Source organism: Arvicanthis niloticus, chromosome 15, assembly GCF_011762505.2.
Source record: "Arvicanthis niloticus isolate mArvNil1 chromosome 15, mArvNil1.pat.X, whole genome shotgun sequence".
Lineage (NCBI taxonomy): Eukaryota > Metazoa > Chordata > Mammalia > Rodentia > Muridae > Arvicanthis > Arvicanthis niloticus.
Window position 1 is genome coordinate 11132152 of NC_047672.1, and position 72089 is coordinate 11204240.

The 72089-nt window shown below is 42.4% G+C and overlaps 1 non-coding gene across 1 annotated transcript; it reads right to left on the reverse strand.

The window, feature by feature from the left end:
* Nucleotides 1-23669: 23669 nt before the first annotated feature.
* On the reverse strand, nt 23670-23812 carry LOC117721166 (small nucleolar RNA SNORA48). The gene has a single exon (XR_004608424.1). It is a non-coding gene; the product is annotated as a small nucleolar RNA SNORA48 (small nucleolar RNA).
* Nucleotides 23813-72089: the final 48277 nt, after the last annotated feature.

The window sequence follows — 72089 nt, forward strand, 5'->3', positions numbered from 1 at the left end:
TCTGTTTGTATCGTGTCTCTTCATCAATGCCAACTCCAAGTCCACTTTCTGCACACAACTTTCCCATCTCAACTCTCCATTCTCAGCAAAAAGAGCAAGTAGACACAGTCTGGTGAACATGGCTTCGGTCCCTCACAGCTTCCAGAGCAGAACATGGAACGATCAATGGCAAGGGTTCAATGCTACAATGATATGTAGAACTCCTACACATAAGACTTGGGGGCAATTCAATGTGATATTATAAATAGCTGTAGGGAACCATTTATATGCATACCAGGCACTGTGCTAATTATGACAGGGGTGTAAGACAAAAGAAGGTACAAGCCCTTTCCAGAATGACCCAGTAAAGTCCCATGTTTTGTGTGGGAGTTGAAGACAAGCGATCCCAGGGAATACAGTTTCTACCAGGAAGCGGAAGTCCTAAGTAACCCCAATGCGGCTCTCTCCTTGAATAGTCCGCATAACAACCTGATGAGCAGAAAACAAAATACCTCCATACTAGGCATGGATGGCTGCTATGGTACAGTATAGAGTTTAGTCCTGGAATCACTCACTAAATTAAAGTGATAGGAGGAAATATAATTTTCCTGACAATAACAGAGATAAATGTGAAGTATTAAATTTCAAAAATTTAAAGAAAAATTAATAGCATGGGGAAATATTTATGAGGAAGTCCAGTGTCAAAGCAGAAAAAGGTCATGCCTATCTCTGATGAGAGTCACATGTATAAAAATGTCAAGTGAATGCTTTAAAGAATACATGTAATTAGTGACAAGTCACAATGCAAGTTAAGATCAGAGTTTTAATTAATGGCAGAATCAAGATTAAAACTAGTCGTCTGCTATTAGGAAAACAAGACTAACAACTAACCTGCAAGGCTAACAAGATTACCACATTAAAATAAAGGCAGAGTTCAAGTCAAAATCTATAACAAGCTCACTATATCAGCAAGGTCAGATTTATGGTTCCATGTGTCAAAATGGCTATTCCATTTTAAGAGGAACATTAGCATCCATCAATAGGAGATTGGTTAAATAAATTACAGTAATCCACACAATGGAAACCAGGCAGCTATTAAAATGATGATGTGTAGCTACTTTTATTGACATGGAGCGATGTCTATGACAAGTTACCTAATGAGGAAAGCAAGTAGGAGTCCTGAGTGGTCTGTATAATCCTATCCAGTTAGCACAAAGTCATGGATCTATATGTTTTGATGTTTCTAAAATGCTTATTTAAGGACCAAAGATGGCTCAGTCAGTGAGGTGCCTGACGACCTGAATTCCATACCTGGAATCCACATGGTGAAAGAACTGGCTCGTGCAGGCTGTCTTCTGATTTCCGTGTGCACAGCAGAGTATCATGCAATCACACACACACATACAGAAAGAAAAAAATACAATAATTATTGCTAAGCAGAGACAGTAGGCCATGGGAACGGGTTGGATGGCTTACAAAGATTAGGTAGGAGGTCTGCAGAGACAGGAAGATGGAGTGCCTACATGGTGGTCAGTGCTTAGAAACTTCCCCCCACCTAGCCAGGCAGGCAGCAAGCTCACAGTCACTTTTTCCAGGCAGACGTACAGCTAGTACACACCAGTCATCAGCCTATATGCTCGGAATGCAGATGCTGAGGCTTTGGAGGTTAGAGGTCCACATCAAAGCTTGAGACAGGCTATGCTCTCCTCTGGTGCTCGAGAGGGAACCTTCTCGTTGCAACAGTAGCTGAGGGCATCCCTTGGCATTTCAAGGTCTTCCTTATTGCAGCTCATGTTTCCAGTCTCTGTCTCTATCTTCACCTGGCCTTCGCCTGTGTCTGGTCCAAATCTTCCTCCACCACCCCTTATACAGATACTGGTTCAACAGACTTAGAGTATATTAGAACAATCCAGGATGACATCTCCTCAAGATCATTCATTACATCTGCAATGACTTTTTGCCCAAATAAAGTCCCATTGCAAGTTCTGAGTGCTCGTACCTTTCAGGAAGACATCATTCCACCCACTGTAAATGGCTGAGGTGACAAAGAGGTACGTATGAAGTATAGTCTTCCCAGATGCATATGTAGTGAGTGGGAACAAGAGAAAAGACGAAGCACAGAATGCAGCATATCAGGACCTAGATAATGGCTTGTCATCAGTTCCCACTAGACAATGGGATGTCTAACAGTAGGGATGTTCCCTCTGGCCCCCTGAAAAGGAGGCATTGTTTTATAAAATAGTGCTTGTTCTGTTTGTTAGACAGAGTCTCTCTCTTTCTCTCTTTAAGAAATACATAATTTCCCCTTAGTCTAGTATTAAAATATGAAGTCATTTTGTAGTATAACATTTATTTTAATTAATTGATAATTAATTAATTGATAATTAATCAATTAATCGATAATTAATTAATTTCTCATATATTATATCCTAACTACAATTTCTCCTCCCAGTTCCTCATCCCCACTTACCCTCTCTCCCCAAATTCACCCCTCCTCTGTTTCCCATAAGAAAAGAGCAGGCCTCTCAGTGATGTCAACCAAACACAGCATAGCAAGTTACAACAAGGCTAGGTATATACCCTTGTATCAAAGCTAAATGCTGCAGCCCAGTTAGAGGAAAAGGGTCTCCAGAAAGCAGGCAAAAGAGTCAAAGACAGCCCCCACTCCCACAGTTAGGAATCCCACAAGAAGACCAAGCTACACAACCATAACATTGTATACAGAGGACCTAGGTTAGATCCATGGAGGCTCCAATATCGTCAGTTCAGTCTCTGTGAGATCTTACCTGCGGATTTTCTTGTGGTATCCTTGACCCCTGTGGCTCTTACAATCCTTCCTCTCTCTCTCTTCCACAGGATTTCCCCAATTCTATCTAATGTTTGGCTGTGGGTCTTTACAACTGCTTCCATCAGTTGCTGAATGTAGCCTCTCTGGTGACGATCATGCTAGGCTCTGGTCTACTAGTGAAGCAGAATATATATATATATATCTTCCCAGCTGGCCTGGAACTCACAGTATAACATGGGATGACTGATTTTAAATGATACTTTTTATATAAAAGACACACACACAACACAAACACACATAACACATTGCACACACACAACACACATACACAACACAAACATACAAAACACACATACACCACATACACCACACAAAAATTACACACAACACACACACATACACAACACACATAGACTAAGCACGGGCATGCGCACCACATTGGTGAATATACAGTCTATTTGTGATATTATGTTTTCATGCAATAGACGGGTGATTCAGGGGGAGAAAACAATAAGGCTCGTGTAAGGAACAATAATAAAAAAAAGGTTAAGGAACCGTGAATTAGCCCAGACCACCACAACAGCAAGAACCATGTCTAGTCAGCAGGGAGTAGGTAGCAGAGGGTACTCTGTACGTGCTGATTCATTCGTTAAGTAAATGGGGGACATTTCGAGGAGACAGACTGGGCCCTTTGCCAAGTGAGCACTCGGCCAGCCCACAAGATGGTGGGCAGCCTATCTTCAAGCGTTCAGGCAGAAGCAACAAGAAGTCTCACCAGGAGTGTGTCAGGACTTGTGCAGAAACACTCATTCCATTCTATCAATACGTGACATACAAACGTCACCACACCATGAACGTTCTTGAATATTGGTCTAGCTGCCGCTTTTAGACAGAGCAATGCAATCGTTTGTAGGTCTAAGTATCTCTCGATGATCACCCTGCGAACCACGGCCGTCGCTCGAGAATTTCTACTGCCACAGCTTGGAAATAGGGAAATAGCTCAGTCAGTAAAGCGCTTATCAGGCCAGCTCTCTTGTTTAATTAATTAATTCAGACTTATGGCTCATGCTTAAAATCTCAGTGCTAGGTAGAAAAAAAAAAAAAAAAGGTGAAGCCCCAAAGCTCATGGCTGGCCAGCCTTTAGTCAGCAAGTTCCAAGTTAAGTGGGAGACCCTAAAGGGGCAGTTGAGACAGCACCTAATAACAATACCTAAGGTTGACCTCTGATCTACACAGGGGGAGAGGGAGGGGAGGAGGGAGGGAGGGAGAGGGGAGAGAGAGAGAGAGAGAGAGAGAGAGAGAGAGAGAGAGAGAGAGAGAGAGAGACTGAGAGATTTTTTATCAAGAAGCGGCTGTTCCTGTCAGCCCATCTTTTAGCTGGGGACTATCGTGTCATGCATAGCGCCTGTTTTGTTGCTTTGTTTGTTTTTTATCTTTTAGCTCCACTCTCTTATTTTTAAAAGAGGCCAATAGTATTAAAAATTAAATGAATTACCAAAGACTGTGAGTCTTAGGTAATTCATACTTTACTTTCAGTCCGTCATGAACAGTATTTCTAGTTTGGTCTACTTACAAAGCTTGCAGGGTTTGATAGCATTAGAGATCAAGGGTCCCACTGGAAAAACAAATTAAGCATGCAAAACAGGGGCAAAAATTAAGCCTTGTGTTTACATAGGAGATAGTTTAACCTTCTCCTCAATTACTTAGAAATTGGGTAAAATGGCAAGATAATTGATCAAAGGGCCTATAAATCTGAGCCACTAAAAGCAGCTGGTGTTCCATCAACCGAGTGGGATGCCAAGGAAACCTTCAAAACAGGAAATATCAGACCCAAGTAAGAGGCTGGCTGTGATAAGTGTGCTTTTGCATTTAACACAATGATTTACAGATGTCCTCAGAAACCCATGGCAAAGTAGGGAACCGTGGGCTGCACTCACTCTTCAGTGGCTCTAACTCCACAGGGAAGACAGGGAGGTCCCATGACATTGCTCAGCTGCTGCCAAGTCAGAGGAAATGACAGGAGATGTGTTTCATGGTAGTGTGTCCTGACGCTGCAACAGCTCTGCAAAGCGATCGTTTATAGACTCCTAAGCATCTGCTTACACAGAATGAATTGGATTTGAATAGAGCCATTTGTTGGGCCACGGGAAGCACTGGCCCAACAAATTGTGAGCCCTTCTTGTGAAGGTACAGCGGGGACATTGATGTTCTGCCCTCCTGTTACACCAAGCAGGGCCAAGGGTAGACATGGCTACATTATGGGGAGGTGGGAGGGTAACGTTCTATCATTGGCAGAGAGGCTACTTTGATGGCTCAGACTATATATGAAACATCTTACTCTAGAAAGCTTTTTTCAGAGGGGGGGGAAGGGAGGGAGAAAAGGAGGGAGAGAGGGAGAGGGATAGAGGAGAGTGGAGTTAAACAAGAGGACACGTTGGCAACGAGTCAAAATTGCTGCGGTTCCGATTTTTATGAATGTTTAACTTTGAATCTGGCTCAGTTTTCTCAGTGCAGGGGCCTTGGGCAGAGAGCCAGCCCCAGAGGAACAGCCTTAATTCAAAGACTTTGCTCACCAGTGCCGCCCCACGCCAGCTGGAAGGCCAGTGTGAGGGTAACCTCTGGAAACTTGTAGAAATACAATCACCAGCAAGCAGATCCCCTAGCGGGTGACCCGGCACCAACACAGTTATAACCTGATCTACACTGAGGAGAAGCCAGCAATGCAGGGACAGGTGGCTTCAGCTAATAGACTCGAACAGTATCACTGTTCCGTGAGTTGAGAACGATTGATCCTCCTACAGAGAAAGTGACCAATATGCTGATTGGAATTAATCTATCAGAGGGTTGCTGGGATCACTGCTCTTCCCCTGGGCAGTGACTGTCATCGTTGGGTCACTACAGCTCACCAATGCCTCTTACTTACCATAGCTGAAGGACAAAGTGGACACATCTCTCAGGAGAAGGAGTACATGTCTTGTGTAACTTTTATCAGATTTTTCCATAAATGTATTTGCATACAGCCACCCTGAAACACTAACTATACCACAAAAGATATATATTGAAATCTGAGAGTCCCCAGTACCCTAAAAGGTGTTTTCTTAAAGGATGTCATATCATACCAAGAGCTTGTGAATTTTCAAATGCCTAGGCCCCTTCCTAAACAAATGCCAGACTCCTGAAGCAGTGTGCATTCTGGACACTCCTCCTAGATGCTTAATTCTGATGTTTGAGAGCAGCTACCCCAAAGCAAAATGCTTCCTGACAGTATGAGGTTGCCAGTGGACTCTACCTCAGCTTGGAAGGGGCTGTGTTGCTAGTAAGTATTCAACAATTATTACTGTTATTGCTGATTAGAATAAGCCTTCAAATGGCTTTTGACAGTCAAAGGATCCTAATGAAAAAGAGGAAAAATAGATAGAAACCTGACCCCACCTTAAAAACACAGTGAATATTCATGGACTGATCTGTGCCATTTTGAAAGCTGTTTTTCTTGCAAAGCATATCTGAAATTCCTTGAATGTGAGGTCTGCCCCTCACCAAAATTGACAGATGAAATGTAATCAGACCCCCTTTTGTGTTTGGGGATGCCACTATGGCTCTGTGGCTCTTAGTTTTTTCCTGTGGTCAACCACAGGCAGGATGTAAAATGAAAAAAAAAAAATATCAATTGGATTTCACTAAAAAGAACGTCTAAAAGCAAGAGAGCCTTTAGGCTGAGACGTAGTAGTTATGGAAGGCAACTATCCATTTAATTGTCTTGTTCCCTTATATTCCCTGGGGCTCCATGGATGTAGCAGATAGCTGATTGGCTTTCAGGAAATCTTAAAAGCAAATAGGGGACAGCCCCACATTTGTGAAAGGTGCCACAGTTATTTAAACAGTGTGCCTCCAAACAGAAACACTTATTTTGATATTTTGATCTCTTAACTAATAAGTTTGATGGATTATGAGCACAGATGCTAAATTTAATACAGGGTCTAAACAAAACCAGACTTTCCTCTTTAAAGGGAAATGGAATATAAATCCATTTATGTCCAAATTTGTTTTCAAAAAACCCTTTTATCTGCCCCAAGTAGGACTCACAAACAATATTCATATCTCTGCTTGAGTATTCCCTCTCAGGGGGAGGTGTGAAACTACTTCACTGAGATTCTGAGAACCCCTGTGGACAGATGTTAAAAGTTGGACGAATACCTGTACCAAGCCTGTTCAGCAAGATGTGTAGTCACAGTGACTAGACAAATGAACGAAGAAAGGAAAAGCCCACAGGGGATCTGACTGCAAGGACAACAGAAATGTCAGATTGTGGGAGAAGTGGGAAGGACAGAGACAGAGAAGATGCTGGTAATAGATGATGTCTCAACACAGGCCACAGTGATGCATGGGTTACACGCTAGCCAACTTTAAATCTGAGAAACCATGTGTTACCAAACACCTACTGTGTACAGACAGCACCATTGCCTTGCAGGTAAACACTGGATCTACACGGTTCAGGTCCCTCCCCCTTCAAAGCAGCCCGTTGTGTTTTACTACAGTGTATAAATCAGGTCATCAAGTTGTTCTAAGGTACGTGACAAAATGCAGATTCTCGGGTTTGAAATATTTCTTGGAGCCAAAATTTATAACTTTTGAGAAAGATTAATGCATAGCATACTTGGAAGAAATGAGCATGGCTTGCTTGGTTATGTCCACGCTGCATTTCAGAATCAAAGCCAGAGAAAGCCGGCTGGATACAGTGCCTATGTATTTATCTGCTGCTTCTATTTACCTGGGTCTCTCTTTCACTGAGTGGAGAAATAAAAGGGGCTAAAGTGGCATTGGCATGGTGAAGAATAAAGAGAAGTCAGTTGTGGTTAAAACCGTGCTTATAGTGCATGCAGGACAAAGCATGTGAGATGGAGGGGGTTAGAGGAGTTTACAGTCTATACCAAGGAGATTTTATGACCTGAGGAAAAATGGCTTTGATATCTCCTATCATCAGAAGCCTTGGTAATGGTTTGACTAATACTTTTAATAGCTCTATGGCTACTGTGTAGGGAAAGGCTTATAAGGGAACAACAGAAGCAAATACGCGGGTCAGGAAGGTCACTGCAGTTAAGACAAGAGATGATGATGACTTGTGGAAGATGGGGTTAGAGGTGGAAGATGTGGGCATTGTAGGGATGCGCTTGGATGGCAATTTTGACAAGTTTTGCTGAGTTGTCTCGAAAGAGTAAACAACAGGGAAACAAAAGCTAACTAGCTCTAGCTGCTCTTCTACTCCAGACATTAGTGAATGGCAGAGCTGATTGCTGTGGTGGAATAATTGAAAGGGGAGGGGGGAAGATGTAATAAATCATGGAGCAGCCTTTCTGTTTGTCACTGGAAACCCTGAGTTCCCATTAAACATCTGCGTAGAGATGAGGCTGGACAACCAGGTTTAGAGAGTCTTAACTACCAACAGCAGGTCACAGAACTGGAGACCCAGATTCGAAAGGCTTGGATACATGGGTCACACTGAAGACCTTAAAGTTTATGAGACTATCCATGTTAAAAAAAAAAATATTACTTGAGATTTAAAAATGAATCAGGAATGTTCTCCAGAAACCTCCAGTATTTCCTCACCTTTTAGGGAGAAGAAGCCAGCAGAGAGGAACAGCTGAAGGGGTGAGAAGAAAGTCAAGATCAGGTGACTGTGTTTAAGGTGGTGGCTACTTTTCTGTTGCTGTTATAAAACATCAAGACCAAAGCAACTTATAGACGGAAGAGTTTGCTTTCGTTTATGGTTCCTGAGGGATATGAGTCCATCAAAGTGGGAAGTATGATAATACACGGCAGACATGGTGATAGGAACCGGGGGCTGAGAGCTCACATCTTCAGATAAAAACAGGAAACAGAGAGCATGACCTGGAAATGACAGAAAGTTTTGAAGGTCAAAGCAAACCCTCAGTGACATAGTTCTTCTAGCAAGGTTGTACTAACTAAACTTCTCCAAACAGTGCCACCAAGTCTTCAGCTACCTGAGAAAATAGAGGGCATTATTCATCCAAACTACTACAAACACTGTGGAAGGCCAGTTTGGGTTTTCATTTGGAAGGCAGGTCAAAATGAGAATGTATCAGAAAGAAGTCAGAGCACTGAATTTGATAGCAAGGAGGGAACAGTAACTTTGACTTGAATAGTCTCAGGAGTGGTGGGGCAGAAATCCAAGTGAGATGAGCTCAGCACAGAGTGTGAGGGAAGCATATATACTGTGCTTGATTCCATTCATTCCAGATCCTGCCCCATTTCTATTTCCTGTCTAATATATATATATATATATATATATATATATATATATATATATATATATGTGTGTGTGTGTGTGTGTGTGTGTGTGTGTGTGTGTGTGTGTGTATGTATATACATATATACATATGTATATATGTATGTATATGCATACATTCATACATATTATATACACATTTTAGATAGGATATATCTATACATACACAATATGTATAAATATATATTATACACACATACATACACAGAGATAGATAGATAGATGATAGATAGATAGATAGATAGATAGATAGATAGATGATAGATAGATAGATAGATAGATAGATCCTATTTTGTGTTCTAATTCTGTATCCCCTTCATATCAAGGACACTGAAGATGAAGAGAGGTAATATCTATCAGAGTTCTTGATCTAAGTTGAAAGCACAGACTACAAATAACTCTTTGGTAAAACAAAGTGGGGCCATTTTATGATATAAGAAAAAGAAAGCCTACCGAGTAGATTAACTGGTGGAAAAAAGTAAGAGAATTACTACCAATTCCATCTGTTTCCCTAGTGGGGAGTGAAACAGGCTCACAAGATAATGTGGAGATGTGAGGAGGAGAATACGGGAAAAATAGTCATTCACAAGAGTGGCCAAGTGAGCATCCCTGCCACGATGAGCTTCTTCTTTGTGTCCAAGAGTTTAAAGAGGCATCAGTAAGCACTGTGGTAGGGTTTTCTTCCAGCCACTTAAAGACAACTAGGTAAATGTATGTTTAACTGGGATTGAGGTTGTGCCAGCCAAGGTCACTGGGGAAGGAAGATATTAATGAATTGTCTGTTGACATCCAGGAGTCCATGATGGGGCCCAGCATTTAAGGTAAATACAGAGGGAAAGGAGGGTACAAAGGGAGGGGACTAGAGGTGATAGCCAGTGGGTTGTTCATGACAATGCAGAGGACTTATGGCTGAGGACTAGAGTAGGTGAGCTAAGAGATGGGAGACTTCAGGAATGTGGTCTGGGGAGTGGGCAGCCATAGAAAGTAAGAGACTAAACCAATAGTGCCAATGTGAGCTAACCTTAATACAAAATTATATCTCGGTTTTATAACGTCTCATCTTCTTGGTTTTCCACTCATTCCAAAGGCTAAGAAACCTAATTAGAAAATAATAATATACAAAGTAATCATAACACCTTAGTTCTGTGTGTACATTTAGTTCTATGAAGGTTAGTCCTGAGTTTAACAACTCTGTTACTTTCTTTTGCTTGGAATCCTAATTTTCCCCTCATAGACTCCTTTTTTTTTTCAAGCAACATGCTTGAGAAATGCTAATCTAACACTTCTGGTCAGAAGAGCACTCAGTGTCTGTGAAATCTGCCTTACAAATGCACCGTGAGACTCACCCCTTGATTACAGTATAGCGCCCTTCCCCCTATTTTCACAAATGAATCAACTAGTAAGTAGATTTAGTTCTGTCAAACAGAATGGAATCCAAACTCCACACCTTCAACTAAAGGATTGTTTGACAGCCAAAATGGGGTGAGAAGCTACTAATAACTAACTTCACATATGCTGAGCTCTGATCTGTGCCTGTTCCACAGACATGTGACTCAGGATCCCACGCTCCAAAGGGGACTCATGTTGGGAGATGTAGTGCTCTGGGATCCCAGTCTCAAAAGCTCTTAATAATTTTATTCGAATGTTTTTGTAACTCATGCCCAGCAGAACAAGGAAGCACACTCTGAGGTTTAAGGCCTCTGTACACAATAGATTCCTCATTAGGTTGGGTTCCCTGGCCCTGGCCTATTGATCTCTGCCACCTCTTTCCCTTGGCAAGGGGCTGCACATAAACACAGCAAGAGTTCAGTGTAAACACACAGACCGTGCACTACCTTGCTGGAGAGGGTCACATTCTTCTAAAGGTCTAGAGTTACTATGAATCACTCTGTATGAGAGGGGATGCCAGTAAACAACAAAGACTTCATGCTGGAGGGAAGAGAAGATGGAGGGAAGGAAGAAAGGGTGGTGGGATGAAGAGAAGAAGCCAGAAAGATGGAGAAGGAGAGAAGGGAAAATTAATATGTAGCCACCCCTGTCCATTTAGCTCATATGCCAATGCTAAAGAAGAGATTGGTGAAGGAGAAGAGGAAGAAGGATTCCAGCAGTGTAGGCACTTAGGAAACGAGTGGGATCATTCACACTCCCTGGCTGCATCCCCATTGCTTTCCAGGCTTCAGTCTGTCTAACCCTCTCCAGCATCTTTTCAGATCACCAAACTCACCATCATAGGAAGGGCAGAGCAAGGGTCACAGGGGTCAGTAACTTGCCCAGCTGACGTGTGGCCATGCTAAGGTCTACTTCTCTGGAGAGTCCATGGTCTTCACGGCTAGGGAAAGCCTCTCAGTATCATATATCAACCACATGGACTGGTCCTTGGGTCTTAGTTTTCATGGAGAACTTTTAGAATATGAATTTCTGTTGCTTATGTTTGCCTTTTCACTCATAAAGCTTTTTTTTTTTTTTTAATTTAAGATTGTGTCTGCTTCAGTGACCCGCAACTGATAGAAATGCTGAACAAACCTGACTGTGTAGGGAAGTGAGCATCCTGATATTTAAAACGTCTCTCCTTCAACACACACCAAGTACAGGAAAGTATAATTTATTTACCATCTATAATTAGCTTGGCTGAGGATGCGAGCCTCTGCTTTGCCTGAACGCTGCATATAGAACAATCTTCATATTCCTATAATCTGGAAAGAGATCTGAATTGTAGACAGGCCATTGGGATGCAGACAGGACTGTAGCTCAGGGGGAAGGAAGCCTGCTGAGGAAAGACAAGGTTATATTCCTACACACCCTGTTGTTTTATAATTTTCTTTCCATACTGTTGGCTTCCATCTCTGTAGCAACCAGTTTCACTGGATGTGAACCCCTTAGAGTCCCAGCTATTGAATTTCTTCATCTTTGGCATGGAAAATATTTCTTCATCATCCATGTATACCCTCTATAGACTGTTGAATACATGACCTTTATTTTGTGTCTAAATTAAAAGAAGGCTGACGAGATAGTTCAATGGGTGAAGTGTTTGTCAAGCATGCAAGTATAAAGACCAGAGTTCAAATCCCCAACACCAAAGCAACACTGCCCTGAGGAGTTAGAGACAGGGAATCCCTGGAAAAGGCTAGCCAGCTAACTGGATTAACTAAATTGGTGAGCTCTGGGCTCATGAATGATTAAGGAAGATTTTCAAAGTCAGTCTCTGGACTCCACACACATGCAAATATAAACACACACATTCACTATATATACACATACATTTGCTCCACAAATTTACTTTAAAAAAAAGAAAAATGTAATTTTCAGTAAAAAAAAAAAACTCTATAAAAAATTTTTGCCATGAGAATAAAACTTTACCCAGTCTAGCCTCCTTCCCAGTTCTTATAGCCAGAGACTTTTGTAAATTGACCCTACCCCAAACACAGGAGTTAACACCCAAAAGGGTTGTTTGTCTACTGGATGATGAAGAAGCAAACACAGAGTGGACGATCCAACCTTCCTGGTGCTGACTTTGCGCTTACAGGGACATTTGGGGAATTCCTGAGGAGACTAGGGTGGGCTGTGAGGATGGGTGGAAGAAAGGGCTCAAGCCTGCCTGCTCTATCAGTTCCAAGCCTCGGGAGGGGCCACGTATAAAGTCAGAATGCGAAATGGTGTCCACGTGAATACTTGAAAGTCCATCCTTTTCTTTCAGTCAGAGAATAAGCAAGGGAACCTTGCACTGAGTCCAGGGCTCACGGGAGACCATTCCTCTGCTGCCTTTCACCTTAAGCTGCTTTGCAATGTCACCAGCATGGAAGGGTGAACATAGAATGACTTGAGTCTGTATGAGCATTGTTTGTTTGTTTGTTTGTTTTTTAACTATGGCATATGGGGATTGACAAATAAAGCTAGCCCATTTGCCCCTGGTAGTCAGTCCTTCAGTTCAGATGCTCTTTGAGCCTTTTCTCTTTCACCACATTGTATGACAGACCTAAAGGGAGGACACTTTCTTCCATAATCTCTGCCCTTCTCAAGCTAGAGACCAAGGCTTGAAGTATGTTCTAGACCCTTACCGAAAAGATAGTACAAGAGAGGATTGGAATTTAGCATGCTAAACATGCAGATGCGCTGGCTTCCTTCAGTTACATTGATGAAATGTCACAGATAAGAATGTTAGAAAAGAATTGCAATCTGTTGAGTGGAGGATGTTTGGAGAACACGTCTGGTACTTTTCATTTTTTCTCCCCACGAAATGGTTTCAAGGTGTTATCAGTCTGCAAAAGCGGGAGCGAATGGATTTTGGGAAACCTTGAAATGCCTCCCTCTTCGATAGAGCTGCTTCGAATTTAGGATAGTGGCTTGTGTCTCTCTAAAGAGCCCAATATTCAACTCTAAATAGACGGACAGCACAGTCCTGAACCAAGGGCTGATTGCCTGACAGGCTCTTCTAGAACACAGCCCTCAGTGTGGCCACTAAGTTCAGTTCTTACAGATACCTTGGAACAAGGGGACAGGATCAAAGTCAGTGAGGTTGATGCCATGAGTGTGTAACCATATATTTCTTTAAAATAAATACAATACACTTTCAACTTAATCTACAGACTCCTTAAGGGTTACAGTGAGCATATTCTGAGACTTAGAGCTTCATATGTTCTTACAAATAGCACCTATTCAGTTTTGGAATACGCTTTTTCTCTGGCATGGATACTTCTAGAACATCTGTATCTGGTTTGCTGAGCCATCATTATTGCCTCTTGTTCTTGGAGCAATGCACATTGGTTGCATCAAAAGTACAATGTTCATGTATCAAATTGAAAGTCTCTCTGTGGTAACTTAACCTGAGGGAATGGGCCTCATCTCAGAGAACTTACAGCAAAGCACCACAAGCTGTGGTAGGTTGGAATTTTAGAACCACTCCAAATTAAAAATAAATCCTATGGATAAACACTAAGAATGCCCTGTAGGTTTTTAAACTAGATAATTTCATATATTTGGAAAACAATTCACTGGAAATATATAGATTTATTGGAATCTTTGAAATACTCATGATATTACTGGAAAGTTTTAGAAATGTATTTGAAACTTTTTTAAAAATGACCTAAAGAACCTTAAGTAGATTCTATATCCATTCTTCCTCTGCTAATGGCTGACTTTGCCTTGTCACGAGAGAATAATGTTTGCAATACTGAGTGGCCATCAACCGTGTGTGTCTAGTTAGATGTAAGAATCCTATGTGAAGCTTAAGAAAGAGACCCAGACTCTCTCCTGATGCTGGAGCTGAAGTGAAGTCTAGTGTGGTGCCTACAGCCCAAGAATACGGAACACCCTGTGTGTTAGTGCTGACACAAACACCTACTGGTACTTACTAATGTGTCATGCACTATGCTAAGTAATTCGTACCTATTATTTATTCTTCTGACACCACATAAAAGGGGGAGAATAAGCTAGGAATCAAAGAAAACACTCAGTGCATGATCTAAGCTGCGAGTTCAATTCCCCAACACCAAGAAAGGGGGGGGAGGGTAAACAAACTTACTGTAAAGCACACCTTTTCATCCTCTAGTTGCTTCTCCTGGGCTCTTCCACTCATGCAGACAGCATATCAGTCCCACTTGCTGCCTTAGAAATGCCAAGAAATCTAGACATAGCTGGACGGGAAGGAAGAGATGGTGTCTCTTCCTTCCCATTCAACTATGCTTTGATGCTTGAAATTCTGTGTTTTGAAATTTGGGGCTTATGGGATGCCCTAGGTAGAATAATGCAAAGAGTCGACTGTTTGTTCTTTGCTATGTGGGAAACAACAATCAAAAGTCTCTCGCAAAGCAACCATGGTTTATGCCAACTTGGGTTGATGAAGCATGGATTTCTCCAGTCACATGACTATGGGTCATCTGAGTGCTGTGACAGCATCTCTCAATCTTCATTACATAAGATGCCAGTTTACAATGTCACAGTGAGAAACCGCAACACAGACCCAGGTGGCAGAAAGTAAATCGTCACCAGAGAAATGTTGCTGGAAGGAAAGACTGTCCCAAATGCCAGGCCCTTTGTGTATTCCTGCTAAGTATCACTGTGGAGGTCCCTCAGTGTGTCACCCAGAGATGCAGGTCTTAAACGGGGTTTCAGTCAGAGGAGCTGTCACTTCATGAGTGGTACAGTCATGCTTACTGTTGACCTGGCTGGACATCCACCACTCTTCAGCAACCTTGCAAAATGAGGAGTAGCCTGGCCCAGTTCAAACGCGCGCGCGTGTTTGTGTGTGTGTGTGTGTGTGTGTGTGTGTGTGTGTGTGTGTGTGTTTACACTGGTGTGTGTGTACACTGGTGTGTGCAAATGTGTGCTCTATCATGTTCTGTACTAGTAGCCAGAAAGCCTCAGGAAGCTGCTTGTCTCTGCTCATCCTGTGCTAGGATTACAGGTTGGCATATGGTTAATGCCCAGGTTTTTACTTGGCAGCTGGGATCTGAACTCTGGTATTCGGAATCGCAAAGCAAGCCATGTGTCCTGCAGATCCATCTTCCAGCCCCTGGCTACTCCATCATAAAAACCAAGCTACTGAGGCTTGGAGAGACCCTTGGCATCCAGTTGCCTTCTACATCAGGCCTTTCTCCGCTGACTCAGCGGCTTTTGCAAATATTCTTAGGCATAGCCATGATATCAGCTGTGGCATCAGCTGCAAAATCGCCACCAGGAAGTGACTGCCAGTATCATAGGAAGAATGATGAAAGGTCCTGTACTTATGGAGCACATTTCTGAAGCCATGCACTGGGGACTTCCCAGGCCTCACCACTCAGCTACCACCAAGAAAATGGCAAGAATGATTCACTGGACTGGGAAGATGCCTCTGCAGCTTTCATTTAAAAAAAAAAAAAAAAAAAAAAAAAAAAAAAAAAAAAAAAAAAAAAAAAAAAAGCTTTAGTTGCCCATCCCAGGGGATGACACTAACATACCCTCTTCTCTTTCCCTCCTTACCTATCCCTTCCCATCCTCTTTATTCTCCTTTCTTCTCAGATCCACATTTAAACAATAAACTAATTACTTAATCATTACTAGTGCACTCTTTTTCCTGGCCTAGCAGTCTCCGGGGCAACCACTCTGCTTAGCTTTTCCCATGCATGGGCAGGTATCTCCCTGGTTCCAGGCGCTCCAGGAAGATGTCTGAAAATCATCCCCTGACAGATTGATGCTTGTCATCCTCTGAAAAGCCCTCCACCCCCATCCCAAACCATATCCTACTTGTGGGCGAGAGCACTGGAGGCCAAATTCATCAAGTCTTCTCAAAACACATGCAGAGCTAAGATGCCGACTCGCGGTGGCATCCTGCCCACTCCCCCCAACCCCCTATACCCCCCTTACAAACCCTGAGCTCCTCAGCCCCTCATGTCTTTCTGGCCTGTTTTCTACCCAAGATCTGGAACGACTTGGGATTCCAGGCTTTTGAAACAAGATTAAAAGGTCTCTTTTACAGCATTTGCTGAAAAACTCCTCAGAGGAAACGTGGTTGGCAGGTAGAAAAACCAGGACCCGTCTCCTTGAAAATCACAGCTGTGTTATCTTTTTCTTCCACTGATTGCTTCCAGATTATCACTAGGGCAACCCGCCAAGGAGCCAGTCCTCTGTGTCCTGAGCCGGCTCTGGCGAAAGAGCTAGTTTTCCTCCAAAAGGAAACACATTTGGAGATGCACAGCTCGCCATATGCAGAGCCGGGAGGGAAAAAGCAAATGAATGTGGCCTCGCTGCCCAGGCAAGTCAGCACAGAAAGGTGAATCTAGAGCTGGCGTGGCAGGAAGTTTACCAAAGCACTGGAAAAGGGTCAATCGCAAAATACCCTTTTCTAAAAGGGAAGGAGGTCGGAAGTTCAGGGGCTGTGGGGGTGAAAGCACAAGGTGAACCCAGGCAGTGATGAAATCCACCATGAAGAAGGGAGCCCCGCACTCAGGTTCTTCTGCGCAACCTTGGGGCACAAGGTCTCAGTAGTGCCTAGCTGGCAGCACCTTCCCAGGTTCCTTGTCACCTTTCCAGGGCTCAGGTTTGGCCAATGAGGAAATGAGCAAAAGGCAGCCTCTGCCTTTGAAAGCTGCTAGCAGGAGATGTTAGGCCGTCTCCAGAAAGACCACTCAGGTTTGGCTGGTCAGACATACTTAGGAGCAGACGTTTATAGGCGAACGTCTTGTGCTGTAGTTCTTGTTTGCGGTACTAACGAGAATAAACTGCTCCCACCGGAAGTCCCTTTTTGGGCAAGAAGCATTCAGAAGCTGGTGTACATACACTGAGCCACGCATTCAACCCCGTATTCTGAAGGCTGGGACCACACCGAGCACCAAGGTCAAAATGTCTCTGAAGGCTTAGAGAGTGCACAGTTCAACAGCTCCACGACTGTGCCCTTAGCCATACCAAATGTCCCACAGGGCACTAAAAATCTTGTCAGGAAAAAAAAAGGTTCCTTTCTCTGGACTAAAATTAGAAAATGTTGTGTTAAATGAAGTTAAACAGGTTTCCTGAAAGTTGGGGAGTTTCAGAACTTTTAATGGGTCCCTGTCAGTAGCACCTGCTAAATTTGTTCTTGATAGACTCTATTTAAATGGAGAGAGAGCCTTCTAAGGCCCGATGGGACATCAGTGGTTCAGAGTATACAGCTTATTATAGGTTCTTAGTGTAAGGGCAATGTGGCTCTTACACCATGCATTTCCAAAAAGTGCCTACCTAGATTTTCTTTTCTTTGGGGTAAAGATTTTATCTTGAAAGGAGGGATGCTGTTCACTGACCATCACCCCAAAGCCAAAAATGCACGCATTCTTTTTTGGGTTTATGATCTGTCTACATGTGTGTGTATGTGTGTGTGTGTGCATTAGGCACATAAGAGCCTCGGCATGCATGTGAAGGTCAGAGGACAACCTCAAGTATCAGTCCCTGTCTTCTACTTTTTTTTTTTTTTTTTTTTTGAAGCAGGGTCTCTTGTTTGCCGCTGTGTACACCAAGCTAGCTGGCCCATGAACTTCTAGGATTCTCCTGCTTCCACCTCCGACCTCATCTCCCATCTTGCAGGTACTAGCTACTGTGTGTAAGCAGGTCTTCAAACATGCACAAGGAGCTCCTTGCCTACTGAGCTGTTTGCCCCATCACCGTGTTCCCTAACATGGTGTTGCAGATGTTGTTTAGCAGGCTTGGTGGTGGGTGTGGCATATCCAATATCCTATTATGTTTCACAGTGGTCTATGAAGCAAGTACTGCCCTCCCATTTTAGATCAGACAGTGAACGTGGAGCTCTAAATATTAAGATCACAGAGCAGTAGTGCTTTAAAGCTCCAGGGTTTGCATCCTACAATCAATGACAAAAAACAATCAAGTATCTTAGCTTAGAAAGAATGGTAGTGATAGGTAACAGAGACAGTACCATCTCCAAGGAAGAAATGCAGAGTTGTCTAATATACCATAGTGAGCTTTCAGTCAATGACAGACTGCATGTATGATCAAAGTCCCTAGTATTGCCTAGTGATTCAGCTGCCTTGGTTCTCTTTCCATGGTGACAGAACCCCGCATGGAGCATCTTCTAGAACGTGGTCTGAGTTGGCATGGCTCCTCTTGTATCTTCAGCCTTTGAGGGCAGGTGAGAACTACATTTCCCCTCAAAGTATTTTTCCTAAACCACACCTGGTTTAATGTGGCTGTTGTAACTCTAATTGTTAATTAGGCGGTTTCATCAAATATTTATGGTGAAACATTCATGGCCCTCCCTTGTGTAGCTATAGTAATTAGCAGGATTGGTCCCTTCAAAGACAGTAACTGCCTGCTTTTCCTTGGAAACCACTACGTGTTTCCTTAAAATGAGACCCTAGCTGAAGCTCCACTAGACAGCCAACTCCTATAAAGTCTCTCTGGTTCTCTTCTGAAACGTTCTGTGAACTTTTATGGCAGTTACTTTGGCATGGCCAATATTTTTTCAGCGGTGTCCACATTTTGTGCTTACCTATTCCTACTAAAAGTATATATTTTAGCAGTTCCCAATAAAATTCATTGGATGGTGTGCGAGAATAAATCTCAAAATCTCCCCAAAGTGTTAGGAACTTTCAGATATATGTCCATTAAATTCTTATTTCTCCAGCAAGTGGTTTGTGTGCCAAAATACGCATTTCATTGCTGGACTAGTCGTGTGTCCACAAGACTTTGGTAAAATGTACAGAAGATCACTAGCCTACCCATTGCTTAAAATATATATTATCCAAGCTGAGGGATGCTGCTGTAGCTTTTCCAAGAATTCCTACAGGAGACAGTTGCTTGTGTATCTCCTGCCCCAAACACCTTAAGTATCTTAAATGAATTTCTTTGCATGATGTCATCCCAGAAATAGATCATACTTTTCCCTAGAATGGCTTTAAGTTTTTTTGCCATATTTTCTGAGTCAGCCTCCTTTTTGCTGTGAGAATAGTGACTCACAAACCAAATCTAATAATAGTGTTTTCTGCTGAAGCTGTGACAAATGATGTCTAACCTTATTGCCAAGGGGGCACAACAAAGACCCTCTGGGCCCAAGGGGTAGGGACGGCAGAGTTCAAACCAATATGAAAAACAAACAAACAGACAAACAAACCCTTTCCTTCCAATCTCATGTATGACTGTGTCAAGCTCTTGGAAACTGAGCTAAGAAGACTTCGGAGATGGGAAGTTCTCTGCCTCTGGATGTTCTAGGTACTGCCTAGATGAAATGTTCTTCAAGCATGGTTCCCAGACACACAGCAACAATATCTAGAGATATGTTAGAAATGAGGATGCAAAGGAACCACCCAGACCTCTGAGCCAGAAAGTCTGTGACCGGGCCTTGGCAGTCTGGACTTTAGCAACTCTCAGGTGTTTCTGATGTCTACTGACGCTTGAGAGACAGTGTCCTAAACTACAACTTGCCAAGAATATTGACAAGAAGAGCCAACCAGTGAATGAGTTAGATCAGAAGACCCTGCCTCCCTGGAAGTCCATGAACAGGATAGGGATCTTGTTCTATCCTTTTCTCCTTTTCAAGTGCTTTATCAGCACTCAGTCCTGACCCAGGTAACACTACGGATTTCACAGAGAGAACTAAAATATGCTTTCACAACTGTTAAAAATTGGGCATTACCTAAGCAGCTTAGAAATGAAAACCTAGAATTCTTCTCCAAGATTTCTGAAAGCGGTTGGCAGCTGTCTTTTACCAGGCATTATCATATCAAATGTTTTCATGCAGTTGTCATAATATTTTTCTGGTATATACATGGTTACCACTCCATTTTTTCTAGAAATCACTTTTTACATAATATATATTTAATCATATTCTTTCCCTTCTCCAAATCCTGCCAGATCCCTACCTCCCTACCCATCCAATTTCATATTCTCTCTTTTTCTGCCAAACAAACCTAATAACATAAAAAATTATCAAAACAAAAGAAAAGTGCATAAAAATCTATGGAGTCCACTTCGTGTTAGACAACTATTCTTGGGTATGGGGTCCGCCCTGGGATCTCTACCATTGAAGAAACCCAAGTTTCCCTTCCCCAGCAGGTATTAATGACAAATAATATTTTGATTAGGGGTGAAACTTTGTGCATACTTCTCCTTCTCAATGCTGAGATTTTGTCTGGTTTGAACTTGTGCAGGCCAATGCATGGTGTCCCATGCAAACGTGTATTAGTCATGCTGAGTTTAGATGACACTATTTTCTTAAAATCATCAGCCACCTCTGGATATATATGCCTTTAGGGAAGAATTTTGATAAAGATGTACCACTTGGGACTGAGTGCTCCAAAGTCTCTTACCCTCTGCACATTGTCCAATTGTGATCTCTTTGTTAATTACCATTGACTGCGATGAGAAGAGGCTTCTCTCATGAGGCTTGAATGATGCTCTGAGTTTAGCAACGTTATCATTAAAGGCCATTTTTACTGCTTTGTTCCCTTAGCAGAACGATAGTAGCAGGACTTCCCCTAGAGCCAATGACCTATCTAATCTCAGATTCTTGGCTATTTTAGCAGTGTCAGGTATAGTTTTCATCTCGTGGAGTGGGGCTTAGATCCAATGTTTAAAAAGTGGTCTGTTACTCTCATAGCATTTGTGCCACTGTTTCAGGAGAGTCTCTGTTGCAGGTCACAAGGTTTGTAGCTAAGTGATATTGGCAATTACTTTTCCCATCCAATAGCGAGTAAGGTAGCTTCTGGCACGATGAATGCTGGTCAGCACGGGTGAGGCATCTAGCAGGGCACCAGCTCGATTTCTCCATGATCAATGACATAAGTAAGTGGTCCTTCAGCAATAGGGCCTGATCATCAGGTTGTGAAGGGTGGCTTACAGCTTCAGCAATAGACTGTGATGTTTGCAGATGTCGGGGAGAGGGCCATGAAACCCATTTGCAGTAAACTCAACAAGATGTAACTCATCTCTGGCACTGGAGGTTTTATTTGGTGACACAAGATATATAGTTGGGGTATCCCCACCCCCATTATATGATAACTCATTTCCTTTCATATGTGTATGTATTTTAGGGAGCTTCTACGGTAGTAGATTTCCACGTAAATTTTTGTTAACTATTGATTCTTTGTGAGTTTCACATTATGCACCCCAGTCTCACTCATCTCCCCATCCCCTCATATCCACCCTTCACTCTTGCAACCGCCACTCAAAATAACACACACACACACACACACACACACACACAAAGCATAGAAGACATCTCATCATGGAAGCTGTACATATGTCACAGTGTGTCACACAGAATATCCCTCTGTCCATACATCTTCATCTTCACTTGCAAATGTTTATTGCAATGAGCCATTGGTCTGGTTTGAGGCCTCTGGCTTCTCTGACACCATTAATATTGGATCCTCCCACTGCTCCATGTTACCCTGTTGTTGCCCTGTGTTGTAGCAATCCTGCAGATTGGAACAGCAGGACTGGCCCTTTCACACATTCAAAACTTTCACAGATAATACAGATTTAGGGTGGGCCAAATCAGAGCCCTAGATGTGGGCCTGGGTAGTAGCTGAGCTGGACAGCCCACCAACTCTCCCTTGTCGGCACCACCTGGTCTAGCACTCCAGCACTGCTCTAGGTAGGTCACCCAGTGCCATATCTGCAGGAGGCAGGCTCAGCTCTCTTGATCTCCTGCCCTCCTCTGCTCACCTACACCTATACATTCAAGAGCCAGCTCCACTGTGCTGTCCAGTCAAGGTGAGAGATCTGCTCTCCCAAGTGCAAAAGCCTGTGAGGGGCTGGGTTAGCTCTCCAGCTCCTACACCCTTGAAGCTTGCTCGCCTGTGCCTTTGCTATCAAGGCCAGCTCTACTGTGTTGCCCATGCAAGGTGCAGGGACCACTCTCTTGAGTGTTATTGCCAGTGAGGGGTCAGGCCTAGCTCCCCTGCTCTCATGATCCCAGGGTCAGCTCTCCTGGCAACTGCAGGTAGTGAGGCGTAGAAGAGGAGGTCACACACACACAAACACACCACCTCATTGCAGACAAGTGGCAGGGCCAGTTCTTCTGTGCCCCTCCCCGAGGCTGGCTCATCTGCACCCCCCCTTGACCAGAGCCAACCCTACTGTGCTTCCCAGGGCCAGATCTTCTGAGTGCTTCAGTGGGAAAGGGGCAATGCAAGCTCACCAGCTCTCATGACCCCAGGCTCAGCTCTCCCAATTGCCTCAGGTGGCTATGGGCAAGGGGGAAAAAAGGCATCTCTCCCCCAACCCAGACCACCTCTTGGCAGAGTGGCGGAGCCAGGGCTCCCTCACTCACACCCCTGGTTCTCTTTCCCCTCACTACCCCTGCTGCTCAAGCGAGGTACAGGCCCTCTTCTAGCGCTGCAGCCAGCAAGGGGCAGAAGCAGGTCTTCTGCTTTCATGACCCCTGTGCCAGCTCTCCTGACTACTGCATGTAGTGAGGAGCAAGAGGGGAAGGCATGACCCCGACAACCACACCACCTCATAGCAAAAGAGTGGTAGGCCAGCTCTCCTATGGGGCGAGCCTTTGGGCTGGCTCACCTGCTCCCCACCACCAGGGTCAGCTCTTCTGAATGCTGTGGCTGGTGAGGGACAGGGTAGCTCTCCCAAGCTCATGATCCTGTGGGTAGTTTTCCTAACTGCCAGAGGTGGCAAAGGGCACAGGCAGAGGCATCATCTCTGTACCGGTGCCACCTCATGGCAGACAAATGGTCACTAGGGCCAGCTCCAGTGTGCTGCCTGAATGACACACAGGGCCCATCCTCCCTGCTAGCAGTGAGAGATGGGACCAGCTCTCAAGAGAACCTCACCATGGTCCCATATAGTGGGGCTGGCCGCTCGCAACAGGCTAATCCTCTGGGGCTCCAGTTCCATCTCTTCAGAGTGCTCAGGCAGCATCACTTCTGTTTCTCTCCCACCTGACCACCACATACTCACACACTGTGGTGGCTCCCACTGTAAGCTGGCCATGTGGCTAGAGGCTGGCAGACCCCTGGGTGATATCCTCCACCAGTGCTGCCTGGTGTGGCCACAATGTGCTGTGCACTGGAGGGCAAGTCTGTGGGTGGCATAGTGGCCTGAAGCTCTCTGTCGTCTTCTTCTGCCCTGCACTGCCTAAATTTGATTTGGTTTGGTTTGGTTTGATTTGATTTGATTTGATTTTTATGAGTCCTAAGCATACGATAGCTTTGGCCACCAAGCCAGGCATCAAGCAAGGATGAACTAAGGCCTGCCATTTACTCTGCCCTTGACTGATATAAAAACACCACCACCACCAAGGTATCTCTTTGCTCATTGCTGGGGTGTGAGGGGTATATGGATTTTTAAAAGACTTTTAGGGCTAGTTCTCCCTCCCCATATTACCTCCTTTACCCTGCCCTCCCATGCCCCTCTCCATTTAATCTTTCTATTCTTCTTCCCCTCCCTCATCTCTTTATAACACTCTATTCTATTTCTCCTTCCTTGGAAGATCTCCTCTTCTCCCATGGTACTTTACTGGCTACCTGTCTTGGTCACTGTTCTATTGCTGTAAAGAGACACCATGATTAAGGCAACTCTTATGAAAGAAACCACAAAAGACAAAACACGCAGTGCTTTTCTTTTGGGGTGTAGGTCACCTCACTAGGGATGTCTGTTTCTGGTTCCATCCATTTACCTGCAAATTCATTGAAATCCGTTGTGTCGATGTACCACAGCTTCATTGACCACTCATTAGTTGATGGATAGGTAGGCTGTTTCCAATTTCTGGCTGTGAATAGGGCAGCAATGAACATGGATGAGCAAATGTCTCCTTAGTATCGCATGGAGTCTGTTGAGTATGTGTCCAAAAGTGTTATAGCTGGGTCTTGAGGTAGATCAATTTCCAGCTTTTAAAGAATTTACCACTGATTTCCATAGTAGGTGTACAAGTTTGAACTCCCACCAGCAACAAATGTTTACCTTTCCCCATATTCTCACCTGCATATGCTGTCATTTGTTTTATTGATCGTGGTCCTTCTGACCAGGTTAAGATGAAATAAAAAAATAGTATTAAATTACATTTTTCTCATGGCTAAGGATATTTAACAGTTCTTTAAGTGTTTTTCAGTCCTTTGTATTTCCAAATTATCTACTTAGTTTTATAACCAATTTTTTAAAGATTTATTTATTTTATTTATATGAGTACACTGTAACTGTCTTCAGACACACCATAAGTGGCCATCACATCCCATTACAGATGGGTGTGAGCCACCATGTGGTTGCTGGGAATTGAACTCAGGACCTCTGGAAGAGCAGTCAGTACTCTTAACCTCTGAGCCATCTCTCTATCTCTTTAGATCCAATTTTAATTGGGTTATTTGCTTTCTTGATGTTCAGGTTTTTTAGTTCTTTCTATATTCTAGATACTAGCCCTCTATCAGATATATAAATGATAATGCTTTTTTTGATATTCTGTGGTTGCTACTCAAATTACATTGTTTTTTGCTGCACAGAGGCTTTTCACCTTTATGAGGGCTCATTTATAAATTGTTGATCTTAGTGCCTCTGCCATTGGTGTCTTTTCCAGAAAGTCTTCCTGTGTGAGTCCAATCCTATTTCCTACTTTCTCTTCTGTCAGAGTCAAGGTATCTAGTCTCATCTTGAAGGCTCTGATCAGTGGCTCCATGCTCTGGATGGCTTAGTCTAGGTCTTCCGCTTCTTTCAGCAGAAGCCTGGAGAGGTGACATATGTTGGCCAGGTGTTGGCAGAGCCAGGGCCATCTCCAATGATTCCCTAGCTTCCTGCTTCTAAAGCAATGTGCACTGAATCGGAATTAAGTCAAACTCAGCAGGAAACCAGTGAGAAGAAACCACCTGGATCTTCTACTAGAAAAAAGAAAGAAAGAAAGAAACTTAACATTTATGAAAGAAGGAAGACTCCAAAGGCCTGTTTCTGAAGCTCACCACTCACCAATCCTTGAGAGGGTTGTGCATTCAAGACCCTACACAGAGTTACAACTGTCCCATTTCTACTGCTTTTAATGAAACATCTATAGTTTAAGCTCTGCATATATTTTGAAAAATAGGTCCTGCCAGACAGGGTGACATATATTTTTCGCATTTTTTAAAAAAAGATATTTTTATTTTACTTATTCACTTTACATCTTGGTCACTGCCCCCTTCCTGGTCAGCCCTCCAAAAATCCTTTGCCCCATCTCCCCTCCCCTTCTCCTCTGAGTGAGTGGAGGGCCCCTGGGTGTCCCCCCACTCTGGCACATCAAGTTTCTGTGAGGCTAGGTGGTGCTTCTCCTACTGAGGCCAGACAAGGCAGCCCAGTTAGAAAATATCCCACATACAGGCAACAGCTTTTGGGATAGCCCCTCTCAAGTTGTTCGGGACCCACATGAAGACCAAGCTGCACATCTGCAACATATGTGCAGGGAGGCCTAGGTCCAGCCTATGTTCTTTGGTTGGTGGTTCAGGCTCTGAGAGCCCCAAGGGTCCAGGTTAGTTGACTCTGCTGACCTTCCTGTGGAGTTCCTATCCCCTTAGGGGTCTCAATCTTTTCTTTTATTCTTCCTTATGAGCCCCCAAGCTCCATCCACTGTTTGGCTATGAGCCTATGCCTCTGTCTGAGCCAGTTGGTGGATCGGGCCTCTCAGAGGATAGCCAAGTGTCATATTTTAATCCTGGCACTATTGGAGGCAGAGGCCAGCAGATTTTAGTGAGTTTAAGGCCAATGTGGTCATTGCAAGTTTCAGACTACCAAGGACTATAGAAAAAAGATGTTGTTGTTGTTGTTGTTGTTGTTTTAAAAAGGAAAAAAAAAATAGGTCCCACAAGCATCACAAAACAAAGCATGTGATAGAAGCAGCACCTGCCTATCTGAAGGAAGGCCAGCCAAGGGACAGCCAGACAGTAGGTCCTCTGAATTGTCTTCTTGAACTTTCCTAAGGTCATCCTTGCTGGTTCCCCAAAAGCAGAATAATGTTTGCATTTAAAATATCTGTTCTTGGGGGTTCCTGGGTGGGAGGGATGGGGAAAGGGGATTACATCTGAAATGTAAATAAAATATCCAATTTTTTTAAAAAAAGAAAATATCTGTTCTTTAAAAGAGATGAAAAAGATGTAACACATCACATCTGAACACTCTATACTCTAATTCAGATAGACTGTCAAAAGGCAGCCTTAAGACAACTGGAAAAACAATGTCTTGATCTGCACAGTAGATCAAAGTGTTCTCTGTGAAGCGTAACAATGAACTTAAAACCCATTTTAATATCTTTTTATTTTAGAACACAACAGGAGGTGGAGGTAAAGGATATTTTAATATGTTTCAATAATTCAATCTAAAGAAGAGAATGTTTAGATGTGGCAAGAGCTTAAAATGCAGGTAGACATAATTTGTTTATGCTCCAATTTTTATAATTAAAAATTCCTCATACAAATACCTGTAAGTATGTAACTCTGCTATTAAAATTACTCTAGAGAGCAAAATGTATATCAAACTCTTAAAGCTGTGTGGCTGGGTAGGATGTAAGGCATTTTCCAGTGTAGCACCCTGCCCTGTGTCCCAGATGAAGGAGCTGACTCCCTCAAGCTCTTCCAAATGACTCAGCCAGCGCTCCTTCACCAAATGACAGCCAGGAAAAGCGTTGAGCGTGCTGCTCTCCAGCCCTTGTGTTATACTGGTAGAAAGGGATCACCCATGGCTATCTTATAGAAGCTAGCAGCCCATTTACTCGTTCTGGATAGACCAGCATTAGCTGATTCTCCTCATTCTCTCCAGCCTCATCTACTTCCCACACTTTCTCTACCCACAGGCTTCCTATCCCCCCAAGCTCCCAGAATTCTTCACAGCTCTTCATTTCACACCATTCTCTGAGGTCCATCTCAAGCTCCTCCCAAAACGTCACTTAACTTTGAAGCTCAGCACAATGGGGCAGTCTACCCTCCTCTAGTAGAAAGTGTTCTCATCCCTCTCTGGATGCCCCTAACCCTTGCTTTGGGCCCCATTATGGCCTAGGTTTTACTTACTTACTTCCTTATAGTAAGCCACCTAAATGATCTACCCAGTTTTGATAACTTCGTATCAGGCAAGTGAAGACATCAAGGAGGAACAAGAAGAGAAAAGAGATGCTGAGGCCAAAGAGGCCCAAACCTGGAGCTGTCTCCAGAGGTGTGGCCAGCGCTGTACACAGTAAAGGAGGGGGTCAGAGCGATAAACTCAAAAGGAGCATGCTTTACAAGTATGCAAAAGAAACCTGACCTTTTCCCAGCTGGGAGCATCAGGATCTGAGAGAAGCCAGCCTTTGAGAGGACTGGATGAGAGTTACTCTGACATGGGCCAAAGCAAGACCATCAGTTCAGTAAAGGGGATACGGCAGCACCAAGTAGGTCCTCAAACTGGAAAGATGAAGAGAGATCAGCAGGATGTCAGCCCAGAGCCAGGGATCAGGGTAGACCTCCATCCCAACAGAGGAAAAAGAGTCCGAATCAGGAGCACAACCCCAAACCAAGTTTTGTGTGACTTTTCCCTGTGAGCAAACATGTACTCCTCTCAGCCTAAACGTCAATGTCAGACCAAAGAAACGATTCCACACAAAGCACTAACGGTGAAGCAAGGGGTTTACTGGGGCTACTTTGAGGAGCATAGGAGAAAGGGTACTTACAGGGGTATGGGTGGCCTCAAAACAGCAAGATCACCAAAAAGTCCACCAACATAAGTGATGACTCATAGGCATCAACCATCCTGCATTCAATGCCACTAAGGTATCTTTACTTCCTGCAATTGTGGGCTGCTTTTATCACACTGTGAATCTTCTCTCGTTGGGAGCTTCTAAGCTATGTCCATTCCATTGGCTTCCTGAGGTCTATGAGCTTCCTTCCTTCTTCCAGGTGAGATTGTTTCAATTTGGAAGAGGTAAGCTTCACAACACTAGGCAAGACAGATGTGCATACAGATGGACCTGGAGAGAGAGGAAAGCCAGAAGCCAACACTGCATGGGCAAGGCTCCCTTGCTTGCTAATTCCCCACACATTTGCAGACTCTGACCTAAATGGTAGGAGAATAGAGTTATGTTAGGACTATGTAGAGGAATCAAACCAGCAGGTGGATGGATGGATAGATAGATAGATAGATAGATAGATAGATAGATAGATAGATAGAGCCGGGCAGTAGTGGCGCACGCCTTTAATCCCAGTACTTGGGAGGCAGAGGCAGGCAGATTTCTGGGTTCGAGGCCAGCCTGGTCTACCAAGTGAGTTCCAGGACAGCCAAGGCTATACAGAGAAACCCTGTCTCAAAAAAAAAAAAAAGACAAAAGATAGATAGATAGATAGATAGATAGATAGATAGATAGATAGATGATAGATAGATAGACAGACAAACAGACATATAGAGAGACTATAAGAAATTGTCTCACTGAACTAAGGAGACTGGCAAGTCCAAAATTCCACAGGGTGGGATAGCAGACTTAGGAAAGCCAATATTCCAGTCTGTGTCTTGAGGCAATCAATTGTAGAGTTGCCTCTTGCTTAGGGGAATCTGAGCCTTTTGTTCTGTTCAGTTCTCCTACTCATTGGGTAAGGCCTGTCCACACTGGGCAACTTGTGTTAATCTCTTCTAAAAACTTGACCACAGGGAGTCCAGTTTAATAGAAATGCCTCAGTCTTGGGACATGAGTAGATTGGCTTAAGAGGCCACTCCTTCATCTCCTCAAGCTAAGTGGCTCCTCCCCTCTTGCCAGACTACCAGCATACCCTGTCTATTGCCTCAAGCTGGATAAGTGAATACATCATATAAAGCCACAAAATAATATTTAACCAAAGATTTGAGAACCCCATAATCCAGTCAAGTCAACACATTAAAAATGTCTCCATTGCTGCTGAAACAGAAAGGGGCTTGTCCTGATGGGATTCTTGCCATAGGCAGGAGAGAATTGGCTAAAGCTTGTGAGGCTGGATGAGAAGGAGTGCTCAGATGGCCCAGTGAGAGATGTCCACTTAGCTTGTAAAGAAGAAAGAGTGGCCTCTTATGTGAATCACAGTGGTCCAGACACCGGAGCCAGCCTGCCTGGTTTTAGTCTAGGTCCACCATTTATAAGCTTGAAGGAGCCACTTCCTCTCCTGGCACCTCACTTTCCTCTTCTCTAAGATGAAGCAAGTAGCAATATCTAAATTCAATGCAACATCTTAAGTCCACAGGCCAGAAGCTGGCAAAGCACAATGCAGAGCCGGTGAGCCTGGCACCACATCAGTGCTGTGGAACTGCTTGCTGGCTTCAGTTTAAGGACCATAGAAGCTATGTTCTGTGCTCTCAGCATTCTGGAAAGCTCAACTTGATCTTTTTCTTCAAATACTGAAACATAAGAAGGGACCAGCCACATAACTGGTCTTACTCACTCCAAATTACACTCCAGGCCCATGTTTTTACAAAGCAAATCCACTTAAGTTGCCCAATTGAAACTCAACTAGGGTCTCCTGTTACCTTAGGAAAGGGCCCCAAATCCATGCCATGCCCTCTATGGTATCCTAATTCATTCTGAATACAGGTCTCAGCATACACTCACCTCATTCTTATCTCTAGAAGTCGCCCAGACATAGAGCTTGCCAGCTTCCCCACATTCTTTGAATTGACTTCAAAGCCTGCAGGGCTAGAGCCTGTGCCTAGAGCCACTGTCCATGGGCTGGTTATAACTCAGTGCTTATGTAGCACTGTGATTCCCATTTCTAATACTAGAATGGAAGTCTTCTTAACCCATGACCCTGTAGCCCATGTTCCTATCTGCGAGTAACTAGATATGAGTCAGTGGAACTATAACTAAAACATCCCACGACTGGCTGTCTTCTTCCTCAGTGAGCCTCTGAGATCAGGAACCAACCTTGGCTTTAGAATCCCACCAAATTCCAGCCACACAGAGCTCAAGAAGTGTGCATGGACATGACTTAGCTCTAGAGATGACAAGGTCAACCCTAGTCAGGCCCCATTGCCCGAAATGTTATGTTGGGATTCTGATACTACCATGCAGTGGTTGGGTGACCCTGTTTGCATACTTTCATGAAAGAGTAGAAACTTCTTTCTCACAGTGTCAGAGACTGGAAAACCCAAGATCGAAGTGCCACCAAGTTCACTATCTAGCCCAGGGTCTGGTTTCTCCTTCCCAAATACCAACCTGTTGCTACATTCCCCAGAAAGGACAGCTACTGTGTTTTCACATGGTAAGAGGAAGGACAAGCGAGCCCCTTTAATGACACAGTGACCAGTTTACAAGTGGAGCCTGATCACCCACTAAAGCCCAGCACTGAGTGAATGTCAGCAGCATGTAATGCTTGCCTACACCACAGGGTGTTTGGGAGTAACAAAGGATACTTGGCATCCATCTCTTTGCATGCTAAAAGTTAACCTTCCATATAACACTGCATTGGGTTTAAGATCAAACAATAAAGTTAAAAGAAACAAAACAAAACAAAAAAAAAAAGGTAGCTTTTACCCAAACAGCCTGAAGCCGTTCATGCCGCATTTTGCACAAAGCAAATAAATCTAAGTTTAGCATTCGGTAAATACATCTCTGTGTTAGGGTATTATTTCTCTGAACAGACACCATGACCAATGCAACTCTTATAAAGGAATACAGTTCCTTGAGCCTGCCTTACAGTTTCACAGGTTCAGTCCATTATCATCAAGCTGGGAAGCATGGCAGCCTGCAGGTAGATGTGGTGCTGGAGAAGGAGCTTAGCACTTCTCATGGGCTAAGCATATTCAAACCATCACACTCCACTCCTGACCCCCATAAGCTTGTTCAAACGCATGTATGGAGTTTATACCTAGCCATAGCATAATGCAAAATACACTTAGTCCAACTTCAAAAATCTCCGTAGCAGTCTCAACAATGTTAAAAGTCCAAAGTTTAAAGTCTCTTTTGAGAGTCATGCAATCTCTTAACAGTAATCCCCTATAAAATCAAAATCAAAAAGCAGATCACATGCTTCCACATTACAGGATATATATTACTATTCCAAACATCATAATGAGGAAGTACTGGACCAAAGAAAGACCAAAAACCAGTTAGGCAAATTCCAAACTCTGCAGCTCTATGTCTGATGTCCAACTCCTTTCAGCTTTGTTGACTGCAACACACTTCTTTCTCTTGGGCTGGTTCCACTCCCTGTTAGCAGCTTTCCTCAACAGGTATCCCACGGCTCTGACATCTCTATCATCTTGGGGTCTCCAAGGCAACTTCAACTTTACAGTTTCTTGTTCCAGTGTCTGAGATCCACACATGATCTTCTGGGATCCTCCAAAGGGCTGGCATCACATCTCAGCTCTGGCATCTGTAGCTCTGTAGGCTCTGGTTGACTTCACTCCACTGCTACTGCTGTTCTTGGTGGTCATTCTATGGTACTGGCATGTCCAACATACTAGGGTCTTCAACTGCAACTAGACTTTACTAATAGCCTCTCATAGTCTCTCTTCATAGTGCCAAGCCTTAGCTTCTTTGCTTGACCCTTTTAGCCCTGGGCAACTAAGGCTCCACCCTCACCAGTGGCCTTCCATGGCCTCTCATAGTGCCAAACCTCCACTGCTCTTCATGACCCCTTCATTCCTTGAAAACCACATGACCTGGGTAACTCTTCCACATTATCAAGTCAAGTTACAGTAGAAGGCACAAGCTTAGCTCTCTCTAAAACACAGCTTCTTCGTGCTCTCAGAAAACACTTCCCAGAAGATTTCACCTCAGTGATGCTGGTCTCTTCTTAATCACCCATAATTTCTTAGCTCCAGCTAGCCAGCATCAATTGTCTCAGTAACCCTTTCTATTCTTGACTCTAAAGCTAGAGCCATGTGATCAAAGCTGCTAAGTTCTTCTGTTTGCTGGGACTCAAACATGGTCCCCTTGTTCTATTACATCCTTCGTTACCTAGGCTTGGTTGTCCTAGTCCTTGCTCTGTAAACTGGCCTTGAGCTCAAACATCTGCATGGCTCTCTTTCTTGAATGCTGGGATTAAAGGTGTAGTCCACCACACCTGGACCCAAGCTTCTTTTTACCTGAAACTTGCTCTGTATCGGGCTGGTCCTGGACTGAGAGATCTATGTGTCTCCGTCTCCTGAGATTAAAGGATTATACCACCATGCCTGGACCTAAGTTTTTCATATCCACTATGACTCAAGATCTGGATCAAAAGTGTGTGTTTTCCAGCCTCGAGATCCGGATCACAGGTGTGCCCTCCATTTCTGGATTTTAGTTCATTTCAAATCAAATTTCTAAATAAAAACAATAGCAAGGTAATAATAATGTCTAACATGACATAACTATGCCTTGTTCAACTCCAAACATATAAACAATAAGCTAAGCTGGGCGGGATCTTGCTCTGAGGTCATTTAATATCCTTAACTTAATTCCATTTAATATCTTTGAACACAGGATTTAGCTTCACTGAACTTCCTGGTGCCCCTTTAATAATTCAGCCATACATTTTGTATTTTTCCTTTTTAAGCTTGCTACACTCGATCAAAATGTTCCTCATGATAGTAAACTAGACAACAAAGTCAATGTTGGATTTTGCTTTTTTTTTTTTTTTTTTTTTTTTTTTTTTTTTTTTTTTTTGAGATGTTCCTTACAAGTGCAATTAATCTGAATCTCTTTACCTTAGCCTCAGGCAAATTCTTCAGATGAGGGCAAAAAACAGCCACATTCCTCACCAAATATCACAAGAATGATCTCTAGACAACAAACTAATATTCTTCTCCTCTGAATCCTCTTGAGCCAGGCCTCCAGAGTACAAATAACCCTCAGAACCAATGTCATTCATATTCCTTCTAGTATGGCTCATTAAACCTCCCTTAAAACATTTCACTGCTTTCCAAACTCAAAGTCCAAAAACTCACATTTCTCCAAACAAAAACATGGTCAGGCCTAATACCCCAGAGTCTTAAAGTCCATATTCCTCCAAACAAAAGCATGGTCAAGAGTATCACAGCAATACCCCAGTCCTTTGTACCAACTTCTTTCTTAGTGGTTTTCTTTCTCTGAGGAGACATCATGACCATGTCAACTCTTATAAAGGAAAACATTTAATTGGGGCTGGCTTACAGTTTCACTGGTCCAGTTCAAGGGAGCTACCTGGAGGAGATGCTCTCTAACCAGTTGAGCTGCTTGCAAGTTGTTCGGTGAGTTGCAGAATTTTAACTTTTGTGAACTTCTACCCTACTACTGAGATGTGTCACCACTCTGGGATGGGCTTTGCTGATACAGATGCCTTTGTTCTGCTCCTGTAAGTAACCCCTCACCCATATTTCTATAAGTAACACCAATAAACACCTTAGTTCCTCAAATGGACTTTGGTAGTATCCTTACTGTTTTCTTTGATTGATTCCCTATCTGAGATTTGTAGCTGTTGGTTCACATTTCCCAGGTTTGAAGAGCTTAACTGAGAGAGATAGAGAGATGGTAAGTATTCCTAGGCTGTGCTTAGGACAAAATTGGAATTTCATATCTTTGTAATTCACAGCAGAGGACAGACTGAAAATAGATGTACATTTTCCTAAGTTATAAAAGCTAAAGCTTCTTTGGCAAGCAGTTATCAATTGGCTATAGCTTCTGCATTAGAAATGGGGTCTTGTGTCTACTTCCCCTCTCAGTGCTGGGACCCCATCTGGTACAGATCCATGCAGCCCCAGTACATGCTGCCTCGGTCTCTATGAGTTCATATGTGGGTCATTCCTGTAGTGTCTAGAACACCTTTCTACCTTGGTATCTTCCCTCCACACTGGCTCTCCCAGTCTTTCTACCTCCTCTTCTACAGAGCTCCCTGTACCCCGAGGGAAGGGATTTGATGGAGACATCCTGTTAAGGACTGGTTGTTCCAAGTCTCTCACTCTGCATATTGCTGGCTGAGGGTCTCTGTGTTTGCTCCCTCTGCTGCAGGTACTGCATCATGAGTATAGCAGAGTGTTGGTAAGGAGTCATTGCATTACTATGCTTCCTTAGTGGTACAGTATACTTGGCTTTTCCCTGGGGAAAGCATCTTTTTAACATAAAAAATTCTTTTGACTACTCATGAAGATGAGAACATTTTCACGTGCTGTCATTTAGCTACATACTGTTGGGCTATAAATCCATGACTTGATTCATTTTTCTTTTCATGTAAATCCATGTTATTTTGACGCATGTGTAAACCATTAATGATTTCTATGCTCCAGAAAAAAAATCAGGATTACTCTTTTTTACTTAAGACTGTGATCATACATTTTTTATAATAAGACAAAATAAGCTATAATAAGATAAAAACAAAAACTGACCTAGTTAGGTGATACCACAGGCCCGGTGGGATGACAGAGGCTGACCAAAAACAGCTTATTGATGACCCTTTTTCTGTCTGAGCACATCGCTGACTGCAGTAAGAATGTCCCAAGACTGGCCAGATGCTCAACAATAAGAAGAGTTTCTTGATCTAGGCGAATGAGGAGAACCACACATGGGTTGTCTCTTTGGAGAAAGGTGGTGATGTGAAGGGAGTGTTTGAGAAAGGTAGAGAAGCTGATCCAAAAAACCGAGGCTGAGAGTTCATGAGGAACGAGAATGTGGGACACATCTCTATCTGTCCATCTAACTTGAGGCCTGGACTTCAGGCAGGAGTGCACATCAAACTGCCAGTGCTCAGCAAAGATAGCCTCTTCCGGAAGAGCCATCGGTGGAGTGAACTGTTTGAGTGACTGTGAACGGTGTCTGGAGAGAGGACAAGCTATATCTCATCCACGGCAAACATTAACTCCCCATCCCCAGCAGAAGAATCAAGATTCCAAGAACTTCTGCATATTTAACAGTGGCCCACTCTACATGCCCTAAACCTGCCCCTCATTCCCTGTCCTAGAAAAGACTCCACATTATAAAAAAGACAAAGTGGTTTTTCTTAGCAATATTGTCTGACTTTTATGAATTTTCTAAACGACATTTATTTCTTTTCACTGTCATTCAAAATTAAACGGGTAATTTCTTTAGAGGTGTTTAAATTTTATTTTGAACACTTGTGCAAAAATATTATAAAATGTAGTTAACATTAACTGGGCCCACATTTCTCGAGTTCTTATCCGCAATAATCCTAAGTTAAACACATATGCATTTTTGTATGCGTGTTGGATTGTGTCCATGAGCTTTTAGACAGTGAAAAATTGGCCACTGGAGGAAAACTGGATATTTACATCAATTCTCTTCTTTTACAGATTTATAGAAGTCCCAACACAGTATATAATTCCTATTTATCTTCCACAAGCACACAAATATTTGTGTCAAACAACCTAATCGGAAGACCATTTACGGAGTGTTTAGTGTATTCTTCTATATGGCCAAGTTAGAAACCCTGAAAGAACATAAAGGTGCTTGGGCAGTAAACTAGAACAAGCCAGATGATTCCTCCCTCTTGAATTATTGTTATACTATTTTTAGAAGAATGTTTTAATGGCTTCTTTTTTGTAGTGAAATGAAATTACAATGGCATGCCACTACTCTGTGTTTCTGTTGTGTTTTAGCTGACTGTGCCAAAATCTGAGGACCTAAATCTCCTGTGGCCTCAAAAGTCATGCTTATGGACTAGTCTAATGGCACTTACCGAAACCAATAAGAACCCATAGGTCTGCTTACTAAACATACATTATGTATGCATTTGGATAAGACAAGCTGTGATTCATTCAAAGATGGGGACTAGCCATTCAGAACTGTGGGAGGGGGGGGGTCTGGGGAGCAGTCCTGAACCCTGCCATCCCCTGGTAGAACCATGCTCTCTTTCAAGTTTGATTTTTATAGTAATTTAATCACCATAATTGGTGGGCAAAGAAGAGGTGATTTCTATAATTCTTGTGGGTCCAAAGCCAAACAGATGTGGGTTTCAGTTCTCCTAAAGTGATTTTCCACATTGGCCTTTAAAGGAGGAGCTTTGAAGGCTTTCCTCTGTGTTGGAGAGAGGGCCCCGCCTCCACCTCCATCTCATGGAAGGTGAGAAGCTTCATCCCTGGGGCACCACAGACTCCAAGAGTCTGTCTGCCCCTCTTGGCCTTGGCCCATCAGGAGCTAATGTCTGCTCTCTGAGACTTAGGAGGCTCAAGGTTTTTCTGGCTGTTTCCTCATCTATGAAGTGAAATGACTGAATTCAAAATCTCCTATCTCTTCCAGCTATAAGTTCCATGAATTCATTATATTAAAATTACACTGTTAAGATCATTGCTTTCTATATAGCTTGATATTTTAAAAAAGAAACCCAATCAAGAGACCATTAAAGCTTATCAAATGCTTTGATCTAATGTATGAGTCATTCAAACTAAGAGGTTTTTTTTCATGTGTGTTACTCATAAAGAGAATTATATCATTGTTGGATTTAGCATTTCTTCTGAGTAGAAAGTAAAACTCTACACACACACACACACACACACACACACACACTCACACACTCCAAATCCTCCTGCTGTTAATGAAATGCGTCCTGCGGTAAGGCCTAAGCAGTTTCTTTTAATTTGCTGCTTTAAAACTTGAGAGTTAATATTTCAGTGTAGTATACTAGAATGCCAAAGTGCCACACTTCACTGTGTTTAGTTTAAACAATACACCACATTTATTATCAAATCAATTTTCCAGTGATGCATCAGGAATTTAAGTGTACTCTGAATGGATCAATTAAAAGGTTCTCCAGTTCAATCACTTAGCATTTTCTTAAGCAGCAAATAACTGAAGTTCTGTCTTCATTCACTTGGCCTATTTAAAAAAAAAAAAAAAAAACACTAAATATTTTTTGTCTTAAGGTAATAGGTTTTAACAAGTACTAAATCCAAACACATCCTCTGCCTGTCTGTCTCTCTGTATCTGTGTGTCTCTGCCTCTCTGTGTGTCTCTATCTCTCTCTGTCTCTTTCTCTCTCTTTCTGTCTCTCTGTCTCTTTCTTCCTCTGTCTCTGTCTCGATCTCTTTGTGTGTGTGTGTGTGTGTGTGTGTGTGTGTGTGTGTGTGTGTGTATTAGACCAGAGTCTGACACTGGTATCTTCTATCATATCCCACCTTAGTTTTTGAGGCAGAGTCTCTCACTGAATCCAGAGATCACTGATATACTAGGTGGGCTGGGCTGCCAGTGAGCCCCTGGAATCCCCCTGTCTCCTGCCTACCAACCATGCTAAGATTAAATAGCCACCACACTAGGATTTTACATGCGTACTAGGGATTCAAACTCAGGCACTCATGTTTGTCCAGCAGACACTTTTCAGACTGAGCCATTTCCTCATTTTCCAACCAAATCATTTCCTAATGTGCCTTCTGTATCCCCATCTTCTAGACTATAAAGCTAACCTGTGGACAAGCAAAACTCACATAAAGCTATAAATTAAATACTCTCTCTACTAGAAGGCTAGAAACTTTACTAAAAGCTAGAAACTTACTTTCTTTTCTAGAAGTTTAAAAACATCCAGAAACTTACTTTCTTTATTCTATCAAGAGAATAAAGCACCACTGGACAAGTCCAAGGTTAGGCCTAAAGTTTTTTGTTGTTTATCTGTTTGTTTTGCAATTATAATCTATTTGCATCATTTCTACCTTCCATTTCCTCCCTCCAAACATTCCTATAACTCCCCTTTCTCTCTCTCTCTCTCTCTCTCTCTCTCTCTCTCTCTCTCTCTCTCTCAAATTCATGGCCTCTTTTTTCAGCAATTGTTGAGTAGGAGAAACAGAGCAGAATTTTAATTTATAACTCACCACATAAAGTCCCAGGGCCAACAGCACCAGCATCACCTAGAACTTGAACTAGGTGATCTCAGCAGAACTGGAACTACAGAATCTCAGTGCTGGTCCCGTTTATTTAGAAAGAGGATGTACTTGAGCATGAAGCTCAGTGCAGTGGTTATTTCCTAATGGGTTTTGCTCTGTCACTTCGGTTAAAGCACATGGATGTTGTCCCTCCTGTATGTGGACTCTCCTGCCAGCCAGTGTGATGAGTTAAAAGGAATGCTTCTCCGATCTCCATACCAACCTGAACAGTTCCCCATCAAAAACAGAACCTGGAGCAACTTTTCTCCCGGAGCACAGGTTCTCAAATCTGTCTGCACGTCAGAACCATCTAGAGAACATCTAAAAGAACAAAATTGATACGACACTGAAACTCATAGAAGTAGACACTCCAGAGGAGCAGTGATCCTCAAATTCTGCATATGTCTGAATCCCTGAAGGGTTTGCTGATACACAGCAGATTGAGCCTCCAACCCAGACTCTCAGTAGGGTAAGTACAGAGCCTGAGAGCCTGCATGCATGTGCACACACACACACACACACACACACACACACACACACACGTCCCAGGTGATGCTCACTGGTGGTTTTCTGTGGATTACATTTTGAGAAACACTATTCAAGGAACTAATCTTGGATGGTGTGATTTTCCAGAAACCCTTAAAGAGAACTGAATATGTAGTCTTATTTTATAGTTCTTATTCTAGAGAAATATGGGAGGTGTCTTTAAAATAATCAGATTAGGTCCTATCTCTCTTGTAAAATCTGTGTCATCATAGTAAATTATACTCAGTGAATTTCTTACAGACCATCCACAGTTCCATTCCTTGGCAAACCAGATACTGAGTAGGGTTTTTGTTCAAATATGCATTCACTTTGACTAGTATGTGAACCTCTAAGCTGCAGCCATTTTCAATTATATATTTTTTGAATCTCTAGATACTAACCACCAGAGTGAACGTACAAACATGTTCAATGAGTGTGCAATCAGACCTAGCTATATTTCTTCCAATACCAGCCACCTGAAAATGGGAAATTATTCAGTTAAGAAATTACACAATTACCTGAAATCTTCTTTCCTCACCAAGCTGCCCTCCCTTAACGACATGTAAATGTAATAAAATTCTGAGAGTGTCACAAATATTAGACAGGAAAATTATCTCCTTAAAGTCCAATAATTACACTGATAACTGTGACATTCTCAATGAGAGCATCTGGAAGCATGTCCCAAGCAATTCCAGAGAGCTAAGGGCTGGGGAAGGGGAGCTGCCCTTCCTGCTGGACTGAAAGGAAACACTTAAAAACAAAACAGCCAAGGGAGCATAAAATAAAATAAAATAAAATAAAATAAAATAAAATAAAATAAAATAAAATGGATAGCGAATATAACAGGGACCAATATATATAGCATGAACATGGATGTAGAGGGATCAGATATGACTGCATAATTGTATTTTAACTACCCAAATCCTGGTCATACCAATTCTGGACTGATTATTATGTGATATGGACAATAGACTTGAAGGTAATTTTGTCAATCAAACTTATTACCAAAGCCTATGTGTTAGCCCACTCTGGCTCTGGCGCTTCCGCTTCTGGAACACAATGAGAGGAGAATGAAATGTAAAATGTGTCTACTTAACATAGAAGAGATGTTAAACAAATGTGTACTCGGGTCTTTTTGTTTCCCCTTTATGAGGATTGAACCTAGAACCTTATCAATGGTAAATGTCGTCCCTTCAAGCTACACTCCCAAACCGTTCTGTGTTTCTATTTTGAGGCAGGGTCTCCCTGTTGCTCCTGCTAGCTTTGAACTTTCTCTGTAGCCTCCTTACCTTACTCATTGCTGTGACAGAAGCAACTTAAGAAAGGAAGGGTTTATTGTGGCTCACAGTTAAAGGGAACTGCCCTCATGATGGGAAATGCAGAAGGCAGGAGACAAGGCGCATGCTCTCAGGAGAAGCTGCTACTCACACTGTCTGCAGTCAGGAAGCAGGTAGAGGGTGCACATGCTCAGCTTGCTCTCTTAGCCACTCGGGACCTTACCCTGTGATCCTGTATGCCGTTGCATACACACCAGAACTTCTAGGCATGGACTCCCAGCGTGTCCTTAGGTGGCATGAACACATATCACCTTTTCTCTCTCACTGAACTTTCTGTGGGGGTGGAACAGTTCTGTCTGAATTGTATGAGTGCTGCCACGTCGGCCTTTTTATGCTCGAAATAAGGTTACAGTAAATGAAAGTCTGAATTTTGAATTCACTGAATGTTAATTAACGTAAAACAGCTACATGCTGCCAATACCTACCAGTCTGCACCTCCAGGAAGGGAGAACAGCAGCAGAGCGCATTTACTGCTCTCTCTGTCCACAAGTTCATCACCATATCCAAAACCTACCTCAGGCTTCACTACTTACGATTCTCAGATCAAAAAGAAGATAAGCTTTAAGAGAGAGGTGGGGGAGGGGGAGCTCGAGTTAATTTTGTATAATCACAACAGAAAGACATCCAGAGTGAAATCCACACTCTTTGAAAAGCCACAGACTTCCTCCGTTTTATAAACAGTTCTGAAGAGAAAGCGACCAGGATGGGCAGCAGCGGCAGTGTTTATAGATCCCGGTCTGAAAGGGGCTTCTTTAGAGGTCCGATCTGTACAGACTTCCAAGTGTGCCACCCAGTGGCAACATGCTTTGTTGAATTTCTGACTGCAACAGGATCATTTTAGCCAGCAAAGGCCAAAAAATAGCCTACCCTGGCAAGAGGCAAAGTGTGACAGTCAGGGGTGGGGGCAAGGGTGAGGTGGGGTGGGAGTAGGATTGATAACAGGATGGACTAACCTGCTCATCCAGGATCACTTCCTGCTTTTATCTTATAACCTGTTTAAGCAGAAACCCAAAACAGCAACAATCCATTTGGCGGGTTATTGTGTTTAAAATTCAAGAAGTTTCTCCCTGAATTCCTTCAGCCCGATATATTTACATTACCAGAAAGTTATCTTCCACTCATCAAATTTTATGTGAAGGTGTTGGATGAATCTTTGCCTTTGATTAAGACTTTAAAAAAAAAATAGAAGGTTTGGTGAGCCAGAAACATTTGGTAACATCATTTTCTGAGGATTTAAAAACACTTCAACATAAAATTGAATGCAGATGTATAATTTGAAAGCTCATGAATCACCAGTTTATGTACATTTATAATTACACTAAGCCAATGTATTCCAAAACCCACATTAGTGTCTGGCTCTTGGAGCTAATCCTCTGGAAAAGAATTTGAATGTGTTCCACACAATATATCCTCAATATCCGTCAGTGACTGACCAATGCTCGAATCCCTCAGATAAAATGGAGAAGTATTTGGATACGGCCTATGAAAACCCTGCAGTATACTTTAAATCAAGTCTACATTATTTATAATATAGAATACTCTGGTCGTGTGAGGGGAACTGTTCTTATGCAGCATTATTTGGAGAATAAGGACAAGAACAAGAGTCTGTACATGTTCAGGACAGAAGCATTTCTTTTCCCCCATAAAAATTTCCATCTGCAGTTGATTGATCCATAGGTATAGAAGCCAGACTATGAAGGGCCAACTGCATTGCATTTTACCTAGAATATACTACTATAGAATCGATTTCATTTTCCAGTGTCGGGTTTTTACTTGCCAGGTTGGGGTTAGGGGTGAGGGGATGCTCAGTCTGAAACGCAGGCGATTTCCTTTTATAGGCAGGTCCTAGGGAGCGAGGAAGGGACCAAGAGTACCTGAGCATGAATGTGCCACTCCTAATCCTCTGTCACTTTAAGGAGCAGACAGCAGGCCTCTGGCTGCTGTGACTCGAGGGGGCCACAGCCTGCCCTAAGTCTGGTGGAGAATCTTCTGGACATTCAAGATTTTACACAGTGTGACTCCGGGTGACATATTGAAGCGGCAGAAGCTGCAATTCTTTCCTGGGTCATATGCAGAGAGCTGAGGAAATTGTATGACCTTCAAGTGGCCTGATTGGCAGGAGTTGACGTTTCTGCTGGCAGTTCCTGCAGAAAGAGGAAGCCTGAAGTAACAGGAAGTTTTAATGGAGACTCCAGAGCAGCATTTTGTATTGAGACCTACACCAAATAAGCAACAGAAGGATATTGAACACTCCCAGTGATTGGCCAAGAAGATCCCCCTTATCCCAGGCTCCCTAGCATTGTGCCCAGAGGATGCTCCCATAGCAGACTAGAGAGACACTGGACTCAGTCCCTTGTTGACATCACCAGTGGCTGTCGTAGAGTCATGGCAGATGATTTAGGCTCTGAGGATCCTATGGGAGTCTAGGATCTCACAGAAGACACACTAGGAGATGTAAGGAGGGAGACTTTTGTCCACTGTGATCTATGCAACAATCCTGAGCTTACATGAAGGACCTACCTGGGTCCCCCAGCTCTGGGGTCCACATTTGTGAGCTCAGTGAATTCCAGTCCAAAAGCTTTCAAAACAGTATCTTATGAGTTCTGACTACACACATGCTGATTCTCTTGTGATGATTCCCTAAACAAGATAGCAGCACAAAAGTTTACATGTAATTTGAATTTTATGGTATCATACATTGTCTGGAGGTGACTTAAAAGTACACGGCACGTGTACAGATTATGCAAATGCTACAGCATTTTCTATAAAGGAGTTGAACATGTGAGGGCTTTATCATCCTTGAGGAGATGGGTGCCCTGAAACAAATCCTCTGCACATCCCAGGAGATAACTAAATTGTTCAAAAGGAGAAGTAAAGAGAAAGTTTCTGCACAGAAGGCTTCCCGGTGTCCCCAGGAGCCCCTTGGGCAGGCTTTCTTCATAGTACTCATCTGATTACCTACAGGTCGGTCACTGACTTCACTCAGACTTAGCCATGGCTTTTTCCCCATATATAAGATGTACCCTGGCTCACAGAACAGCCTTCTGAGTGTGTTTGAGTGTGTTGCTATAAGAAGCCTTGCTTTACTCTCCCTTCCTCTCCCTCCTCTCTCTCTCTCTCTCTCTCTCTCTCTCTCTCTCTCTCTCTCTCTCTCTGTATGTGAGATTTCTATGCACATGCTAATATGCCATGGTGCATTTAATAGAGGTCAGAGAACAACTTTATGTGGCATAGCATCCTCTTCCACCTTTGCTTGGGTTCCAGGGATTGAACCCAGGTCTTCAGGTTTGTGCAGCAAGTGCCTTTGCCTCACTGCCCATCATCTGGTTTTTCCAGCAGCAGCATTAAAGAGCTCAGCGCCTCTTCTTGAGACTATATCCTTTTGTTCAGCTTAACTTATTTTTATTACATTTTTAAAAATTATTTTATTTATTTACATTTCAAATGTTGCCCCCCTCCCAGAATTCTTCAACCCATCCCCCTCCCCTTTGCCTCTGAGAGGCTGCTTTCTCCCCCCACCTCCAACCCGGGCATCTCTCTTTCCTGAAGATCAAGTCTCTACAGGATCAGGAGCATCCTCTCCCACAGAGGCCAGATAAGGCTGTAAGTAACTTATCAACAGGACAAAACCTTCAGAATTTTGTGACTAAACAGACATGCAGTTGAAAGATTCTGGAGATGTCAGTATAGTTAAATCAGAGAAAAGTATTAAGAGATTAAGAGGATTGATGAGAAGAGCATGCAGGATCCAGCATAATGGGAACGAAGGAAAGAAGGGAGGAAGGAAGGGAGGAAGGGAGGGAGGAAGGGAGGGAGGGAGGGAGGGAGGGAGGGAGGGAATGAGGGAGGGAGGAGCAAGGGCAGGGGGAGAAAGTCAGAATGTCACTTATGAGCTTCAAGTTTTTAATCCTGTATGTGACAGTAACAATCAGCAGCACAGTTGTTTGGTGCCTTTTCTGGGGAGGGGCTCTTTTGAGTAGAGTCCACTGTGGACTCCAGAGTGGAGTCCTGCCTTCACCTGCAGGGTGCTGACAACACAGGCAGAGCTCAACAACAGTGCAGAAAAGGAACTAGGCCAATACTAGTCAGGGTAAAGTTGAGAAATGGAAGAACTTAGTATTAGACCATCTATCAGCTTAATTCACTGTGTTTGGGGACTAAAAGGTCACTAAGATGGTTCCTTTTATGCATGCCAAATATAGATTTGACAAAGCTCACTATCCTTTCTTTTCTGTGGTGCTCAAATACACATAACATCAAATTTACCCCTTTATTTTCAAAGTGCAGGTCAGTGGCATTAAATACATTCGTAGTGTTGGGTACACATCACCACAGTGCATATCAGAAAATTTTCATCTCTCCAAGTGAAGCTCTGCTGCCAATAACTCCCCATTTCCTGCAATTCCTGCTCCCCTGGCAATCAGCGTGTTATCTGTGGTCTCTGTTAAATGGATGATTCCAGAATCCTTACATAAACGGAAGTGTGTAGTAAGCATCCATTTCAGATAGAACAATGTCTCCAGGTCCATCCATAGATAGCCTGCATCAAAACAGCCTTCCTGTCTGGCGAATAATGGCCCCTCCTGTGTGTATATCACCTTTTGTTTATCTATTCATCCATTCGTGGGCAGCTGGGATACTTTCTCCTTTTCATATTGGAAAAATATTTGTACAAATATCTGCTGAAGTTCATGCTTTTAGTTCCTCTGAGTGTTTACTCAATAATGGCGTGACAAAGATCGTAATTCCGTGTTTAGTTTTTCAAGACTCTATATAAATCGTGTTTTAAATTAGCTTGTCATACAGTAGTTGCTTTCATGGTGATACTTCTGTACATATGCATTATTCTACCTTGCTCATGTTCACTGTCCCAGCTTCCCTTCCCCGCTTCTTCTTCACCATCATGTTGTCCTTCTCCTCCTCCAAAGTAGCCTCCTTTCTGCTTCTGGGTTGTGCGTGTGACACACACACACACACACACACACACACACACACACACGAATCCTTGCCAGTGTCTCTTATCAGCTGCCCTTTCAATGGTGGTCATTCACACCAGAGTGAGATTGACGCTCAATATTTCTAATTTGCATTTCCTTGGTGGCTAAGAACATTGAGCATCTTTTGTGCATATGTTGGCCATTTAGATACCTTCTTTTGTTCACTTTATTTGCCCACTTATTACTAGATGATTTGGGGATTTGTATTTTAGTTTTTGTGTGTGTGTGTTCTTTATAGATTTGAGATATTACTCCTCTGCCAAAAGTATAATTGGTGAAGACTTCCTCCTGTTCTGTGGGATGTCTCATATACATATACGTACACGCATACACATATGCGTACGCATACACATACACATGCATGCACAGGAAAAGCACAATTTTAATTTTATGTAACCTGGTTTTTCCGTCCTTGCAAGTATTTCCTGAGCTATTGTCACCTTTCCAACGCCTTTGTTTCTTCCTACATTTTGAAATGTTTCTGTCAATGTTTCCCTCTGGCATTTTCAGATTTTGGGATCTTACATTAAGGTCTTTGATCCGCATTTAATAAGAGTCACTATTACTCTCTTTATATTTTTATAAACACTCTTAATTAAAAGGAATTATATTAAACAAATTATTTTTCAAAATGACACAATGTTCTCGCAACTCAAAAACGTGTTAATGGAGAAAGAAAAATCATTCCTAACATCGCTAGGCCTGAGAAGAAAGCATCGCTTCCTCCACCGTCATCCAACATTAGACAAGACCCGAGAGAAGGGCAGAGGGAATGGTTTCTGGGACAGGGTAGTCCAAGAGACTCAACAAAGAGCTCTCCCAAATGACAGGAGAAGGAACAAGCCCAGTACAGCTTTCCATGGCTTTAATATACAAACTTTCTTGAATTTGAAAAATACATCAGCCCAGGATATAGAAGGAAAGAAATCTCAAAACTCAAAACAGTGTTTGAAAACACTTTTAATAAAAAAAGATTAAACAAAAGCAACAATCCTGTGGGCACAGCTCAGTGCTGGACAGCTGGTCGCACAAGGACCTGAGTTTGATCCCCAACACTGGGGAAAAGAAAACAGTAGCCATCTCATCTATATCAAATCACCCCCATTCATGCACTCATATCTCCGTTTATACTGCAAATATGTCTCTATGTGTTGCCTGTGAACTCTCTGAGGGAAAGGCTGTGGACTGAAAGGAAAGCCTAGATTCCAGCTCCATTGAGCTCTTAATTTATCTGTACTTCCGTTTCTCAGAAGTCACTGAGATAGAAACCTGCATCCATTCTTACACTGACAAAAAAAAAAAAAAATTCCAAAAAGCCTGTGGAACAGCATATTATTTGGGTGGGACTGGACCTAGCCTGCTCATACATTGCAGATAGGAACTAACATACCCTGTCAAGGGAGCCATGTCAGTACTTGTGTCAAAACTTAAGACACCTCTGTGATTCCCCATTCCACCAGTTATTTCTATCAACATAACACTGCATAGGAAAGAAGACACTTATGCCAGGGTATCATTTGTGCAGTGTACATAATGCTCAAAGAATATAAATCAGTCTGTCAACAAGAAACTGGTTACATTAATTATGGTGTGGTCACATGATTAATTAAAGATAGGAGCCATTTAAAAACTGAAGACACTTCTTTAGTCCTGATATGTGTGCAAGAATCTTTGAGAGGTATCATTCATAAGTTTTCCGTGACGGTGTACTTGGAATGCAACTATTTATATTGACAGAGAGGGAATGGGCATTATATACCTACTTTTTCTTCAGATTTAAAATCTCTGGAAGTACACACAGGAAACTGGGGTGGTGGTTCTGTGTGGAGGGTGGAGCGGGAGGGAGTTGGTTTTCTGTGGGTTTTTTTTTTTTTTTTTTTTTTTTGTATTCTCCTTGTTGGTGTAGCAAGAAGTGGAATGATGTCTGTATTTACTACTTATAATTTTTTTAATTCATCATTTGAAAAGAAGGAGTTCTAAATTACAGACAGTTTTCCAAATTAGGAGAGGTTGCACCCACCATTAATTGTTAAAACTGTAGTTTTAAGTTAAGTAGATCCCTCTGGTTGACTTTTTTTCTGACCGGTTGTCAAGACAACTTTCCCTTTCTCCATAACATTGAGAGAATTAGGTGTCAGCCTGGCATGGGGACAGAAATAGTGACTGAATTCCAAATGTGGATGTGCTAGGAAGGCCACCAAGTTATTGTTCTCACAGGTTTATGTAACACCTTGTAAATAACCTCTTGTCCAGGCGAGGCTCAATAAACCTCTCTGACTCATCTGTCACAGAGAAGCAGAATTAACTCCCAAGGACTCACCTGAGTCATTTAATCAGAGAATCAATTTCATCTTATTTGTCATGGGAAAAAAAATATTTCTAGTAAGTCAAGAAAAACACGGAGGAAATCATTTCTTGTCAAGGACTCCAACACAAAGCTAAGAGTGAAAGTGGTAGAAGCAACAGATGCAACTCTCGATTCGCTTTGCATCAGGGTTGGTTGTGCTGTCCACACTTAACGTAAACGTTGGCTACATGTGGCAGTCACGCTTACCGTGTCAAGAACATAGTTTCACTTTACAGGGCTTAATACACAAGCCCTACATCATGTTGGGGTTTTTTGTTAAAATTTTGAGCAATTTCAAAGCCAACATTTGGTATGAGGGTTCCGAGAACCCTGGAGTAATTGCAAACTCACTTCCCTCCCCTGCACTTTACTTCTTATGGTCCTGAGACCATGATTTTATCAGATATTAATCTCTGACCCAGCCTCCAAGTGGATTTTATTGAGGCTGCTGTAATTCCACCACCAGAAAACATGACAAATAGCCAACCTGTCACTGAAGATTTATGCTGGTTTTGAAATCTATTATCTTCTAGGAAATATTGCATGATGTGATTCACTGAGCGGTAGCAGGCTCATATAACCCAAGGTTTTTCTGTATTGATTTCACGGTCTGTATAACAAACCTGGATGTCTGCTTTCCAGGGCTCACATGACCAAAGCCACAATCAGCTTCAGGGATCATTAGCAAAAAATAAGTGTAGCCTGCAATCCTAAGGACCCCAGACGAGCTTCTCCATGCTGTGAATAGCGCAGACACAGTCAAGAAGGGAAGGTGTTGCTTTGACTGCTCTCCCTGCAGAACGGCTTGGCTTGCCACTTCGCACCGTTGGCAAAGGAATGGAGCCACTTCAGTCCATGCAATACTGGGACTTAATATAAACTGAGGCTCACCCAGGGGTAGTAATCTAGGAGCCGGCCCATATCCATTGTGGTAAAAGTACGTGTGCTCCGGAGACCGTGAGTGCAGACAGAGAAAGGCTGTTCCCGTCAGCTCTCTTTTCCCAACACCTTTCCTTTTACCTGTGAAAATCCTCTACAAAGTCTTGTAATGAAATCTCAAGGTTTCAGATTTAGAGTGAGGTGGGGGCAGAAGTAAAAGAAGATGGAGGATGCTGGGTGTTCCTTTGGGGACTACTTGAACAGACTGCTATTAATCCATGTGCTGCAGCCAAGGTGCAAAGACCTGCCATTACTGAGCAGGGTCCTCTAGCTGGCTATTATTCTCCTCCTCCTCCCCTTTTCCTCCCCTTCTTCTTCCTTCTCCTCTCCCTCTCCCTTCTCCTCTCTTCCTCTTGCCTCTCCTCTCCCCCTCCTTCTCTCCCTTCTTCCCTCCCCCTCCTCTCCTCTTCCTCTCATTCTTCTGCACTGGGGATTGAACCTAGGACCTTACAGTGTTCTACCACTGTGCTATATCCCCCAGCTTTTCTTTTACTTTTTGATTTTTGAGTCAGGCCCTTGAACTTGCAAACCTGTTGCATCTGCCTCCTGAGTAGCTGGCACCCTGTAAACCTGCACCACCAAGCTCAGCTCTGATTTAATTTTTCTGAGTTTTTAAAATCCAACCCGGCGTCCATCATTGCCCTTACTTTACTACTGTCAGACCTCTCCTGTGCATCAGCCGTGGCTGACCAGTTTCCTCTCCTCAGAGTGCCCGCTGTTAGCTGGATCCAGCCCACACTGCTGGTTTTCCTTCAACCTTGTGAGCATTTCTCTTCTCACTTGCCCGCCACATTTCCTGTCTGTGGCCTCTCCTCTTCTCTGGTCTGTTTTCTCCACTGAACAGATAATAGATAACTTAGAGCCGATGCCTCAGGAAAGAACCCACCTTTAGTGTCTTTCACTACTGATTTCACCACTACAGCCTGGGATAGAAACTCCCTCAAATGTACCCCATTCCTAAAGAGCTGGGAAGAGGTGAATGTGTGTACAGAAGTCCCCAGTGGGTGACAGGTCTGATTGTTCAGCGAGTCAACACTGAGCTTCAAAGAAGCTGCACGTCCTACAAGCTCAACTACTTGCTGAATGTGACACTTTTATAACACAGGCTCAGGCTGGGCTGAGGAGAGGGGAAAAAACATCGCTCCATACCACGAAAGCATAAGCGCTCCCCAGCTAAGAACAGGAGCAAAGACGCTGCCTAGTTCAGGAAGCTCCCTTCCCCTAAGCTAAAAGATTTTATAGACACAGACAGCATGAGTGGACTGAGAGGTGGCATTCTGTGTTTTCTGGGATGTCAGCTCTAACTGATAACAGAGGCTGTGCTGGGATCAAGAGGCAGTTGCAATACAGGAAGAAGTAATGAGGTTGAGGAGGGACGGTGGGGCTCATGGTCATGGCCCATTCTGCTCACCTTAAACATTATCTGCTGACCTGGGTGACGTCACTTCCTGACCTTATACTTAGAAACACTCTTTCAGGAAACGCGTCAGATCCAGCGTTTCTCCAGGTCAGCACTGTTACATCCGGGGCAGATGATCGTCCTTAGTAGAGACTGCCCTGCACCATGGCCATTGAGCAGTACCCTGGGCTTCCAACCGTTCAAGGCTAGCACCATTTTGCCCCGCCATCACCTTACTCTCACAACAACAAACTCTTGCCATGCATTACCCAAAATCTCTTGGAAGAGAAAGCACCCCACCTCAAACCGTCATCCTCAGATGTCTGTAAATCTCAAAAAGTGACCGTGAAAAACTGTTTTCGGAGCAGTGGGTTTACAGGCCGAACAAAATGGGTGCTACGTGGAATGCAAGAAACAGACTGGGTACAGAAAGAAGCAGAGCAGACTCTCAGTCACATGAAAGGGACCCACAGATCCCTGGTGAGCTCTGGAGCCATTCAGAATTGTCTCATTCCAAATGGGTTCCATCTGCAAGTTGGCCAGACCATCCCTGTGCCAGAGGCATGAGTTTGAAGATGCGTTGTTGTCACTTTTGTTTGTTTTTCTGGCACCAAGGCAAGAGGCCACTCCATCCTCCTGTCTGGTCACCGGGTAGGGCATGACCTTTTCAAGGCAGCTTCCTGCTGTAGAAGTTTATTCCTCAAGAGAAGTTCAGCATGAACAGAACTCTGTCTCCTTCAAGGTCATGGTCATAAAGACTGAACTTGGCTGTCTGTAGAATAAACTGCTTGGAAAGTCCAGTTTCACAATCACGGTTCTTTCATAATCCAGTACTGTCATGGTCCAAGAAAAACAGAAGGGCTGCTCTGACCCCAATTAAGTTTGACATGGATCTAATTTAAATGTGTTTTTGTTTATAAACTGTTTTTTTTAAATCAATTGGGTGACAAGATAAGGCCCAGGGAAGGAACTTGATGGGTTAGCTAGTTGGCAGTACCACAGCTGATTTTCTTCCCACCTCCACATCTCAGCATGACAGCAGATGTTCCCCAGTCATCTTGCAGACCAGCGTGCATTCTCCAAGGTCTTGTGCACAGAAGTACTGTCCCTTTCCAAAACCCAGCTCCCTCTGCTAGTTGGCTGGAATCCCTCTTTGCCACTGGCTTGGTGTCTGAAGACCTGTTACCACTTTGATCTGTTTGTTTCTATGGCACCTAAAACTAAATAAATATCTTATCAGAGTCGAGCAGATTATGTGAATGATGACTTTTGGCTTTTCTCTATGCTAATAGCACAGGATGTGCAATGGAAAGAAAGCATAGAGACATAGTTTGTCTAAGGTCACACAGACCAGGTAATGGACTAAGAACTAGAAAACAGACCAAGTTGTCTGATGTCTTAAGCTTGGCCACCCTAGCCAGGAGTATCCTAACTACAGGGTCACAAACTGTAAAGACCTTACTCATCATTTACAATCAAATGAGTGGGATTTGGATGAAGCAGCTAAGAAAAACTGTGATATATATACACAGCCTTTTAGATAATTTAAATAAATAGTAGCATCTTTGAACCTCAAAGATCGGAATGCTTCTTCTACAGATAATCAAGCAATGTAAAGCAATGCACACATCACAATACACATCATCACCACCACCACCACCACTACCAACACTACCATCACATACCACACATACACATACCACACACCACACATACACACCACCACCACCACCACCATCACATACCGCACATACACATACCACACACCACACATACACAACACCATCACCATCACCACCACCACCACCACCACCATCACATACCACACATACACATACCACACACCACATACCACACACCACACATACACACCACCATCACATACCACAACACACACACAACTATTAACAGGTACATAATATCTTGGGTACTGTTCAAAACACTCTCATGTATGACCTCACTTGATGCTCACTGTGTTCTATGAATTTGATAGCATTATTTCCTCCACAACACAAGTAAATAACTGGTGCCCAGAAACAAATCGGAAACCTATCTGTGTCTGGTCTACCAGCAAGCCAAAAACACATACTCAGGTCTCCTGGCTTTAGACTCTACATCTTCACCACCATACTACACAAAGTCAGTTTCCTTGCTGGGAACAGGACCCACTTCATGGACATGTGGCCAGGGCAGTTCACAGAGCCCTTGGTTTAGTCAGCAGTTCTCAACCTGTGGGTCCTGACCCCTTTGGAGATTGAAAGACCCTACAGGGATCACCTAAGACTATCAGGAGACAATGATATTTCATAACAGTAACAAAATTATTGTTATGAAGTAGTGATGAAATAATGTTATGGTTGGGGGCCGCCACAACATGAGGAACTGTATTAAAGGGATACAACATTGGAAGGTTGGGAATCACTGGTTTAGGCTCGTAGGTCAGCCTTCTATCACAACTGTCTTGAAACTCATAGTCAGAACAAGAAGACTACAAGTTCATATTCCTCTATGTTCAGAATTTACATAGCAGCACAGAGAACAGTGGTTACCAAAACCACTTTTTAAGATTTTATTTAACTTTTAGATCCAATATCCCTTACATGTTTAGGATTTGATTTCATTAAAGACTTTTCTCTAATGATAACCCTTGGAGTTGTAACTGGATTTCTATGAGTAGCCTAGAATAATTTAAGCCTACAAAGATTTGCCTTTCATTAAAAATTTGAATTCTAGTGAGTCAGTTTGGTAATAGCTCCCCTTTCGTGGATGGAAGCCTCTATTCAACCCCAGGTGGAAAATACATAATAGTCCAGAATCAGACAAGGAACCAGAGCACCACTCCCAGCTCAAATTAGACTCTTGGGAAGAGCCAGAGAGGAAAGGCTAGCCTGGCCTTTAAAAGGCACTGGTTGGTGCCATCCACTGTCAGGAATGACACCTATACCATGTTCTTTTTTATAAGTTTTTTTTTTTATCTTTGCTTAAAGATTGTTCCAGTGTTATAGTGTCATTGATTTTTTTTACAAATGTGTAAGTTTTATAATTTCATATATGCTTAATATATAAGTGTTTATGTGTATTCAGAAATATACAAACCTAACAATAAAAGGCATTAAGAATAAATATGCATGCATTCCTTGGTTTGCTCTCTTTGGTAAAAAATATAGCATCACCCATCAAATTTAGACATTGGAAATAAACCAATCTTGCTCTCATACCTGATGGTACCAAGGGTCTATCTGGACCTAACTCAGTAGTCAAACAAACATATAAAAACAAGAAGAGATATGATTCATCTCCATCAAGCTAAAGTAAGTCTCCAGAGAAAACAGGGGCCACAAGGTCATGACAAAATGGTAGCTTAGAAAATAAGGGACTGCTAGGTGGTGGTGGTGTACACCTTTAATCCCAGCACTTAGGAGGCAGAGGCAGGAGAATCTCTGTGAGTTTGAAGACAGCTTAGTCTAAAGAATGAGTTTCAGGATAGCCAGGACTACACAGAGATGTCCTATTAGAAAAAGAAGAAGAAGAAGAAGAAGAAGAAGAAGAAGAAGAAGAAGAAGAAGAAGAAGAAGAGAGGAGGAGGAGGAGCAGGAGGAGGAGGAAGAGGAGAGGAGTGGGAGGGGAGGGTGAGGAGGAGGAGGAAAAGGAGAGAAGGAGGAGGAGGAGGAAGAGGAAGAGGAGGAGGAAGGGGAAGAAGGGGAAGAAAAGGGGAAGAAAAGGGGAAGGAGGGGAAGGAGGGGAAGGAGGGAAAGGGGAAGAGAAAGGGGAAGGGGAAGAAGGTGGTGGTGGTAAAACTGTGCCTCTGAAATTTTTCAAGCAATAAAACTCATTTGCATATTTGCATAAATTTGGTCCAAAATCCCCGTTCCTACTCAGAATTTTGTCCATGTGTTACTTGAAGCCCTATCAAGTACAATACTGGAACTCTTAGAGGAGAGCTTCAACTGTGACTCTGTTTTCTATTCTTACTCAAAAAGCAATGGTGAAAATGAAACAAGAAAGTTTCTCCTATAAAGAAATAATTTGCTCAACAAGATGACAGAGGACCTGAAACTTGACCGCAGATGGGATTTTCTGTGTGGCAGGGCCAAGCAGTGTCTGGGGACTGCATGTTATCGCTGAATATTACCTTATTGTGCCGGTTATTTTTCTTCCACAGGAATGAAAGTCTGAAATTCAAACCAAATTCTGGCTAATTTCCACTCATTTACTCAAGAAATATTTGGATTACTTTTATTCTTCTAATTATGCAAAAAAATTGTCCATATAAACTGTGTCTAAATTCTTTCCAAAAGAGGCAGGGTGACTCAATGGTATATCACCTGCCGAGTACAGGCAAGGTCCTGGGTTCCATCCCTGTGTCATAAAATCTAAATAAAATATATAGAGAAAAATAAATTAATTAACATTTTGTATAGTTCTGTACATTACAGAAAACATAAAATATATGACATATTTTAACATACAGTAAATATATAATCACTAAAAGTATGTGTCTGAATACTTCTCTCCAATGACATTTGAATGCCTAAATTCTCTCACTTTGAAAGTCCCTTTTAGACATCTATTTTTACTCCCAATATATTGATTTTTTTTATTATCTAAGTATCTTGACATATATTTGAAGTTACTTCTTCAATACTTTCCTGGAAATGGCACAGCTGATTGAAAGAATTTATATGTCTCTAAGGTCTTTGGCTTATTTTGCCAAACAAATTTCCATTTATGCAGTCAACAAATTCACATTAATCAGAAGCTGTGAGTTAAGATCCCTATCCAAGTCAGGTTACAGTGAGAAGTAAAATAGATACAGAATGTAGCTTTTTGCTTTCTTAGCATTTATAGAATTATGACCCTAAAAAATATCTACCTATAATGGACAAATCAGAGATAGACAAAGAAACACGTATCATTAATGAGCAAATCATGAAGGAAAAAACAGAGTCCCACAAGAAAATGCATGGCAGGGACCTAAGTCAAGGCCAGAAGAGGCATGCCAAAGACAATGCTTTTGTGACATTGAAGCTGAGACCAGAAAAAGAGAGGAAAGTGGGAAACAAGCAAGGTGTGCAGGCCCCAGGGCAAGCACTGCACAGATGGGGTATAGAAACCATGGGATGAAACTCTGTAGCCCACTGACAATAAAAAAAGGAAGATCAAGTGGAACATGCAAATTGCTGGTCCCTGCAGACTTCTTTTTGGTCTAGGAAGTTCTGACTTGGCTGTGTTGTTGTTGCTGTTTGCTTGCTTTGTTTTGGTGAGGCTTTTTGGGGGGTGGGGGAGTTGTTTTGTTTTTCGGAGCCATGCCTGGCTTTACTCTCACTATAGCCTTGAATTTGTACCAACCTTCCTACATGGGCCTCTTGAGAGCTGGGATAATAGGTGTGCATCCAGAGGCTTTAGCAGAGGAGTCACATGTGATCAGAGTCATAAATCCTCAGCTAGGAACAAGACACTATAGACCATCCAGTTGTCCCAAACTCAATGGCAGTCTCTCGGAAGAAGGTGGTATCAGGGTACATGTAGAGAATCAGAAGCACTTAGGATATATTTGGGGACCAAGTCAACAGCTGGCATTGCTCAAGTGTATTAGAAGGCCCTCTTCCCAAACTTTCACTCAATATTTTCTCTAGTTCAAATAATAGATAAAATATTAAAGCAGAATTCCAGTACTGCCTCTCACTTTGTTTGAGTGACAGCTTCTACACATGTCTTGCTTTAAGCAGCTGCTTCTTTTCCGCGATGCCTGGTGTGTTCTTTAATAACTGGACCAATGAGCAATTCTCTTTCTTCTTTCTTGAGTCTGTACCACCTAGTGCTACTGTAACACAATACACCCAACAGGTGGTTTTAAAAATCACAGACTGCTTCTCCCATAGATCTGAAACTAGAGTTCAGAATTAAGCTTGGCAGAGTCATGCTCCCTTTCCCTCTCCAGGACAGGAAATGTCTTAACCTCTTCCAGCCTCTGGCAGCACAGGCTTGCAGATATCTCAGCCTAATTTCTGAGATGACACCCTTGGGCTGATAATGTTGAATTTCTGTTGGAATGCAGGCTGAGCAAGCCATAAGGAGCAAGCCAACAAGCAGCATTCCTCTATGGGCTCTGTATCAGTTTCTGCCTTCAGATTACTGCCTTGACTCCCCTCACTGATAGACTGAAACTTGAGAGCTGTGAGGTGAAATAAATGCTTTTCTCCCCAAAGTGATTTTGGTTTTGATGTTTTGTCACGGCAGTAGGCCTCCTAATGCGTACACCCTCATATAAAGACACAAGCAGGTATGGTGATACGTTCTTGTAATGTTAGTGCTCAGGACATAGAAACAAGATCAGGAGTTCAAAGGCTTTCTCAGCTACGAAATGAGTCTAAGACCAGTCTAAGTTAAATAAGATCCTGTTTCAAACGAAATAAAACAAAGATCAATCAATCAATCAATCAATCAATCAAAGTCAGCGGTCTTCTTGAGTGAAGGTTCCATCTTACTCCATATGACCAGCTTAACTGATTAGATTTGTAATGTTTTTATTGCCAAATAAAGTCACATTTGTGGGTATTGGGGATGAGAACTTTACTATATATGGGGAGGGTGCAATTCCACCACCCACAGCTCATATCTCCATATGCTACAGCTAGGTCTCTGCATCTGTTGTTTGTCTTTCAGTCTATGTATGGTGTTTGGAAAAGACGGTTTTAACTTTATGAATTTTATCTATGAGTATACTAGCTGCTTTCCTATTACCATGACAAAACATCTCATGACCAAGGAAGCTTAAAGGAAGTATTTAATATGTCTTACAATTTGAGAGCTTTGGAATTCATGACGGAGCAAAAACAGCTGAGAACTCACATCTTTATCCATAAGGCAGAGATAGATAGATAGATAGATAGATAGATAGAGATAGAGATAGAGATAGAGATAGAGATAGAGATAGAGATAGAGGAGATAGAGGGGGGAGCACACTGGGGATCTCAAGAGTCTTTTGAAACAACAAAGCAAACCCCAAGTGACTCACCTCTTCCAACAACCACACCTCCTAATCCTTCCCAAACAGTTCCACCAACTGGGGACCAAGATACAGAGAAACAAAGAGAGAGAGAGAGAGAGAGAGAGAGAGAGAGAGAGATACATACCTACCTATATACCATTCTCATTCAAACAACTACATATATGTGTATATGGGTGAGAGTGTTTTGTTTTTCTTCAGTAAATATTTGTCAAATGCCTACTGTTTTTTCCAGGTGATATTCTAGCTTCTTACGTTAAAAAACAATTAATCTTTACCTCTGTATGTTCACAGTCTAGGAGGCAAATACGTAGACAAGTATCATTCAGTGCGCTGATGGCAAGGGTAGAGTTGAACTATGTAGAGGGGACAGAACATGAGTGCATACTCAGCCAAGTCAGAGAGCTGTACAAAGGGGATCCTTGGGCTGTCAGGAAGAACCCTGAGTTGTTTCCAGGCTCCAGTGCCCAGCACTGAGTACACAGTGCTTCTGTGGTCCACAGCATTGGGTCAGTAGAGAGCTTGGTAGAAACACAGAGCAGCTGAACTGGAATTATCATTTCCATGACACCCTTGCAGGATCTATACATACAGGAGTCTGAGAAGTGCTGCCCTATTCTTTAAAAATTCTTTTTTAGGTTTTTGGAAAAATCAATAGAAAGTACTCAGGGAGGCTTGCAGCACAGGATCAAACTCTACCAAGCTGTGGTATGTGTGACGTCAAGACTCTGATTAGTATGTCAGAGGGGTGCTTCTGCCCAACAGCTTCATAGACCAAAGGAAGAGGGCCCCGTATGCACATTGCAGGATAAGCTCAGTAGGAGCCAAAGAGACATTTGCTCAAGGGATGACCCTGGCGTGACCCTGTGATGCAGACAGAAGATAAGCCTCCAAATCCATGCTCCAAATCAGCTGTTCAAAGGGGATTTTCCTCTCAGTTATAATTGATCTCCCGCGTGCATACCGAGCAGGTGGTTGGGAGAAAGAGAAGCCTTGGTTTATTTATATAAGCAGTTGAGTGAAGAAGCATCTTCTTGAGGAAGAAGACAAAGAGAACTTGGGCATGGTAATCCAGGTATGGTAAACTGGCAGGAGTGTGGATAGAGAGGAGAGGGAAAGACGATTGAGAAATAAGAAGTAAGAACTCCTTATGTTGGGGGGAAATAATCTTCTCCAACATATACCAGCTGCTATGTTACTCAAAAAAAAAAAAAAAAGTTGCCTGTTTATTTCAAAGTCAAATTCAATTTGGCATGGTAAAAAGGAAAGAAACTCAGGTAGGTGCTTTCTGTGCACTGAGGCTTAATGATCAGACACCATGGCATCCAAGGAGAGAATGCTTCTTAGGAGACTTCACAGTACAGAAACAGTCCACCTCAAAGCACCTTCAGAGCGTGTTCCACCAGCTTGCATATCCTCGCCTAGGCTAACTCGGCCATATAGTTTATTAAAACAAACTAGAGTTCATCTTATGATATGTTAGGAAGAAAAACATCACTTGGCACTCATTACAAATATCAAACCAGACCAGTATTTGTTCTTTGCTTTAAATGTATTCTGCACATCAAAAAAAAAAAAAAAAAAAAAAACCTGTTACTGGTTTTAATATATTTGATTTCAGTTCTACATGTAAATATGAAGGCATGCTGCTGCAGCTAATGGTTCTGGCCAGGACCATATACAGCTGGGCACACAGTGGAGAAGATGTTCATTGCTCAGCTCCACACACTAGAACTGAGCAAGTCACTCTTCATGTAAGCTAACACCAGTAACACACATCTTGGACAAGGGACTAACAGCAGAGATGGTTAAGACACAGATCTGTATTCAAGAACTTCCTGTAGTAGCTAGGAAAATACATTTAGGGAAAGTCCACATCTTTCTTATGGCCATCATTCTTATGAAAATAAGATTGCAGTGCTGTCATATAGACCTCAGACCACTGACAGTTTCTTCACTGGATTGTATAAGGAGAAAACATCATTTTAAAGCCCTCTCTGAACTCCAATCCAGTGATAATCCATTGAAATGCCTAGTCTAATGGAAAACAAACTTCAAAGCAGGAAATTTTAGGAATTCAATGCTATTGTCTCACTGTGACCATAAATTTATTTTTAAATGGCATTTTTAAAACCAAATATGGGCTAGTGTTTGTCATGTAACATGGCTTTAAATTTTATTCTTATGCCTCTATCTCCTGCAAACACAAAAACTAGCTCAAAATAGTACAGAAATAAGTGGACAACGTAAATCTCCAAGCCTCTAGAAGAAAACATAGGCATAAATTTCCACAGCCCTGGACTGAGAAATAAATTTTTTTAGGTAAAATTCCAGAAGCACCATGACAAAATAAAAATAAATTAATTGGACTTCATTACAATTAAAAGTGTTCATACTTCAAAGCACACTATCAAGGCAATCCATGGGATGGAAAAATTTTTTCAAATCACACTTCTGATAAGATAATTTACCTAGCATATATCACAAAATGTATAGCTCAACAAAGCAAAGATGAGTAATCAAACCTTAAAAGGGGCAGGAGAAGAGAATTAGAATAGATATCTCTCTGCAGAAGACATAAACAGCTGATAGGTACCTGAGAAGATTCTCAGCCCATAGTCATTACGGAAATGCAAGTCCTGCCCACAGTGAAACAGCATGGGAGTTGGGGAGCTACAATTCACATTTTTAAAAAAGCGCTTGGATGATGTGTGAACAGCTTATCCACTCACACAATGGGAATGTGACTATAAACTGGTACCAGTGTGGGAAGGCAGTCAAAGTGGCTGGGAAGATGGCTGGAAGGGCAAGTGGGTGAGGAGAAGGGCCATCTCCTGTGTCACTGTGGTCAGACAGGCACTATTGGGCCACATGTGAGGGCATCTACATTTCTGGTCATTTCTGCAGAAACAAGTTGAAGTGCTCAGCCTTCCTCTACCCTTTCAGGAAAGCCAGACCACCCCAGACCACTAAAGGAGCCCCTACCTGTGGCACGAAAAAGTGGACAGCGGTTCCCTCAGTTCTCAAAGGTGTGCTGCTAAAACTATCAGTGAGTTTGCCCTGTCAGGGTATCTGCCACATGAGATCAACTGGAAGAGGCAGGGAGAGCCACAAAGAAGGAGGAGAGGGGAGAAGGACAATACCGCTGCCCAAGGCAGCAGCAGCTCATTAGGTTGGGAACAAGCCGAAGAGAATGTGGAAAAGAAAACTAAGCTCATATGGTTCCTTTATACCCACAGACTCCTGTTATGTGCCCAATAAACATTGTTTATACATCCAAAAATAGTTAAACACAGAGTCATTATAGTAGGATATGTGAAAACTCATCTTAAGCATGGACTACTTCTATTTTAACTGCTGAAGTGACATTACACAATCTCTATAAATTTCTTATTTTGCAAAACTAAAACAAGGAAAATGAAATAAATTGGGAAATGTTGATAATTAGTATAAATTTACATTTCTCTCTCTCTCTCTCTCTCTCTCTCTCTCTCTCTGTGTGTGTGTGTGTGTGTGTGTGTGTGTGTGTGTGTGTGTGTGTGTGTGTGTTTCTGGAGACCTAATATACTAATCAAGTACCCTACCAGTAAGCTACATCTTCAACCCTATAAGAATTTTTAAATGACTGTTTAAATTGTAATTTGATGCCATATTTTTTTTTTAACATTTGAAGGTTTTGAAAATGCTTATCCCACATCAAAGCTGTTAACCTTTTTAATAAAGGGGGGATAGTGAGCACTTTTGATTTTACCTGCCATTTTGTTCTGCATGTGCCAGTGATGCATAAATAAACATACTGTTTCAATAAGACTTCCTTTCTGGATGCTGAGATTTGAATTTGGCATAATTATCACAGAATGTTAGTCTCTGGAACTTTTGAAATGTGAGCCCATTCTTAGCCTGCAAGCTGAGGGTTGGGCTGGTTCCATCATTTTTATCTTGCTCTGTATTTTCTATGACTTGAATGTGCTTACAGTTTAATGTATGTGGTGTAAAAGTATAAGAATAACTCCCACTGCCATAACTCCCAGGAAGCATTAGTACTCAGTGTGAGGACTCTGTGGTGACAGGTTGTAGGTGATCTTGATTTCCTTCATTGTGTTTTCACCAGTGTTTTTATCATCACACTGTCTTCAAAGGGAGAGAGGGAGGAAAAAAAAAAAAACACTCAGACTGGGGCATTCCTGGCTATCAGATTGTCTTTGGTTGTCCAAGTGGACTAAATGACTTCTAAACATTTCATTTCCAGGCTGGGACCCAGCCTTCTCACACAAGCAAAAGTCTGCAGCATAATTGTTCTAACGACCTGCAGCCAGGCAACCACACAATTATCAAACCAGACTTTGGTACAAAAGCTTGCATTGAAGAAAAACCCAAAATGACCAAAGCAGCCCCCTGGAAGGCCACCAGGGGGCAGAGAGTCTGCAATCCAAAGAAAAGGAGTTTCAAGCCCAAGTAGAGCAGACTTTTTTGTTAACTATCCAGTTAAATTAATCTCTTTCAGAAACCTAATTAAGATTGTATAAAGACCTCATTTTGTTCACACAAAATAGCAATTCACAAAATCCACTATGAATCCACTTCTTGGAAGCTAGGCCCTTTCACATTTCCCAAGCCCCCTCCCCCCCCCCCAAAAAAAAAACCAACAACAAAAAAAAAAACTTTTTTACATGGCCCAAGGTAAAAGTTCTAAAAAATTTACACATTTTTCCTTCCCAAACAGCTATTTTTCTATTCCATTAGCAACTGTTTTTAAAAATAGTCATTTTTAATTTTTTTCATATACAGCAAAATGCAACCAAATGAAACTTAAAGGTGAAATTTCCCATTTTTCTTTTTTTTTTATTTTTATTGGATATTTTCTTCATTTATATTTCAAATGGTATCCCCTTTCCCAGTTTCCCCCCCCCCGCAGAAACTCCCTAACCCATCCCCTCTCCCCCTGGGTGTTCACCCACCCACCCACTCCCGCCTCCCTCCCCAGCATCCCCCTACACTGGGGCATGGTGCCTTCACAGGACCAAGGCCCTCTCCTCCCATTGATGCCCTACAAGGCCTCTGCTACTTATGCAGCTGGAGCCATGGTTCCCTCCATGTGTACTCCTTGGTTGGTGGTTTAGTCCCTGGGAGCTTTAGGGGGTCTAGTTGGTTGATAAGAACAGGTTGTTCTTCCTGTGGGGTTACAAACCCCTTCAGCTCCTTCAGTCCTTCCGCTAACTCCTCCTTTGAAGACCCTGTGCTCAGTCCAATGGTTGGCTGCAAACATCTGCCTCTGTGTTTGTCAGGCTCTGGCAGAGCCTCTCAGAAAACAGCTGTATCAGGCTCCTGTCAGCATGCACATCTTGGCATCCACAATAGTGTCTGTTTTTGGTGACTGTATATGGGATGGATCCCCAGGTGGGGCAGTCTCTGGATGGCCTTTTTTTCAGTCTCTGCTACACACTTTGTCTCAGTATTTGCTCCTGTGAGTATTTTGTTTCCCCTTCTGAGAAGGACCAGAGCACCCACACTCCATTGGTTCTTTCTAGCTTCTGGCTATTATAAATAAGGCTGCTAGGAACATAGTAGAGCATGTGTCCTTGTTATATGTTGGAGCATCTTCTGGGTATATATATGTCCAGGAGTGGTAAACCTGAGTCCTCAGGTAATGCTAGGTCCAATTTTCTGAGGAACTTCCAGACTGATTTCCAGAGTGGTTGTACCAGCATGCAATCCCACCAACAATGGAGGAGTGTTCCTCTTTCTCTATATCCTGGCCAGCATCTGCTGTCACATGAGTTTTTGATCTTAGCCATTCTGACTGGTGTGAGGTGGAATCTCAGGGTTGTTCTGATTTGCGTTTTCCTGATGACTATGGGTGTTGAACATTTCTTTAGGTGCTTCTAGGCCATGTAATATTCCTCAGTTGAGAATCCTTTGTTTAGCTCTGTACTACATTTTTTTTATATTCCTTTTTTTATTTAATTTTTTCACTCCAAATTTTATTCCTCTCCCAGTCCACCCTCTGACTGTTCCACATCCCACACCTCCTCTCCACCCCCTGGCTCCAGGAAGCAGAAGGATGAGTGTGGACAGAGGGTCCACCCTCACAACTCTCTAGCCTGTCAGCCCTCCTAAGATTCCATATGTAGCTCCCAAGGTTGAAGATAATATAAAGTCTTAATTTGTGTTTTTCCAAGTAGCAAGTACTAACAACTGTATCTCATATATATTCAACATTAAATATCAAAGAAAATGCACTACTGTATTCTATTTTAAGCCTAGGTATAGATTAAAATTATGATCCCATTGCATAAGTGCAAAAATCACCTGCCTAACAACTTCTGCCTGGATCTTGCTAATGTTTTTTTCTTTTTTTTTTTTTTTTTTTTTTTTTTTTTTTTTTTTTTTTTTTTTTTTTTTTTGGTTATAGGGCATATTGCATCTTTAAACATAATTCCTTGTATGTCTGAACCGTCAGGTCAGGCTAGGATAGGAACAAACACTGCTGACCTCTCTTCTGTCATCATCTTTCTCCCTTACGTAAAAGCCTCCTGGAACAGTTCCAAATGACTACCTCTAACGTCTCTCCTTCGTTCTTGTTGTCGTTCTTAACCTTTTAAATGTTAGTTATGCCACAGACACAGCATCAACTTCTCCATGGCAATCGTTTTTAAGTGTACCAAACAGCAACGCTAGTGCACACTTACTCTAAGGCAGCCCACATGCAGAACTCTTCCCATAGCTGACTGCCTCGCATCCTCCCCAAACAGCAACTTCTCACCATCCTCCCCCAAACCTCTGGCAACTAGCATTCTCCTCTGAACTGATTATTTTAGGTACATCACAAGATTTAAATCATGTCTAGTTTAAAAAAATTTTTTAAGCTGGCTTAATTTATTTTATAAGGTCAACTTTCATCTATGTTTTGCATATGTCAACATTTCTTCTTAAGGTTGAATAATAATCCATTGTAGGTGCATATTGTACTTTGCTTAACCATTAACAGGTCTTTGGAGGATGGGGAGAGAGTTCAGTTTGTATAGTGCCTGACATGCACAGAGTTCAAACCCCTGCTTCTGATATCCTAACCAATACCTCAAGAAACCCTAACCTAATACTTCACTCTCTCTCTCTCTCTCTCTCTCTCTCTCTCTCTCTCTCTCGCTCTCTCGCTCTCTCGCTCTCTCGCTCTCGCTCTCGCTCTCTTGCTCTCCCTAAGCTCATTCAGGAGGGATTTTTATACCCAACATCTACATATATCCTAGAGATAGTAAACAATTTACATTTGTTGAATTGATGAAGAATTGGCTAAGTAAAACATGAGTTCATAATTTAAAAAATTAAGAATGCATACATAAGAACCATAAGAATACATAAGAACCATAAGAATACATAAGAACCATAAGAATACATAAGAACCATAAGAATACATAAGACCACCGTAAGAGTTCACAGAAACTACACCCAAAAATTTAGAAATCCTTCTCCCAATGGACCTTAGATTTCAGTTATCACAAACAGAATGTATCTATAAAGAAATGTTTCTTGAATGCAGAGTAGAATATTTATAAATGGCAAATGCTAACAAATATCCAGGCAGATGCATGAAGGAATCTAGCTATGTGTAAGCAAGCAAAAATATAATTGTTGACATGTAAAAACTCTGTGGATGAGTTACAGAACTTATAAATAGCTGAAGACAGATCCGATGACTTGGTTTGCACCATAGAGCCATTAATTCACAACATACCCAACATCTAAACATGAGTGGTAAAACTAAAACCTGCTCGAAAGACAACAGGGAAAGTCCACCCACAGACTTATCAATGGCTTCTTGGATATAAGATCAAAGCACGGGCAACAAAAGTGGATAAACTAAGCTACACTGATGTTTAGGAGTTGAGCATCAAAGGACACAACCAAAGCATGCAGAAGCAAGAAGAACACACATGCTATTTATGTATCTAACAATGGGAAGTGATGCCAGAATAAAGAACCACAAGAACAGCCACTCCTGATTTAAAACGGATGCAGGACCTTTGTCAACATCTTCTAAAGATCTGTAAATGGCCAATGACATGTCAAGGGATGGCAGCTCAACCACATTGCTCAGTAGAGAAATGCAAATCGGATCTAGAGTGAGAGCATCACACACAGCCTTAGGACTGCCCCATCAAAGCCTCCAAAAATAAAGATGGCAAGGGACATGGAGAAGCTGGAGCCTTTGTATACTTCTGGGAAGAATGCAAAGTGGCACATCCACTATGATATGGCAGTTTTAAAAACAATGAAAATAGGATCTTAGGATCTAGCAATTCTAGATACACACCCAAAAGAATTATAAGCAGGGTTCCAATGAAATACCTGCATTCCATGTTCACAGAAGCACTGTTATCAGTAGTCCAAATACAGGACTACCACAGTGCCCATGAATGGACAGATAAGCAAACGGTGGCATAGCTACAGGATAGAACGTCACAAAGGAAAGAAACCATGATCTGGGCTACAGTGTACAGAAGTTTTGATGGCATTATCCTAAGTGAAATAAGCTGGTTACAAAATGATAAATGTGGCATAATGATGCTTCATCTGAGGTCCCTAGAGGAGTCAGTGTCCTAGAGACAGTAGCCCACTGGTTCCTTGTTGCAGAGGGCAAAGTTTCAGAGTTGTTTCGTGCATATGGGATTTGTGTTTTGCTAGATGTAATGGGTTTTGAAGATTCATAGCCATGAATGGAGAGCAGAGACTTCATGCATATGAACCCTTTCTCAGCAGGATGCACTAGGAAGTTAATTATAACAGATGACCAAGGAGGCAATGAATGAGCAGCTGGGGTTAGGCAGGGAGAATGAAGTGGGATTTTCCCTGACCACCTTTATACACTTTCCCCTGGATCCCCCTTGTTCACTTTTTAACTTTAGCTATGTGAATAAATCAGTTAGCCAGAGAGATTTATGATTGAGAAAGTAAAATTCTAATATAAACACCATGCTGAAACATAGTGATTGTGATACATGAAGAGCTGCAGGCCTACTAAGAGCAGAGTAATGTGAGCAGTCTATGCTGAGTGCCAGAAGCAGGGTCTGTTTGTTGTCTGTAGTGATCACTCCTACTGTCAATCCACACATGGAGGCTTACTCCCTTAATCCTGGAGTCCGGGAGGCTGAGGCAGTAGGGTTGTTTCAAGTTCAAGATTAGACTGGGCTACAATGTGAGTCCCCATTTCAAGAATCACAGCAGGGAGAGAGTACTGGGAGAGGCACTGTGTGGGCAAGGTAGAAACCTAGTTCATTGGAAACTCAAGGGTGACCCTAGTTAAGACTCCAAGCAATGGGGGATCCAGAACCTAAACTGGTCATCCCCTGGAACCAGGCAAGGCTTCCAGTGCAAGGACTGGGACATCAACCCAACCACAAAACCTATGACCTACAATCTGTCCTGCCTACAAGATGTGCTGGGGTAAAGGTGGTGCAGAAATTAAGAGAATGCTCAATGAATGGATGTTAAGACCCTTGCCACTGAGAGGGAGCCTACCTTTGACATTGCCTGGAGGGTCAGAAACAAGAAGTTGGATAGCCCAGACACCTAGGCTAGAAGAAAACATGACCAGCAAAAAAAAAAAAAAAAAAAAAATCAAAAAAAGAAAACCAAAAATCAACAAAATGATTCCTAATGATGTCCTGTTATCATCGTAGAAAGGAGCGTAGTATAATCATCGATGGGCAGGGAGGCTTCATCCAGCGACTGATGGAAACAGATGCAGAGACTCACAGCCGAGCATTAAGCAGAGCTCAAGGAATCCTTAGAAGAGGGGGAGGAAGATTTATAGAAGCCAGAGGGGACAAGGTTACCACAGAATCAACTAACCTGGGCCCATAGGAGTTCACAGACACAGAATCAACAATATTCGAGCCTGCATAGGTCATGGGTCTGACCTAGGTTCTCTGCATATACGTTATAGCTGTGTAGCTTGGTCATCCTATGGGACTCCTAACAGTGCAGGTACTGTCTCTGATGCTTTTGCTTACTCCTGAAACCCTTTTCCTCCCATGGTGTCCCCTTATCCAGCCTTAATAGGAAGGGAGGGGCCTAGTCTTGTTGCAACTTATTGTTTGCTATCTCTGGGAGACCTGACCTTTTCTAAAGGGAAATGAAGAAGGAGTGAATGGCAGGGGTGTGGTGGGATAGGGAGGGAGACTGAGAGGAGAGGACGGAAGGGAAACCAAGGTCGAGATGTAATCTATGAGAGATAAATAAATAAGGAAGAACAAAGAGAAACGAAAAGAGAGGGGCTGAAGAGAGGGTTAAACAGTTGAAAGCCCTCAATTAATGCTCTTTTCAGAGGACCTGAGTTCTATTCTCAGCTCCCTGCAATTCCAGCTTCACAAAATTCAACACTTCTGGCTTCTTCAGACACACACACACACACACACACACACACACACACACACCCCACAAACAAAAATTTAAAAACTCAATCTTTTTTAATAAAGAAAAGGAAGCAAAAGCAAGCAAGCAAAAATTAAACACTACATATTTTCTTTCATATACTACTGAACCTCGTTTTAACTTATGAGTGCACATGTATGTCACAAAAGTAAAAAGTGACCATGAGAGAGGAGGGGAGGTTAATGATTGATACATGTGACAATAAATCAGATTGGCTTGTAGGCAGGTCTGTGGGGGAAATTTTCTTGACTAATGATTGATGGGGAGGGCCCAGTCCACTGTGGGCGGTGTCATCCCTGAGCAAGGCATCCCAGTAGATATGAGAAGGCTGCTGAATGTGAGCTTGGGGAGCAAGCCAGGGACCCACACTCCTCTGTGATCTCTGCTTCCTGCCTTGACTTTCCTCAGTGACAGACTGTGATCAGGCTGTGTTAGCCAGGTAAACCCTTTCTGTCCCACACTGCTGTTGGCAATGGTGCTTATAATGGGGATAGAAAGCAAACTAGGGCAGGGAAGAGTAAAAGCAAAGTATGGTGGCATCTATGGAAGAAAATGCCCTAGAGAGGCCTGTCATTTCATATGCTAACATTTTTGTAAAAATAATTTATATTTTTTGGCCATCAAGAGCAAACTGATTTTTGCCAAGGTTATTGTAGCTCATTTAGTAAGTTCTCTCTCATTTTAGGTTTTCACAAAATTATGTTGTATTGGCAAGTGAGCTGAAGAAACTACTGTTGTGAAATATAAAAATTTGAATCGTCAACTTCAAACATAAACTTGTCATCTAGAAATTATTTCATTGAGCAATTAACATTCAAGTTCAGGAAGGATATGCTATGCAAGTCAGAGGTAAATAATAAAATTTTCTTGTTATATGCTAACTTTAAAATTACAAACAAATAAACAAATAAAAGCTGCATTTAGCCTTCACCAGCATCTTAAAGCAAATCAATGATAGACTGATCGACACCATCAACCCTGCTTGTGCCCACAGCTCCCACCCCTTTTCTTTTTGCCTAGCAATCTGTAGATTATTTATATATTGTAAATCACACTTTGTGGCTGGCTTTTTCACTTAACATCATGCTTCATGGATATATATATAAAAAAAAAATGCCCAAACGCCTCTTCTAAACATGAGCACTATCCCACTGTGAGGATAGTCCACATTTTATTTCTCCATTTCTTTATCAACAGATGTCTGTGTTGTTCCTATTGTTTAACCACTGATGACAATGTTGCTGTGAACAAGGGTTTGCAAGTATCTTTTCCAGACCTTGCTTTTAATTCTTTGGATATGGTCATGTGATCGTTTGGCTTTTTGTTGTTTGGAGAGTTACCACACTGCTTTAATTGCTGCTTTACCATTGTCTGTGCCCATTAACAGGGCACAAGGTTCCCATCTCCCTCCACCCTGTTCAGCAATGGTTATTTTCTGGTTTGCTTTTTTAAAAGAACAGCTGTTCTAATGCAGACTAAGTGGAATCTCAGTTTTGTCCCAGTTTGCATCCCCTCCCCCCCCAGTGGCGAATGATATTGAGCACTTTCGTGTACTTATTTAGAAACAAATCATTTTTTTTGTAATAGAAACTTCTATAGAAAACTGTTTATAACGTCAAGGGGGGTTATAATCATCGGAATATGGTGTGTTGAAATACTACTGTTCAGTGCCTCATCTCAACAGAGGAGAAAGATTCTTTCCTGCTGTCAAATCTGGATGGCTCAGAGAAGCTTGTGTTGGCTAATGAAGTGTGTCAGGCATGCCCTCCAGTCGTAAGAGGTATGACATGTTTCCACCAATCCTTGGAGCAGGAACATTCCTCATAGTCACTGAGCCTAAGACACAAACTGACACCTGGGAAGAAATCAAGGGCCTGAGGCAAAATCTGCCCAAGGAACAGCCAGAAGCAGCTCCCGGCTGTGGGAGGCGCCTGAGAGCTTTGAGGCCATCCTTTTAATATTCAAAAATGAACTGAAGCACAGATTCGTTCCCTGATTGTAAGACTACATGTGATTTTCCTTGGTATTTCCCAATTTTTCTACAATAAATATGCATTGTTTATAAGGTAGTAAGATGGGACTGAGGAGACGGCTCAGCCAGAATTTGATCCCTATTACCCATACTTTAAAAAAAAAGAAAAGGAAAAAACTGTGTTCATAGCCCCAGCAGTTTGCAGTCCAGCCCTGGGGAAGAGGAGACAGATACGTTCCTGGATCTGGACAGCAGACAGCCTAGCCCACTTGATCTCTTCCGCAACAGAGACCCTATCTCAAAAAACACAATGGCCAGGGTCTGAAAAATGGTGCTTCTTACCTCTGTACCCATGCTTGCTCATGCCTGTGTGTACACACATGAACACACACATACACACATGCACACACATGTACATACACACAAACACACATCCACACATGTATACCCACACACATGTACATACACACAAACACACATCTACACGCATATACCCACACACATGTACATACCTTCACACACACACAGGTATACACAAAGACAATTAAAACAAATAATTTATCCTATTTTATACCAAAATATAAATAGTGGGGTTTTTCTTTTACAAATCATATGTTTGAAAAATACTTTTCCTTAGGTTTTGAATTTGTTATATATAAGGAGTATACCTGCTTTTCACAGCCTTGTGAGGGGAGGGGCATGTTTTTCTCTTCTTCCTTCCCTCTGTCCCTCCTTTCTTCCTTCCTTTTTCTTTCTTCCATTCAAGTGGAATGCCCAAAAGACACTACAGGATTTAGTAGTGAAATCAAGCAGACTAAGCACACATTTATTTCGTCACTGTTTGGGGCTGTGAGTGAGTCAGAAAGTGAGCATCAACAAGTCTCCTTGGGGAATATTACAAAAGTTCTCATATTTTGTGGTTATACTGTACAACTCTATAATATGTTTAGAAAGAATTGAGTTATATGCATGCCGCAGGTAGCTTTTGCAGTATGTGAATTAAACTTCCATTTTTATTTATTTACTTGTCATTTATTTTTTTAACTAAACATTTTTCCTTTGTGTGATGACTTTGAGAAACAGGTTTTAGTTTCAAGACTAGACCAACCGGTGACTCCTCAGTGAAAACACAATAACAATAAGAATGAAGAGTCTCTTGCTGAAAAAAAGAGGCATTCTTCAAAAGGCCAGAATGAAGGAAGGCGTTTCTGGATGAGGAGAAACAAGCTGCAATCCCAAATGTGCCTGGAACAGCTTCCACTGAGCGCGCGCGGGCACACACACACACACACACACACACACACACACACACACACACACGCATGCTCCGGCTAAGTGGACTTGCCTGACTGCAGCTTCAGCAGCGTGTGGGAGTCAGGCCTAGGTCAGAAGGTCAGCCATGAACTTAACCAGTGCTTGGAAACAGCTCAGCTGGAGGGTGGGCTAAGAACCCTATGAAGTGAAAGCATACCTGAAACCTGTTCTAAGACAACTGTCACAGACTCCAGCCTCAGCTCGAGGTGCAGACTGTAAATGAGAGAGTTGGGTGGTTCCTCGTAGAGGCTGGGCTATATAACACAACCCCACTGTGGCGGGAGTTATGTAACCTACAGTACAGTAAAACCCCTGTGTCCTGCTCCAAACACTTAAACCAGCCCTTCTGCCTGGAAGTCATCTGCTTGTCAAACTTCTAAGCTAACATCAAGTTCTTGTAATGTGAAAGTTGCCATGGCAACTGAGGAGAAAGTTGTGGTCAACAGACCATAATCCAAAAACTTTTTCTAAAAACAAAACCCAGCCCTTTAACTGGCTTCTGTAAGCCAAAGAGTATTGGAACAATACATTCTCTGAAAGGAAAATGTATGTCACCATTATAAAGCTTGGGGAAATACAGGTCAAAAATCATATATACACAGGTAACATAGAGACTGACAAAATCATATTTATATATTTAGAAATACATGAAAATATGTAACAACTAAAGAAAAGAAGCCATGGATTTGAGAGAGAGAGAGGGAGAGAGAGAGAGAGAGAGAACATAGGGGTGACAGGGAGGAAAGGGATGGGGAGATTATGCAGTTCTGTTATAATTTCAAAAATCAAAAATGAGCATAATTGTTCAAAATGCCAGATAGCTAGACAGTATAACCTAACTACTAAATCAGGCCACATGGTCTACCTAACCACCATATCTTACCATGCTCGACTCCACACATGAATAGTAAGATCCTACAAACGACAACAATAACAATAATAAAAACAGCATCATGGTTCCACAGATTAAAGTGCCTGCCCTGCAAGCCTGGTGACAGGAATTCTATCCTCTATTCTGTTCTATCAGGAATGTAGGAACCTACATTTAAAAACTCCAGGTACAGCGAGTGGTTCGCATTTGCCATCCCAGCCCTCCATGGAGGCTTCAACATGGGAAACACAGCAGAGGCAAGCCAGAAGCTCACAGGCCAGCTAGCCCATAGAGACTCAATATCAACAGGCTAAGTGAGAACCAACTCTCAAAAGTTGTCCTCTTCCACAAGTATGCTCTGGCAAGTATGTGATTTACTCTCTTTGTCTCTGACTACCCCTTATTTTTTCATCTTCTATTTTTAGCTATAAGGTTTAGGGAATTAGGAACAGCCCCAGTTTCAGGAGGAGGCTATGCCAAAGCCTGGACAGTCATAAGGTTTATAAAGGATTGATATTAGACCATTTACAGAAGGAACCAAGAGTCCTTATAATGCCGTTATGTCTGCATATTGGGTAAGAGACTTCAATACTGCATCAATAGCTGGCACAATTGTAAACTTGCCCATGTCTCCTATAAATTGTCTGACTTTGGGCAAATCACTTATCTCTCCTGCAAGATTCCTTGATGATTTCTGTGCAT